The 58444-nt window shown below is 50.5% G+C and overlaps 1 protein-coding gene across 10 annotated transcripts; it reads left to right on the top strand.

The window, feature by feature from the left end:
- Positions 1–11625: 11625 nt before the first annotated feature.
- Positions 11626–54638, top strand: LZTS3 (leucine zipper tumor suppressor family member 3). 10 transcript variants are annotated; one of them, XM_077301201.1, is made up of 6 exons: positions 11626–12052; positions 41378–41475; positions 42986–43060; positions 45162–45647; positions 49030–49860; positions 52175–54638. In XM_077301201.1, exons 4-6 carry the CDS (start codon positions 45198–45200, stop codon positions 52889–52891), a joined length of 1998 nt encoding a protein of 665 aa, XP_077157316.1. In that variant the 5' UTR covers positions 11626–12052; positions 41378–41475; positions 42986–43060; positions 45162–45197; the 3' UTR covers positions 52892–54638. The 10 variants fall into 10 exon arrangements, with proteins under 10 accessions (XP_077157316.1, XP_077157321.1, XP_077157320.1 ...); XM_077301203.1 differs by lacking the exon at positions 11626–12052 and adding an exon at positions 13351–13369; XM_077301204.1 differs by lacking the exon at positions 11626–12052 and adding an exon at positions 30748–30864.
- Positions 54639–58444: the final 3806 nt, after the last annotated feature.

Below are 58444 nucleotides of genomic sequence, written 5' to 3'. Positions count from 1 at the left end.
TTGAACCTGGCCTTGGATTCTAGCGGCAGGACTTGGGAGGAGCCTGCCCTCAGCCTCTCTGTATGAGTCACTGCTCTGGGCTTCCCTTTTGGAAAGCGTGCCCAAATCAGTGACTCGTGCAGCGGGCTTCTCCAGTGGCATCAAACAGTTATTCTTGCGCATGTTTAAAGTAAAGTTCATTGTGTGGGGGTTGGGGAGGGGGGTGGTGAAAGAGTGCGCTTCCTCAGACAGTGGGAGGACCCCAATTGCACAATTGAGTTGTTGCGATTAAAGGCACTTTTAGCATTATCTTTAAATAGCACCCACATTGGACTAGGTTATAATTACTCACAGCAGCTTAACTCTGGGAAGCTGCCTCAATTCTCTGCACTCTTTGTGTTACTATTATGAGAATCTTCTTTGATTACTCAGCCTTTAGATCTTCGGCTCACAGTTTTTACAGGGGGGGGGGCTACTGAGAGCCAGTGTGGTGTCATAGTTAAAGAGCGGGGGGCCTCTAATCTGGAGAAATGGGTTTGATTCCCCACTCTTTAGCTGGGTGACCTTGGACCAGTCCTAGTTCTCTTAGACCAGTCCTAGTTCTCAGTTTTCTGATAGAGCTGTTTTCAAAGGACAGTTCTTCCAGAGCTCTTTCAGGAAGTTGGAGGGAACAGGAAGAGAAAGGTGTTTGTAAGTGAAAAGCGGGATATAACAAGCCAGATATTCCATTTTCGCTGTGGGTCAAGAGTTGCCAAATTTAAGCTGGGAAATTCCTATAGATTTGGGGGTACAGCCTGGGAAGGGTTGGGTTTGGGGAGGGGCAGAACCTCAGCTGGGTATAGGGTTATCAGGCTCCCGTTGGCCCCCCGTATGGAACGGGGTTGTTAGATCCAGGTTGGGAAACTCCTGAATATTTGGGGTTCAACCCAGGGAGAGGCGGGGATTGTGGTGGGGTCCAAGGCCACAGAGCCCACCCCCCGAAGCATCCATTTTCTGCAGGGGAACTGATCTCTGTAGCCTAGAGATGAGCTGTAATTCAGGGGGATCCCCAGCTCCCACCGTGGGGAGGGTCCAATACCATAGCGTTCCCCTACCAAAGATAATTTATGATACACATAGGATTATATCTCATTCTATAAGATCCCATTACTTAGTATTTTTGGGTTCAGGTCTGGAAAACAGTTGTGAGAATCAGGCCTGCAGTCTGTAAATTGGCGATAATCGTGCAATTCCCCCCCCCCCCCCGCTAGTATTTTTGGGTTCAGGTCTGGAAAACAGTTGTGAGAATGAGACTGTCACATAAGATGAATGTGAACACATCAACCATCAAAACTCCGTAGTTTTTGACTTCTCGTTTCTTTAAATTTTTCAGTTTTTACGTCGAATTATTTTTGTGTCAAATTAAAGATCTCGATGAAATGGAACTGTGGATTTTCAAAGTTTTGAAATCCACCAAAAAACAACGGAGATATCGCGAGGTGACGCTGGAGCATTACCCTTGCTGCCTGTGACCGTACCATATGGAGTTCAGCTCACGAGCCAAGCCCGGACGTGGTGCCCACCGTCCTGCAGGTTTATGGCTCCGTGACCTTTACATTTTGCCAGTAAGCGATTACTTCTGTAACAGATTCCCATTGCATTTTTCATTGCATAAAGATTTTCCCTATGGCTGCAGCATAAAATTGTTCCACGTTAAACATTTCAGGATTCCCTGTAAAAGCTGGATCCAAATACAGGTAGAGTCAATCAAACAGGGAGATAACAGCACAGGTGTAATGCCCCCTCCCCCGCCCCATACAAAGAGTAATTTCTATAAGCCAATATTTACATATGCACATTCAAGCATGAATGCAAGCATCTGCCCCAAACAGTGTGTATGTGCATTTGGGTTCATCTTAAACCTTAGTGTGTTTTTCAGTTTGCAGTACATATTCCACAAAGGATGGATGTGCAGGCGCAAAACTTGTTCCCAGCAGAGCGTTCTGCCCCCAGAATCAACCAGTGGGCGGGAGCAGGAGCGAGGGAGTGCAGAAAGAGGGCATTTGACTGTGTGAATTTGGCTGTTGGGGCCAAGCAGAATATGAAATAAAGGATTTTCGCAGCATTTTATAAAAAACGGATGGGTCTGCAGGGAGTTGCCAGCTCTGGGTTGGAAAATTTGGGGGGATTTGAGGCCAGAGTCAGGGAGCTGGCAGAGGGAATATGCAGCAAGAGAAGAAGAGGAGGAAGAGGAGGAGGAAGGGGAAGAAGAGGAGGAGGAGGAGGAAGATATGATAACTGTCTTCAAGTATTTGAAAGGCTGTCCCATAGAGATGGAACAGAGTTGTTCTCTCTTGCCCCAGAGGGACGGACCACAACCAATGGGATTAAATTAATTCAAAAGAATTTTTGGCTAAACATCCGGAAGAAGTTCCTGACAACTAGAGCAGTTCCTCAATGGAACAGGCTTCCTCGGGAGATGGTGGGTTCTCCATCTTTGGAGATTTTTAAACAGAGGCTGGAGAGCCATCTGACAGAGAGGCTGATTCTGTGAAAGCTTCAGAGGGTGGCAGGTTACAGTGGGTGAGCAATAGGGTTGTGAGTGTCCTGCACAGTGCAGGAGGTTGATGTCTCAGGAGGTACCTTCACATTGTATGATTCTATGTCTAAATTCCATATAAACATCTGGAAGAGGTTCCTGACAGTTAGAGCGGATCCTCAGTGGAACAGGCTTCCTCGGGAGGTGGTGGGTTCTCCATCTTTAGACTTTTTAAAGCAGAGGCTAGATAATCTGACTGAAATGCTGATTTTATGAATTTAGGCAGAAGATTGTGAGTGGGTGGGCAGGAAGGGATGTGCCAGGGTTTGTCTCTTGTGACCCTTCTTTGCATACCCACCTGATTGCTAAGTAATGGATGGTAAGTGAATTTCCTCCAGGAGATTTTTGGTGTGTGTGTGGGGGGGGTGGTGGTGGTGGGATCACTTTGACATGAAATTGAGGGCACTGTGGGTGGGCAGGTATTTGTGAGTTCCTGCATTGTGCAGGGGGTTGGACTAGATGACCCTGGAGGTCCCTTCCAACTCTGTGATTCTAAGAGGAGGACGAGGAAGGTAGCTGATTCTACTCTTGAACTAACTGTGTTTTCCGTGATATCCAGCTGGTCCTGTTCTAAAGGTAAAGGTAAAGGTATCCCCTGTGCAAGGACCGAGTCATGTCTGACCCTTGGGGTGACGCCCTCCAGCGTTTTCATGGCAGACTCAATACGGGGTGGTTTGCCAGTGCCTTCCCCAGTCATTACCCTTTACCCCCCCCCCCAGCAAGCTGTGTCCTCATTTTACCGACCTCGGAAGGATGGAAGGCTGAGTCAACCTTGAGCCGGCTGCTGGGATCGAACTCCCAGCCTCATGGACAGACAGATTCAGACAGCATTTCTGCTGCCTTACCACTCTGCGCCACTACACAAAGTTTAAAGCCATTACTGTGGGTCCTGTCCTCTGCTGCCAACAGGAACTGCTCCGTGCCCTTCTCCAAGGGACAAACTTTCAGATCCTTAAAGACAGCAATCCTGTCCCACCTCAGCCTCCTCTTCTCCAGGCTGAACATTCCCAAGTCCCTCCGCCTTTCCTCCTAGGGCTTGACCCCCCAGGCCCAGCATCATCCTCTTCCGTCTCCTCTGCCCCCTCTCCAGTTTGTCCCCATCCATTTTTGAAGGGAGGCCTCCAGAACTACACACAGAAGCCCTCACCCCAAGGCAGCTTTTTCGGGTCCAACACCACGGATGGAAATCACCATCGTCCTCCTCGACCCATCTGCTCCACTTCCTCCGTGCTCCTGGGGCGAGGAGAAGACAGCTCTCTGCAGAGAAGGAGTTGGTTGCGCCCACTGACACTGAGTAACCGCAAGATCGGAGCTTGCCGCACCGAGGCGATAAATAACACCCCGTCTCTTCTTCCCTTGCTAATCACTTATTGCCGTTCCTAAATCCAGCCGGTTCTCTCTCCAAAGTCTGGGGGATGGCTGAGAACCTCTCAAAATGCAGGAATTTTGGATCTCCCCGGCCCCATCCTCAGAGTAGCAGGGATGTGTAATAAGTCTGCAGGTTTGGGAACACAAGTTCCTTGAAAACAACATCTCCTTATTCAATCAAACGCTCACTCCAAACACCGAAAGGGGAAAATAGGACCCACACCGACTGATCTAGAGCAGGGGTAGTCAAACTGCGGCCCTCCAGATGTCCATGGACTGCAATTCCCATGAGCCCCCTGCCAGCGAATGCTGGCAGGGGGCTCATGGGAATTGTGGTCCATGGACATCTGGAGGGCTGTAGTTCGACTACCCCTGATCTAGAGTTTAGCTAGCCTGCTAAAGAACCTGATTGGTCCTTGACGGGAGGAGCTCATTGGTCCACATGGTCAAGGAACAATAATCTCTGATTGGCTGAGTTATAATCCTTCATTGGCATAAGAGAGTGCAGCATCTACATACATAGCATTCTCCAAGGCCAATTCCATGAATGGGGAGAGAATTTTATGGACTTAGATGGCATCTTTGGGATGGCCAGTTTATTTGCCAGGGTGCACAAGGACTTGTGGGCCATCAAGATCAAGCGTGCCCATCCTGTCTACTTAGATCTGTAGCTGCTCTCCAGGGCCTCCAAGAAGGATCACAGACTGGCGATTATCAAGAAGGCTACCAAGTTAATTAGCAAAAAACTTCCTTTTTTGGGAGTCCAGCCAGAACGACCTCCGGATTTGTTTCGTTTTCAAGGATCTTTCTTCAGCGGCTAGGGCTGCATTCACAGTTTAGATAAGACGAGCCAAAGCCTCCATCTCAGTTGCCTTCTTGATCTCTTTAAAACCTTCTCCCTCTCTTGGTCCCTGAGGGCTCAGTCATCAAGGGACGTCTGCAAGGATGCTTCTGGTCTCCAGGGTCTCTGGCAGAGAAAGATCTTTCCCATCACCTGCTGCCAGAGCTTTTAACTGGAGATGCTGGGGATTGAACCAGGGACCTTCTATGTGCCAAGCTCTACCACAGAGGCTCTACCACTCTACCACTCCCTCCCCAGGGACATGAAGCTGCTTCATGCTGAATCTGAACATGAGCTAGGTGGCAGTGGCTCTCAAAGTTTTTCCATCCCCTGCTGCTTGGTCCTTTCAGCTGGAGATGCCAGGGATTGAACCTGGGACCTTCTGCAGAGGCTCTTCCACTGAGCCACAACCCCTATCTATGATTCTTCAGAGTCCCAGGTGAAGATCTTTCCCATCACTTGCTGCCTGGTCCTTGTCACTGGAGATGCCGGGGATTGAACCTGGGACCTTCTGCAGAGGCTCTTCCACTGAGCCACAACCCCTCTCTATGATTCTTCAGAGTCCCAGGTGAAGATCTTTCCCATCACTTGCTGCCTGGTCCTTGTCACTGGAGATGCCGGGGATTGAACCTGGGACCTTCTGCAGAGGCTCTTCCACTGAGCCACAACCCCTCTCTATGATTCTTCAGAGTCCCAGGTGAAGATCTTTCCCATCACTTGCTGCCTGGTCCTTTTCACTGGAGATGCCTGGGATTGAACCTGGGACCTTCTGCATGCCAAGCACAGGCTGAACCGTTCAGTCACAGACCCTCCCTGCTTGTCTTCAGAGGTGCAGGCAGTAGCACCTAGGTAGTGCCGAAGTCACAACACCGTCCCTCGGACCTCTCTCCAAATCCCAAGCTTTTCCTCAGCTTTCTTTTGCTTGCTTCATGGAACAGGATTGGTCTGAATTCGCACTCAGGCAGACGGGGTGACTGACGTTTCACATGCTGTTCCCTCCCTCGTCCCCTAGAACAGACCGGCTGGCCCCTCGAACAGCCATTTCTCCACACAGCAGAAGAGAATGACTCATGAGACAATTAAGTTTAACACTTACATAATATATATTATTTTTTTAAAAAATCACTCACTGATGCAAACATTTCAAAAGCCGCCTACTCACTCCCAGGCGTTAACTGGTCGTCGGAGTTGGGCGGCCAACTAGCATTTAGCAGGGATGGTTGAAGATTTTTTTTTGGGGGGGAGGGCTCTGGGCAGACCACCAGACCCCTTCTTAACTTCCTTCTCTCCTCCTGCAGGCTCTTGGAGATGAGAACAGACTGAATTCTCCTCCCCAATTTAGCGTCAACATGTCGGATGTTTTTAAAATTTATTTCCAAGGTTGTGTTGTGGAAGGTGGCTGGAGAGACTGTAGGGAAACTGGCATTGCAGGGGATCCCCAGGCCCCACCTGGAAATTGGCATCCCTGTGAGTCCTGGTGGCAGACACCCCTTCTTCTTTTGCCCTGTCTGCTGGGGTGCCATGGGGCAGCTCTCCTCCCTTACTCTCTGGGTGCGCAATATGACTTTTTAAAAAACATGCAATCGCTTCATGGGAGGCTATCTGCTTAAAACCTCTGCAGGGGGGTGGAGGCACCCGAAACAGCTTGTAGGAGAGGAGATTCGGTGCAGTTCTGGCAAGCAAAACTGTTCAGAGAACTGTATTCAGAGAATCAAAATTCTCATCTGCAAGCCGGTGTGGGGGTGAGCGCGTGCCGTTATGCAAGAAGTAATTGTGCACCTACCGGTGAGTAACACGGATCCTGCCGAGCCAGGTTCCTTTTGCGTTTCTCTTGCTCGGAGATGAAGCAGGGCCACACCAGCAGGTGCACGCCTAGGAGCTCTGCAGCCTCCTGTCCTTGGGGCAGGTGAGAGATGGGGCAGGTGAGATGTCACAGCCCAGTAAAAGATGGGGATCAAGGAGGATGGTATCCTAGCAACCACCAAAGGAGCTTTTGAACCTGAAAAGGGTCAAATAGCAGATAGAAGAAGAGTTGGTTTTTATACCTCGCTTTTCTCTACTTTAGGGAGTCTCAAAGCAACAGACAATTCCTTCTTCTCCCCTGACAGGTACCTCTGAGGTAGGTGGGACTGAGAGAGCTCTGAGAGAACTGGGACTGGCCCAAGGTCACCCAGCAAGCCTCATGTGTCTTAAGGTACCCAAAGGTACCCATGTCTCTCAAGGTACACCAAGGTACCCATTCGTCTCAAGCCTCCCCTTCCTTTGTGCAACAGGCACCTTGTGAGGCAGGTGGGGCTGAGAGAGCTCTGAGAGAACTGAGACTGGCCCAAGGTCACCCAGCTGGCTGTGTGTGGAGGAGGAGTGGGGAATTGAACCTGGTTCTCCAGATTAGAGGCTGCTAACCACAAACTACCTCAGCTCATGAGGCGGGATGCTAGGAATTGCCGACAACTCATCCTTCAGAATTCATTGCCCCCAGCTGAAGTGACTTTCAAAAAAAATATTTCCTCTGCTTTAGCTGCCTGCTGCTGAATTCTTTTCGCTCTGGAAATGGGCTCCCGGTTTTAATCATTTGGCCGTTAGAACTTTTGAGCGTTCTGCTGTTTTATATTCTCCGGGCTCTTGTGGGACTTTGAGGCTGCTATTTTTAAATCCATATTTCAAAACACGTTGGTTGTAAGCTGCATCGGGAACCAGCTTTCCAGAGGAAGTCAGAGTATGACTTGTAAGCCGACAAATTGATCAAACTAGATCAAACCCGCGGAGGGAAGGATCCACAGGGAGGTGGAGACTGCATTTCCACACGTTTAATCAGGGGTAGTCAAACTGCAGCCCTCCAGATGTCCATGGACTACAATTCCCAGGAGCCCCTGCCAGCGTTCGCTGGCAGGGGCTCATGGGAATTGTAGTCCATGGACATCTGGAGGGCCGCAGTTTGACTACCCCTGCGTTTAATAGACCGGCAGCATGTTTAGAAGAATCAGAGACTGGCGGAAGTAACCAAGCTGGGTCGCTGTCCCATGTGGTCGTGAATGGGTCAGCCTTCCTCAACTTTTTAACCATTGAGAAGCCCCTGAAACATTTTTTCAGGCTTTGAGAAACCCCAGAAGTGGCGCAATGGTGCAGAATAGGGTTGGGAAGCAGAGCTGTGGCCACGCCCACCTGGGGCTCCTCCCCTTCCCACCCCCTCCAAGCCCATCATTGGCCATTGGGAGAGGGGGGGGGCAGGTCAACATGACCATATACAGCCATAACACCCGATAAATTTAAAACAAATTTTAAAAATATGTAAAATATTAACACCCACCCATTCGGGAAACCCTTCCACTGTGGTCAAGACTTCGTGAATCTCTGTTTGAGAAAGCCTGAACTAGATGAATGGACGACAGTAGGGCTGGCAACTTCCAAAATGACATCGGAGGTCAAGACCACAGAGATCTGCTCCCCTGGAAGAAATGGGTTCTTTGGAGGGGGGAATCTAAATCCCGCTGTGGACCCTCCCCCCACACAATCTCTAGTATGGTGTAGTATGGTGTAGTGGTTAGGAGTGCGGACTTCTAATCTGGCATGCCGGGTTCGATTCTGCACTCCCCCACATGCAGCCAGCTGGGTGACCTTGGGCTCGCCACGGCGCTGATAAAATTGTTCTGACCGAGCAGTGATATCAGGGCTCTCTCAGCCTCACCCACCCCACAGGGTGTCTCTTGTGTGGAGAGGAATGGGAAGGTGACTGTAAGCCGCTTTGAGCCTCCTTCAGGCGGCATATAAGAACCAATTCTTCTTCTTCTTCTTCTTCTTCTTCTTCTTCTTCTTCTTCTTCTTCTTCTTCTTCTTCTTCTTCTTCTTCTTCTTCTTCTTCTTCTTCATGACTTTAGATAATTTTTTCTCTCTCAACCTGATCTGTTAACAGGCATACTTTATATGCTCATTGTAGGGTCGCCAGTTCTGGCCTGTGAAATCCCTTTGGGGTTGGAGCCGGGACTGGGCATGATTTGGGATGGGGAGGGGCCTCAGTGGAGGATAATGCCCTAGTGCCCCCCCCCTCCCAAGCAGCCATATTCTCCAGGGGAACTGTTGCCTGGCGATGAGCTGTGAAACCAGGGGGCCCAAGGTCCCACTTGGGGGCTGGCATCCCTAGCCCGTTCTGACGTGATGCTTTTCCAAACTGGTTACAAACCATTTAATTACGCCATGTGTCAAATGTTCTGCTTTTATTGTTATACTAGGGGCCAAGCCCGTTGCATTCTGGAATACAAGGGGCGCTAGATTAGGGGGGGTGGAGTGGAAGAACTCTGTGGATAGCTCCCCCCCCCCTTAGGATCAGGAAAGGCTGCAGGCAGCTGTTAGGGAACTCACCAGCAGGGGCGGCTTTCATGCAGCAGGGATCTGCAGCCTCCGAGCCTCAGAGGGAAGTGGAAGGAGGAGGGGGTGGTCTGGGGTGCGGGATGGAAGGCGATTGGCTGGCTGCTGGACAGACAGGCAAGCCGGTTGGAGGAGGAGGCACTGAGGGGCGGGACAGTTGCCCTGAGTGGGTGTTAAGCGCTGAGTGGCACTTAAACCATGAGACCAGCTCCTCCTCCAAGGCCTTACCAGAAATATATTATGTGGAACGGATATGTGTTGTTAGCTACCTCAAACAGGTTTCTAGAGAGGCAAGGACTGTGTATATTCCCTAGAATTTATGTCCGTATATAAAGAATCCCAATAGCATTTTGTTTCCACAGGAAGTTTAGAAGGGCTGTCGTATCAGAGGTAGGCTGCTACTGATCAGGGAAGTTCTACTTGCCTTGGCAGGACCAATTCCTTGATCTCTCTTGTTAGATAAAATATTATAAATATATTATACAGTCAGACAACTTAACGCAGGGGTTTCCCAACTACGGTACCACTGTAAGGTACCAAGAATGCCTCTCAATGGTATTGCGGCGTGGCTGGGGGGAGCCCTCCCACCCTTTGCCTGATGTTTCGGGCTCTGAGAGAAGAGGAAAGAAAAAGTTTTGTTTAGTTAAAAAAAATCTACCCTTATTTGGGAAGGTTGACCCGCCCCCCTCCCAAAGTAGCCAATGATGGGCCGGGAGGGGGTGGGAGGAGGAGGGCCCCCAGCTCCTCTCACTCCTGGGGGCGTTGCAGGGAGGCGTGGCCAGGTGACATCACTTCCTGGTACCCCGAAGCCTGAGAAATATTTCAGCTTACCTCCACGATCAAAAGGTTGAAAAAGGCTGGCCGAATGTATCCGGTAATGAATGCAATATTTATTGATATTTATGTTCTTTGTTTTCACCCTGTTCTTGTCTCAGTTCCGGGTTCAAAAGAAGATTATGTCAATTTCCCTTTTCCCAATAACCCTGAGTAACAGCTGGGCCAAATTCACCCAGTGAGTTTCCATGGCCGAGCTGGGATTCGAACTCGAGTCTCCTTTTTTTAGGGGGGGGGTCATTAAATCTAAAGATCCCTTCCACTCTCCAACTGGAAATGTTCCAGTCAGACCCTTGAGCTGGTAGAATGGTTTATATCCATCACAATTTCCTGTGGTCCTAGTTTTCTAGTTACAGGAAAGTTTGTTGCTTCCCCCACCCCGTAAGCATTCAAAATGGCGATCCCTTCAGCCATGGCCAGCCACCCTCAACAGCATCCAGAGCTGGCAGAGAGGATTGGCTCCACCAAAGTTCACCGTGGTGTTAATTTTCTGCTTGCAGGGAGGCTATTGGCTTTTATTGGCAATCATTCAAAGATGGGATTCTCTCGTCCACCCAGTCACAACTGTATCCGGAGCTGGTAGAGTAAATTGGATCCATCAAGGGCCAAACTCTTGCAAAGAAAGTTCTATCTTTCCCACTTTTTCTGGCAAGCATTCAAAAATGTGATTCTTTAAACCAGAGAATCCCAAAAATGTGATTCTCTAAATCTTAATGGTACCATGCAGCGCTAGAGTCAATTGCACGCATCAAAGGCCAAAGCTCCCTGAGGAGTTAATTCCCCCTCCCCACCCCTGGCCAACATTCAAAAAGGTGATACACTCAGTCAGATCCAACAGTATCCTTCTCTCCTAGAATTAATTGTAGCCATCAAGGACCAAAGCTCCCTGAGATGCTAATTTTCTGCTTACAGGGAAGTCTGTAGCTTTTCCTCTCCTGTGTGTAGCAAGCATTCAGAAATGTGCTTCTCTCAACCACAGCCAGGCAGTCTCATGGATGGCATCCATCAAGGCCCAAGCTCCCTGTGGGGCTAGTTTTCTGCTAGCAGGGAAGTCCCCTCTCTCTTTCTTCTTTTGGGCATGCCTTCTAACATGGTATTGTCAACCACAGCCAGCCTGTCCCAACAACACCCTGAGCAACTTGAGCGGATGGCCTCCATCATGCACCAAAGCTCCACATAGGGCTAGTTTTCTGCTTGCAGGGAGGTTCTTCTTCTTGCAAGCCTACAAACGGGCGTTTCTCTCAACCACAGCCAGCTGGTTCCAGCAGCACCCTGTGGCGGCCTCCACCCAGCACAAAGCTTCCTGCGGGGCTAGTTTTCTGCTTGCAGGGAGGTTCCTCTCTTTCCCTTCTTTTTTTGGGCATGCCTTCTAACATGAGCCACTAGAGCAGATGGCCTCCACGCAACACAAAGCTCCCCGCGGGGCTAGTTTTCTGCTTGCAGGAAGGTGTCCCTCTCGCGTTCATTGCTTGGGGCGACCCTTGAGCTCTGCAGCGCAGCCGGCCCAGCGGCGAGGGGAGAGTCACGCGGCCGGGCGACCCCCCTCTCCAACCCGGCTCCCGGCGAGGCTGCGACCGGGCGGGCGGGCGGCGCGGGCGCGCTTTGCCGCAAGAACCGGGGGCCGAGGCGCGCGGGCGCGCGCAGGGGAAGGCGCGAGCGGGCGGGGGCGCGCGTGGGGGCTGGCGGCGGCGCTGCGCCCTCCCGGCTGGCTGCCTGCTCGCCCCTCGCCCCGCGCTGCCTCCGCCGACCGCCGCACCGCTCGGGACCGGCACGGGGGGAGGCGCCGGGGGCGCGCCGAGCCCACCTGGGAGCCCTGCTCTTGCGAGGAGCCCGTCCCTGCCAGCCTTGGGGGGGGGGGCAGGTTGCTCCCCCCGGGTTCTCTCCGCCGACCCCCTGGCACGGTGCAATCGGGGGCGGGGGGGGGGGAAGAGCTGGTGGCCAAGGTGGGCATTTCTTCTTCTTGCAAGGAGCCACATTCCGTGTGCTTTCCCTTTTGCACCCCCCGCCCCCCCCCCCCCCGACAAAAAGAGCCGAGGATTGAACGGAGCGCGTGGCGACCTGCCCCCGGAGGAGCTGCGTGCCTGCAAACAGTAAGGGATCGCAGGGGGGTGGCGAGGCGAGGCAGCCGGCTTAGCTTCCCTTGCACCGGGCTGGGTCGGTGTGGGGGGACGTTGCATCGCTTCGGGGGATTGCACCGGATTTTTTTTTCCGGGGAGGGGGGCGGCTCGGGGGTCGTCCGTGCCTGGTCGGGGAGAGATGTCAGCCGCGCCGCCTTTTGGGGGGGGGAGGGGGGGGGGAGACATAGACTTGCCCTCGCCAATGTTATGCCCATTGCAAAAGGTCTCGTGGGGGGGGGGGCAAAGGAAGAAACCTCGCCCCCCCACCACCACCCCATTTTGCGTCCTCCACGTTTCGGAGAGATGCGCCCTTCGTGGAGTGGGTTGGCTGGAGTTGCCACGTCTTTAGGGCTCAGGCTTGACTTGGTCGCTGGGGTCCGTGGGGGGGGCACCTATATCTCCCCCCCCCCTTCTACCACCGCCGCCCACCTCCTATCCGATCTGCCCAGCTCAAGCGGGATTTGGGGTGCAACGACCCATCCGTTTCCTGCAGGTATGAGGGCAGTGGGGGGTGTCAGGGTGGAGGGCCTGTCTGCTTCTTGGGAGGGGGGGTGATGATGTCATCATCAGGGTGTCATCCAGGGAGCAGGTCTGTGGTCCAGGCACTTGGCAGGGCGCCAATTATGTCACCTGCAGGCCTGGAGGCTGCCCGTCGCCCCCCTGGCCGAGCGAAGAGAAGCGGCGGCGGACATGCCCAGCCCTGCGAGGAGGAGGAGGAGGAGGAGGAGCAGCGGCAGGAGAAACGTGCGCCGGAATGCACCACGGAAAACCCCACGTCCTTTCGGAGGGGCCATGCTCCCTCCTCCCTTGTGGCGAAAATCTCGGCAGATGTGACGTCTCCGGCGGTCGAACCAGGAGATACACCCCCTCCCTTCCTCCCTCCCTCCCTCCGCCCAGCGTCTTTAAAAAATGCCATCTCTAGATTCCCGTAATGCCCTTCATCCACCCCGTGCATAGAACATTAACCATGCGCCGTGCGCTGGAGTGCCGTGGGGTGCTGATTCGCCCTCGTTTTTGCAGACTGTTTTAAGGGCTCGCCCGTCGCGTCAGAGCATGGCCGCTCTGTGGCCGTGGATGCGGCTGCTCTGTCACGTCCTGGGCGGGCTCCTGTGGGGAGATGGGGCGGCGGGGTTGGGGGCATCCTTGACCTCCTCTTCTCTCTCCCTTGCCTCACGCCGAGGCACCCTAAAATCCTCTTCCACCAGTCCCTAGATTCCCTGGCTTGTGTCACTTCTGTCCTCTGCCAGAGATCTCCGGAGCACTGATGCGCCCAGTCAGCATCCATTCGAGGTGGGTGGGAGCAGAGCTTGCCGACTGTGCATGTGTGTGTGTGTGTGTGCGTGTGTGTGTGTGTGTGTGGGGGGGGTCAGCCAGTCTGTCTACACAGTGCACGCAGTGGGATAAGATTGGGGGGGGGGGGGGAGATTGCAAGGAGAGGCTGCTCTTGCAAGCCATGAACTGGCTTTGGCGTGAACCCTCACAGACCCTCGCAGTCTTGCCCGCCGCAGTGCCGCAGAGGCGACTCAGCTCTCCTCCTCTCTCTTTCCGCTGCCCCCTTGCTATGGGGTGCTTCTGGGGCTGGTGCTCACGTCGGCTCTGTGGGGCGTGAGGCAGGGGGTGGCTGGGTCAGTGGCGCGCACATGCTGTCTCCCAGGCTCTCTCTCTCTCTCTCATGCACACTTGCCTTGAGAGCAAAACCCCTGCACTCCGAATATCCAACTTCTGCTTTGCTGACAAGCAGGAGGGAGAGAAGGTGCTTTCACACCTACAAAAAAACAGCGCTTCTAATCTGCTTCCAAATGGGATTTTGGGCTGTATCAAACGGAGTCTCGTGTCCAAATCGCGAGATGTGATGGTGCCGCTTTACTCTGCTCTGGTTCGGCCTCCCTTGGAGTCCTGGGTTCAGTTTTGGGCACCCCAGTTGAAGGGGGATGTTGACAAACTGGAGCATGTCCAGAGGAGGGCAACAAAGATGGTGAGGGGTTTGGAGACCAAGACGTAGGAGGAAAGGTTGAGAAAGCTTGGTCAGTTTATCTTGGAGAGGAGATGACTGAGAGGGGATCTGATAACCATCTTCAAGTATTTAAAAGGCTGCCATGGAGAGGAGTTGTTCTCTCTTGCCCCGGAGGGAAGGACCAGAATGAATGGGATGAAATTATTTCAAAAGAAAATCCGTCTGAACTTTCAGAAGTTCCTGACAGTCAGAGCGGTTCCTCAGGGGAACAGGCTTCCTCGGGAGGTGGTGGGTTCTCCATCTTTGGAGATGTTTAAGCAGAGGCTGGAGAGCCATCTGACGGAGAGGCTGATTCTGTGAAGGCTCCAGGGGGTGGCAGGTGACCGTGGAGGAGCGAGAGGGATGTGAGTGTCCTGCACGGTGCAGGGGGTTGGACTAGATGACCCAGGAGGTCCCTTCCAACTCTGTGATTCTAGGATTCTATCTTTCAATGTGCTCTGCAACTGGAATTTTGAAACGGGAGAATCTCCTTGCAAACAGTTGCTGGATTGAAGCGGCGTTCCGTAGCGTGTGCGAAACGCCCACAAGATTCCTCTTGGCCAAGCTGGGGCTGGACAGTCTTGGATGTCTGATTCCTGGAGCTCCTGGGTTTGAATCCATGGCGGGGGGGCCAAACGGTGGCTCTCCAGAGGTCCATGGACTGCATGAGGGAGTTGTAGTTGATGAACATCTGGAGAGCCACAGTCTGGCCACCCTGATCCAGGGCTTCAGGAGGTGTCTCTGAGCATGCACAGAGTATTTGGTGCCAAGTTGCCTCTGTGGGTTAAAGTCTGGGGTTAGGAATCTGGTTTCAGATGTTTAGACCTGGGGCGGGTGTGGGGGGACGCTGTGGCTTCAAATTTCCAGAGATCCCTGCTTCTTTTGGAGAGGGTCCTTCTGTCTTGGAGGGTTGCAGAGCCTGGGCAATGTGCAGGTGATGCGTGGATACCTTGAGGGGGGGCCCGGCTCACGTGTGAGGTGTGGCAGGTGGCCATGGCTGACCACTGTTAATCCCCATTGTTAATCTCCAGCGTTAGATAAAATCAGGTTGCAGATTCTTTGCAGATGGAGTTCTAGTCCTCATGGAGGATTGTGGGAAAATGAGTACCCAGCTTGCTGGGGGGCCAAACCGGTAATGACTGGGGAAGGCACCACCCTGTATTGAGTCTGCCAAGAAAATGCTAGAGGGCGTCACCCCAAGGGTCAGACATGACCCGGTGCTTGCACAGGGGATTCCTTTACCTATTTGTAAGATATGTGGGTCTTTGGAATGTTACATCTGGGGGGAAACAGAAGAGAGAATTTGGAATCCGGACTGCCGGCTGTTCCCGTGGATAGTTCGTACTGTCCGTTGCTGTGAGTAGCAGCCTGCTGTGTAGATTTTGCATCACCGTATGAATGGTTTCTTGCAAACCAGACATGATTGCGTTGTCTATCGGATATCCCGCATCCTGTATGGACTTATTCTGCGTGAAATCACATAAATAACAACGGAGAGGACCGGAAAAGGAAAGACCCAACAATAGTAACATGATCTGGGTCCTTTTCTCTCCCAGGGGCCAAATGATGTGCATTTTATATGCCTTATAGCAGGTGCATCGTGCCAATGCGTCTGTGTCCAGGGGAGCATTTCTGAAGACTTTTTCCTTGTGCCCCTACCGAATAATAATCCCCCCCCTTGCATTGAGATATAGGTACAGATGTGGGGGGCTTCCCTTCTTCAATCCTTGCTCCGTTCCTGTGTGTGGGAATGTACCATTAGGATCACCATGGAAACATCCGAAACGGATAGAATTAGCATGCAGGGGTGTGAAAGGCGTCTTCGGTTTTCCCTTCACCCAGTTGGTGTACTTTCAAGTCTCATAGTACACTCTGGAGCAGATTCCGATTCGGTGAAGACTTTGAGGGGATCGTTTTTGGAGTGTGTCAGGTTGGCATGGTTCCTAAGTGTGTCTCTTGTCGGTTACTTCTGCCTAGGCAACCCTCTTCCTTTCTGGAATCCGCTGTGATCTGGTCTCACTGGTCTATGGCTCTTTGTAACGTCCCAATTTGACTGCTGTAATGTGCTGCTGAGGGGGCTGCCCTTGATGGTAGTTCAGATCCTTCCAACTTGTATAAAATCTGGCAAGCGGACTTTGGTGTGGGATTGGAGGATGTGCTCATGTAGCCCCAGTTTTCATTGCACTAGCTGCTGCTTCAGATTCAGAGGTGCTGGTTTGGAGTTTTTAATGGCCCTTTTAGAAAGGCAGAAAAGATTGTGTCAGAATATCAATTTGCGCACTGACTCAACAGAATGTGCCAAGGAGGTCTGCATCAAGTGGCATTTGCCAGCTGATTTCCAACAGCGATTTATTTGTTTGTCTGTGAGGAAAGGTTGTGGGAGCTTGGTCTGTTTGGCCTGGAGAGGAGGCAACTGGGAGGGGATCTGAGAACCATCTTCAAGTATTTAGAAAGCTGCCATGTGGAGGATGGAGAAGAGTTGTTCTCTCTTGCCCCAGAGGGACTGACCAGAACCGATGGGATGAAATTAATGCAAAAGAAAATCCATCTAAACATCAGGAGGAAGTTCCTGACAGTCAGAGCGGTTCCTCAGTGGAACAGGCTTCCTCGGGAGGTGGTGGGTTCCCCATCTTTGGAGATTTTTAAGCAGAGGCTGGATAGCCATCTGACGGAGAGGCTGATTCTGTGAAGGCTCAAGGGGGTGGCAGCTCCGGAGCTGAGCAATCTCAGCTTCGGGGAGATCTTAGACCCCCACCTGGAATTTGCCCCGACCTCAACGTACTGCCCTGACTGTTTGAAAGAAAAGTGAGGGGTTTTGTTTTTTAGAAGAAGCTTAGAGTTACTCTCCTGTTTTCAGCCTCAGGATTATAGACAATTAATTAGATGAATGCCTTTGAAACAGAGGTCTAGTTGGATCCAAGAAGGCCAGTTGGTTTCTCGTGCATTGATGTATTTAAACGGCAGTGAACTCAGTGGGGACAGTCTTCCCAGGAAGGCTATTTGGAGAAAGATCCCTCCACAAGGAGACCCAAAGCAGCTTCCAAGCCCCTTTTCTTTCTCTCCCCGCCACAGACACCCAGTGAGGTAGGTGAGGCTGAGAGAACTCAGAGAGAACTGTGCAAGAACAGCTCTGAAAGAACTGTGACTGGCACAAAGTCCCTCAGCTGGCAGCATGTGGAGGAGCCGGGATTCCAACACAGCTCTCCGAGGCTGCTGCCCTTTAACCAGGACACCACGTTGGCTCTCAAAAGAGGAGCTGAAGAGCCATCTTCTGTTTAAGCCTCCCAACAACAGCCCTGTCAGGTAGGCTAGAGAGTCACGACTGAGCCAGCATGGCATAGTGCAGGGGTGGCCAAATTGTGGCTCTCAAATGTTCATGGACTACAATTCCCATGAGTCCCAGGGGAGAGGAAAGCAGTTTTGGGTCCCCATTGGGGAGAAAGGCAGGGTATAAACAAAGGAAATAACAATCATATTTAATTATTCCTCACAACACCCCTGTGAAGTAGGCTTGGCCTAGAGTCTGTGACTGGCCCAAGTCCACCCAGAGAGCTTCAGTCACACGACTGGCAGAATTTCAGCATCAGAGTTGGATTTGAACTCAGGTTCCCTAATCTGACACTGAGTCTAGCCCCGTCACTGCCCTGGCTGGGTTTTGTCTAAAAGACAGTCAATAAAGAAGGGGGGTGGGGTGGAGGGGGGGATGGGCATCTCGTATTATTCTCCCCTCCCAAAAAAACAGAGCCAGTTCTTTTACAACCCTGCTGCGGAAATTCTGCACACCTCTCCCCAGTGCTGCACCTGTTGAACTCCTACCCGCCAGACAGCTACTGAAAGATGACATCCCACAGCCGAATACTTGTGGGATCGCAGGAGCTGCATTTTAGGATCCAGGCCCCTTTCTTGCTTCCTTCTTTCCCTCCCTCCCCCCCACCCCCTGCAAGAGACTGCTGGAGTTTTTTTTAGCCTGAATTTCCCACGTGACCATCTCACACTTTGACGGCTGGGAGTTATATAAGCCGACACTGTTTCACTGTGGGCTGATTTGCCCACATGCAGGCCCTGCCTTCCTTTCTGCCGGATCAGCCATTTTGCAAGGCTCCTGCACCCTTCCGCACCCTGTTCCGGTGCGCTCTGCAAAAGGGGAACAATCTGTGTTTGTGGGGAGGGGGCGAGGGAGCCGGGGAGGGGGCTTCAAACCTGCTGACAGGGACCAAAAGCACACTGATTTCTTCCTGCCTGCCGCTTTTCAGGAAGTTGTTGAGTGGGAACGTTTTGTCCCTTTTGCTCAGCATTGCCGCCAACTCTGGCTGGCAGCTGCTCTCCCAGGGTTTCACATCACCTGCTGCCCGATCTTTTAACTGGAGTTGTTGGGGATTGAACCGGGGACCTTCTGCAGGCCAAACAGAGGTTTTCCCACTGAGCTACCACCCCCATTTTGAACCTGACTTCATATTGTCTACTCACGCTGGCAGCCATCCAAGGCAGGGGAAACATTGCAAATTCGCTGCATAAACTTATTTTAATGTGAAGAGTAAACCCCTTTCTGTGTAGGTAACTGAGACAGAAAAAGATAAACTTCATAGCTAAGAAGTCCCTTCTAACTTTAGGATTTGAGGATTCTATGAGTCCTGGGGCACCTTGAAGACCCACAAAGTTTAATTCTGGGTAGAAACTTTCATGTGCGGGAACATTTAGAATCCTAGAATCATAGAGTTGGAAGGGACCTCATGGGTCATCTAGTCCAACCCCCTGCACTATGCGGGACACTCCCAACCCTCTCGCTCATCCACTGTCACCTGCCATCCACTTCTTCAGACCGATTTAGGTGGGTCTCCATTGCATGGTTAATTGCAAGGAGGGGCCGCTCAGAGTGATGGTGCCTAAGAAATAATGGCTGAGATTCAGTGATAAGAGCCCAGATGGGATTAAGGCAGGAACTAAGATCCTTGAATGGTTGTCAGTGGGCATACAAATGGAAGAGTTCACAAGCAGCCACGAGAGGAGATTGGGGGTCTGGTAGGAGCCCGAACATCAGCAGGGTTCAACTCATCAGCAGGAGCTGAGTAGTTCAGCAGTGGAATAGGCTGCCTAAGGAGGTGGTGAGCTCCCCCTCACTGGCCGTCTTCAAGCAAAGGTTGGATACACACTTTTCTTGGATGCTTTAGGATGCTCTGGGCTGATCCTGCGTTGAGCAGGGGGTTGGACTAGATGGCCTCTATGGCCCCTTCCAACTCTGTGATTCTGTGATTCTGAATCTGCCTGAACCCACTCTCAGCTCTTATTATGCATTTTCACACTAGCCAATCCTTCCTGGCAGTACATGGCAATACGCCATGGTTGGGGCTATTCTGTGTGCCTGCACAGGAAAGCTGACACCCAGAAATAAATTTTGTCAGTCTTCAAGGTGCCCCTGGACCCAGACTCCATCCTGCCGCTTCAGTCCAACACGGTGACCCACTTGCATCTACCGGAAAAGGGTGCGTGCCTACGAAAGTTTATACCTTGAATAAAACCTTGTTGGTCTTCCAGGTGCCATTCCCCCCAAATTGTGTTGGTTTGTAAGGTTCTACTGGGCTTGAATCTGGCTCTGAAACTCTCCCCATGGACAATTTTGATTTGGGTCCTCTCTCTCTTGATGATCTCTGGCAATTTTTAAAAAATGACCACTCCTTTTTTGACCAGAATCATAAAGCATGGGTCACAGACCTTGGAGAGAAAATTATGCCGTTCTCGCTTCTCCTCGTCTCTCCAGAGAGGCCGGCCGTAGAATGTAGAAGCACACGTGCTACTAGAGGGTTATGTAATCCGCGGCCGCTCACACACGGCGGAGATGAAAAATTTCCATCTTTGTGTCCTTCACTTCTGCTTTGTCATCTTGAAATCTCACGGTTGCCTCTGCCTCTCTAAAGGACATGCAGCCTTTGAAGGATCTCCTGTGAGGAGAGGGGTTAAGAACTGCCAGGGTCTACAGATCTTGAAGAGCTCCCAGTGAGGAAATCTGAAGGACCTTTGGAGACTAGCGTGGTGTCTTGGTTAAGAGTGGCAGTCTTTAATCTGGGGAACTGGGTTTGATTGCCCATTCCTCCTCTGCCTATAGCCAACTGGATAACCTTGGGCCTAGTTCTCTTAGAGCTGTTCTCACAGAGCAGTTCTCTCAGAGCTCTCTCAGCCACACCTACCTAGAATCATAGAATCATAGAGTTGGAAGGGGCCATACAGGCCATCTAGTCCAACCCCCTGCTCAACGCAGGATCAGCCCAAAGCATCCTAAAGCATCCAAGAAAAGTGTGTATCCAAGCTTTGCTTGAAGACTGCCAGTGAGGGGGAGCTCACCACCTCCTTAGGCAGCCTATTCCACTGCTGAACTACTCTCACTGTGAAAAACTTTTTCCTGATATCTAGCCTATATCGTTGTACTTGAAGGGCCTTTTCGCACGGGGATCTTTGTTGCAAATTGTTTGCGGAATGAAAAATCGCCATTTAAAATAGTGGAATTCGTCGTTATGCATACCTGCCTTTGTAGTGGAATCAGTTGCGTTTTTTAGCGTTTCCCACAGGCTTCCGGTCTCGGCAGAAATCGCTAGAAAGGAAGCGCTATTGCCAAGCTCGTCCCGCCCCTGGCCGTCAAGCAGCCAATGGGCAGCCGTTAGCATGCTCCCAAACAGCCCCTTTCCCTTTAAGAAAGGTTTAAAAAAAAACAAAACAGACCCATAGCAACGAATCTAGGTAGATTCGTTGCAACGGAGAGACCCATCCAGCTGCCTAATGTGAGCTGTCGTTTGATTGTATGATCGTTTGCACGCTGCCTCGAGTGATAAAAAAAAATTCCCCCCCCCTCTCACGGGCCCGATTTTCGGCTGAATTTATGTGTAAAAAATAAAGGGACTTTATTTCAGCAAACGGGCTTTTAAGTGGTTTGTGCTTAGTGACTAAAGGTGAAGGACTGAAGCCAGGGAAGCCTCTAAACAGAAAGAGGCTCGCCGGTGCGTTTATCCCCGCTCGCTCGGAGAAAAAAAAATGGCGATCGCTTCGCCGGAAGTTTGGAGGAGAGAGCCAGGGGGAGGGACTTTGAAGAACCAGCAACAATGGTAACGCACAGGTCTTTAGCGCTACTGTTGCAGATTGGTTGCAGGAGTGTATCGCTATCCGGAGGGTGAATCCACTTTTCTGGATTCCCCTGAAAGCGCCACAACGAAGCGCTTTTTGCGGGTCGGTTTCAGGATTGTTGCAGATTGTCTACGACGTCGTGGGTTATGGCAAATTAGTAGCGTTTCCAATTAGCAACCATTGTGCTATTTTGAAGCCGTGCGAAATGGCCCGAAGTTTAAACCCATTACTGCATGTCCTCTCCTCTGCAGCCAGCAGAAACAGCATCCTGCCCTCCTCCAAGTGACAACCTTTCAAATACTTAAAGAGGGCTATCATGTCCCCTCTCAACCCCCTTTTCTCCAGGCTGAACATTCCCAAGTCCCTCAACCTAGTAGTGTAAAGCGAAATACACAAAACCAGCTCTTCTTCAAATGTTTTCATCACCAGTTGTGGTGAAGGCTGTATTGGCCAGTGTCTGAGCAGAGATGAGATGCTCTTGCAGTTCTTGAAGGCCCAGAGCAAAGCGTATTTTCTTAAGTTCCCGATGAAGAGGCTGACAAGGGATGTAACGGGAATGAGGACACATTTTGGAAACAGAGATGCTGGCTGACTCTTCCTCCTCCAACCAAGATGAAGGAAGGAAAAAATTAGCCCCAAACCATGACTAAAGAATCCAGATGTTAAAGAAATCGAAATCAAAGTACCCGGTGCTTCAAATTCTCCCCGTAAAATGTTAAAATAAAAAATTATAAATAGAAGCACAGATACCCTGTGAGGTAGGTGAAGCTGAGAGAGCTCTGAAAGAACTGCAGTAACCCAGCACTCTCATATGCCTCAAAGTGCCTTATAATCACCTCCCTTTCTTCTCCCTGCAGCAGGCACCTTCTGAGACAAGTGAGGCTGAGAGAACTCTGAGAGAACTGGGACTGGCCCAAGGTCACCCAGCAGGCCTCATGCACTCAAGGTGCCTTACAATCCCCCCCCCTTCCTCTTTCCACAACAGGCACCTCTTGAGGCAGGTGGGGCTGAGAGAGCCCTGAAAGAACTGGGAGTGTCCCAAGGTCGCCCACCAGACCTCATGGGCCTCATTGGTGCTTTACAATCGCTTTCCCTTCCTCTTCCGACAACGGGCGCCTTGTGAGGTAGGCGGGGCTGAGAGAGCTCTGAGTGAACTGGGACTGGCCCAAGGTCACCCAGCTGGCTGCATGTGGAGGAGGAGGAGGAGGAGGAGGAGGAGGAGTGGGGAATCAGCCCCCCCAGTTCTCCAGATTAGAGGCTGCCACTCTTAACCACACGACACCAAAGTGGCTCTCACTGAATCAATGTAAACATTCAATTAAAAGCAGTGACCCTGGTTGGTTTGTTCCGATATATTTCTGGCTTCCTTTTGTAGCAGGCCCTCTTTCTAAAACGGCTGGGGAACGGCGCCAGGTTAAACTACTTAGGGGTTTCCGTGGGCCTCGGATCATTCCTGGCCGGAGATACTGGGGCAAGTTTTACCCCTCTTTGTAGCTGCCATGGCCAGCCTCGCCTGCAAAATTCCTTGGTGCTTATTGATGCCTGTGTTTTGCGGCCAAGCTCCGTGCTGGGGATCTTGCCTTATCTCATGAGAGTTTCCTGCTTTATCACTGGTACTTCAAGGGGACGGTTATCTAACAGGATGTTCTGTTTTTGCAAGGCCTGGGAATGTCGAAGGAGACACATTTTGCTCAGCGTCAGAGGGCAAAGGCGGAGAAAGAGAATTCTCAAGTGGCAAACCGGTTCTTGCCCGATGGATCATTGTTCCCATTTTGAGACATAGGATTGTCCTGCCAGTGTGCTTCAGCACAGGGTTCCCCAATGTGGTGCCATGGGCACTGTGGCATCCACCAAATATTTTGAGAAAATGGGTCGGGCTGGGGAGAGGGGCTTTTGCCCAGCAAGGCTTCTCATTGGCTGTTGGAGATTTCATTAACTGTGTGGATTTTTTTTAAAGGTGATGGTACTGCTTTCCTTTGCTCTGGTTCGGCCTGGGTTCAGTTTTGGGCACCCCAGTTGAAGAGGGAGGTAGACAAACTGGAGCGTGTCCAGAGGAGGGCAACAAAGATGGTGAGGAGTTTGGAAACCAAGACGTAGGAGGAAAGGTTGGGGGAGCTTGGTCTGTTTTGCCTAGAGAGGAGAGGACTGAGAGGGGATCTGATAACCACCTTCAAGTATTTAAAAGGCTGCCATGTGGAGGATGGAGAAGAATTGTTCTCTCTTGCCCCAGAGGGACGGACCAGAACCAATGGGATGAAATTAATTCAAAAGAAATTCCGTTTAAACATCCAGAAGAAGTTCCTGACAGTCAGAGCGGTTTCTCAGTGGAACAAGCTTCCTCGGGAGGTGGTGGGTTCTCCATCTTTGGAGATTTTTAAGCAGAGGCTGGATGGCCATCTGACGGAGAGGCTGATTCTGTGAAGGCTCAAGGGGGTGGCAGGTGACAGTGGAGGAGTGATGGGGTTGTGGGTGTCCTGCACAGTGCAGGGGGTTGGACTAGATGACCCAGGAGGTCCCTTCCAACTCTAGGATTCTAACAATAGGTACGTTTAAGAAGGCATCCTGTTAAACAGAGTTTCTGTTTCGAATGGTGTTGTGCTTACAGTTATGCATTATTTTCTTCCCTGAGATTTTTGAGGTTGGCTCCTCCCCTTATAGCTAACATTTTGTGGATGTGCCCACCAAAATTCAGAATTTAAAGGTGCCCACGGGCTATAAAAGGCTAGAGACGCCGGTTTGGGGGTTAGACTGGGAAGATTGAGATTCACGTCCCCACTTAGTCACAAAGTTCCTTGTGTGACCTTGACTGAGCTTTTCCTTCCTTCCTTCCTTCCTTCCTTCCTTCCTTCCTTCCTTCCTTCCTCCCTCCCTCCCTCCCTCCCTCCCTCCCTCCCTCCCTCCCTTCCTTCCTTCCTTCCTTCCTTCCTTTCCTTCCTTCCTTCCGTCCTTCCTTCCCTCCCTCCCTCCCTCCCTCCCTCCTTCCTTCCTTCCTTCCTTCCTTCCTTCCTTCCTTCCTTCCTTCCTTCCTTCCTCCCTCCCTCCCTCCCTCCCTCCCTCCCTCCCTTCCTTCCTTCCTTCCTTCCTTCCTTCCTTCCTTCCTTCCTTCCCCTGCCTGCCATAGCTCTAATCCCTCTTGTGAGCATAAACTGGGAGGGTGCCCCATGTATCTGGCCTAAACATCTCAGCCGAAGAGCTGAACAGAAACCCAGAAGTCACAAGGAAGGCCTCAGAGAGCCCGGTGGTTTCTAAGCAACCGCAAAGAGCATCTTCTGCTTCGGAAACCCATCTTGTTGAGGATGTTTCATGCAGGCTGTGTGTATCTGTGTAACTATACAACACAACAGGCCCTGGCAGAGGTCGAAGTGGGAGTCTAAGTAAACTTGCAAGCAAGGAATTGGGACTTTCTGGCAACCAAACAGCCCCCCCCCCCTCCAGCCCTGGTGTTATAACTGGTTCTTCTTCTTACACTTGAACTTGGAAAACATGAGACATGCATGCTTGTGGGGAGACCAAGAGTTCAGTTGTAGCTTGGCTGAAGCTATGCGCAGAAAGGTGGATCAAATCCATGGGTGTTTCGAACGCTCTGAGGTATGACTTAGCGCATGGCCTGGCTCTTATTATTATTTTACTTTGTTTATTTAGATTTGTATACCACCCTTCCATACAACTCTGGGCGGTTTACATATAACATCACAGGGTAACTACATAGAACACTGCAACAAATATAACAACAATCATAACACGTCAGTCAGAACAATATTGAAACAGGAACATTGACATGGTTTTGCGTAGATTGGATGCTTCAGTCATAGGAGGGGGGTGTCTGGAGGGCCAGTGGGTGTTTTGGGGTTGGTCAGCCTGTTTCTTTTGCAGGAAACCGAAACTTGAGAGTGAGCGGCCATTTCTGTATGTTTCCATCATGAGATATTTGGGGAGGAAGTTGTAGAGTTTTATGGGTAGATAAATGGCCGTTTCTCCCTTATTGAACAGAGTTTGATTGCACAAAGTTTGACTGCAGGGGCACTTTTAAGGCCAACAAAGTTTAATTCCAGGTATAAGATTTCGTGTGCAGGAATGCCTTTTCTGTTTGCAGGGGTTGGTGGGGTTGTACCAGTGTGGTGTAGTGATCAGAGCATCGCACGAGGACACCCGGGTTCAGATCCTGCGCTCTGGGCTTAAATACATCCAGGACTAGCGTTGTGCATGAACATAGAACAGAGCTTGAGTCCAGTGGCCCCTTTAAGACCAACAAGTTTAATTCTAGGTACAAGGTGCATACACCTGGATCTATATGCATGAACAGGTGACGCTGCCTTCATCTATCAAGACCAGTACCTTCTACTTAGACTGGCAACAGCTCTCCAGGGTCTCAGGCCGAGGTCTTTCCCATCATCTGCTGCCTGGTCCTTTTAACTGGAGATGCCGGGGATTGAACCTGTGACCTTCTGCAGGCCAAGCAGTGGCTCTTCCACTGAGCAACAGTCCCTCCCCATCGCTTTCCAGGGTCTCAGGCTGAGGTCTTTCTCATCACCTGCTGCCTGGTCCTTTTAACTGGAGAGGCTGGGGATTGAACCTGTGACCTTCTGCATGCCAAGCAGGTTCTCTACCACCAAAGTATAGCCCCTCCCCATGGCTCTCCAGGGTCTCAGGCCGAGGTCTTTCACACCTCCTGCTGCCTGGTCCTTTTAACTGGAGATGCTGGGGATTGAACTGGGGACCTTCTGCATGCCAAGCGGATGCGCCACCACTGAGCCACAGCCCTTCCCTAATTGCAGAACCCGGGGAGCGATAGAAACAGAAAACCATCTAAGGAAAGACAAACCCTACACAATACACAGGGCGGCCTGCCAAAGGTTAAAGACAAAACCCCAATAAAAGCAAAGAGTGTACGTGCAATAAAGATTGCAGGCTATCACTCTGTGATTAAAACGCCCTTCTGGACTCTTCTGCTGCGCTGTACATCTGATCCCATATTAGGATGCCCTCCAGATGGGTCCTTTTTTTCTTTTTCTTTTGCACATTCTGCGGAAATGCTAGAAACCCGTGAGCCTTCCTGACCTCCTCTGGCAGGCCGTTCCGCAAGGCGAGAGCATCCCCAGAGAATGGCCAGCTGCCGATCTTGCCCGTTGGCGCATTTCCAAAACAGTCCTGGAAAAGAGGACGTCAAACACCGCCCGTCAGGAATGGAGGGAGAAATTCTGGAGCTTCTCTGATGAAGAAGAGGAGTTGGATTTTATGTCCTGCTGTTCCCCACCCAAAGGAGTCTCACAGCGGGTTTGCAATCGCCTTCCCTTCCTCTCCCCACAACAGACACCCTGCGAGGGAGGTGAGGCTGAGAGAGCTCTGACGGAACTGCTCTGTGAGAAGAGCTCGATCAGGACTGTGACTAGCCCAAGGTCACCCAGCTGGCTGCATGGGGAGGAGCAGGGAATCAAACCCAGCTCTCTGGACTAGAAGTCGTTGCTGTTCGCCACCACACCGCACTGGCTGCAGAGCTGGTTTCCTGTGGGCAGCAAGAACTGCCGTGCACCCAACTCTTTGTTGCCAAAAGTGGGTGGTAGCATTTCTGCCGGGAGGCTGTTCCCATCTGCCCCTTTGGAACGAAAGGAGCAGGTCTTACCAGACTCCTGCAGTTAGTTCACGCATGTCCCATTGGACATGGCAGCAAGGGCAGTATTAATGTGGGGTTCGTAAAAACACGTACTCCTTCCGCGGTCCAAGTCAGTGTGGCAAACACGATGGAGCATATATTGTATTATTATTTTTTGAAAACATCAATCCGTCGTTTTTCTTCCTTAGGGCGCATGAGCCAGCTTCTGAGGTGCATGTAAAACACATAAAATAAGAGTTTCTGAGGTGCATGTAAAACACATAAAATAAGAGTTCCTAAAAATACATAAAACCAAAATTGAAAACCACAGCTTAGGATTACGTGAATCCAGTGGAATTCTAAATGAAACCATCTTCGGTTGCCCCTTAAAGATGGAAAACTGTGACTTCCGGGGACAGTGTCGCCTGCTCAGGCCATCAGCTGCTCTGCAGGGCCTCAGGCCTCGGTCATGCACGCCACCCTCTGCCATGTACTTCTTGACTGGAGATGCTGGAGATTGAATTTGGGGGCTTCTGCATGCCAAGCAGGTGTTCTACCACTGAGCCACGGTCTCGGGCGTGGAGAGGCAGGGGCAAACCGTAACCATGTGCCAAAGTGGGCAGGTGGTGTGTGGGATGGGCAGTCAAATACATCGCGCCGTTGTGTCGGAAAATGGAAGGGCTTTGGTGCCTGACTGGTAAACCCAACTGGTCGACTGCCAGCAATCTGCTCCAACAGATTGTATTGCTCCAAGAGTTGAGAGAAGGAGGGCGTTGCCAGTTGCTGTCCCGATTGTGTTTGCGCAAAACATTTTTGGTGGGGTTGGAAAAGGACAAGCCTGGAGACCGAGCCTTGTTCTTTTCACACATTCTGCCCTCGCAGACCCAGGTTTGCCGTAGACTGTAATGATGGAGTCCTGACCTGGATGGCCGAGGGTAGCCCAACCTCAGCAGGTCTCACAAGCCAAGCAGGGTCGGCCCTGGTTAGAACTTGGAGGAGAAAACAGAGCAGGATTATCCGTGCATTACATGTCACAGTGTTATGGGCTCTGTGCTTCCAGGCTGGGTAGCTTTCTGATGGAGAGGCTGATTCTGTGAATGTTCAACGGGGTGGCAGCTGACAGTGGATGAGCGAGAGGGTTGTGAGTGTCCTGCATAGTGCAGGGGGTTGGACTAGATGACCCAGGAGGCCCCTTCCAACTCTATGATTCTATGATTTTAGGTGCCTTCCCCCCATGGATCAGGGCCATAGCCCCTCTCCTCCTCTTTCCACTGTGGGGGACTCTCTGCCCCCAGTCTGGCTGGTCTTACTTCAACTGTACTTTTCTAGGGCCCCACAAATCCTTAAACCACTTCTGGAGGAGATCCCCCAAGGATGTCCAGGGCACTAGGACTTACTTCTGGAGGAGGACCACTTCTGGAGATGAGAGCCAGTTTGGTGTAGTGGTTAGGAGTGCGGACTTCTAATCTGGCATGCCGGGTTCGATTCTGCGCTCCCCCACATGCAGCCAGCTGGGTGACCTTGGGCTAGTCACAGCACTGATAAAACTGTTCTGACCGAGCAGGAATATCAGGGCTCTCTCAGCCTTACCCACCCCACAGGGTGTCTGTTGTGGGGAGAGGAAAGGGAAGGCGACTGTAAGCCGCTTTGAGCCTCCTTCGGGTAGGGAAAAGCGGCATATAAGAACCAACTCTTCTTCTTCTTCTTCTTCTTCTTCTTCTTCTTCTTCTTCTTCTTCTTCTTCTTCTTCTTCTTCTTCTTCTTCTTCTTCTTCTTCTTCTTCTTCTTCTTCTTCTTACTGTTCTGCTCTCCACCTCTGAATTCAATGCCCTGCTCCATTTCATCAGCCTTTGTACTCTGACATATGAAGAGCTGCTAATTTGAGACGGTCACATATGCTCATGCCATGCCACACACTTCTGACAGCCCAGGCGGAGGGGCATTTTTCCCCAATACCTACAACCCAACACTGTTGGGATTGCCGGTTGGTGGAACTTGATTCATTATTCCACATTTACTTGTAGGGTCCAAAATACAAATCCGAAAGAGAGAGAGGGTTTTTTTTTTAGGAAAAATGACTTTGAAATATTCATCCTTCCCTGATAAAGTGGGGCTGAGATTGATTTTGAGACGTTTATATCAAAATTGTATTGTCGATGCAGCAAACGTCTGTTTTTACTGTCTTGTAATAGGCAGGAATCGAGAGGGGCATGGCTTTGAATTAATTATTAAATCTTAATAAAACTGAAACGAGGAATTCCAGAGCTGCTGTGCAGAGGCAGGCAAGGCAACTGGGTGGCCTTCTCCCCCACCGCTGCCCTAATAATTTTAGGGCCTGGTTATAGGATATCCGTCTCAGTCACAGGCCCCTGGGTGTGCTCAACAGAGCGGTGTGCTCAGAGCTTGATTCCTGGGTGCGCGGGGCCTTGATTTGGATCGGGGCCCTGGTCGCTGAGGAGAGGGGCTCATGCTCATCCCTCGCTCTGCCTGCAAATTTAGAGCCCCTGTTTAGCCCGTTAAGGATCCTGACAAGGCACCCGTGGTGGTCTTTGGGTTCACAAAAAGGCAGAGCAGCAGATCTGCAGACCCAGGAGGAAATGAGGGTGGTTTAAGCCAGGGGTAGTCAACCTGTGGTCCTCCAGATGTCCATGGACTACAATTCCCATGAGCCCCTGCCAGCAAACACTGGCAGGGGCCCATGGGAATTGTAGTCCATGGACATCTGGAGGACCACAGGTTGACTACCCCTGGTTTCAGCCATCTCTCTCCATGGTCCTGATCCCAACAAGGTGCCCGTGTCCCTGGAACTCGAGTTCCGAGCAAGAAATTCCCAGCTCTGCCACTTGGATTTGGGGACAAGTGTATTGCATGGGCAGGGTCCATTTCAGGCTTTGCTTTCTGAACAGCAGAAAAGGGACACAAGAAGAGCCCTGCTGGATCACCCCAGACCTTCTCAGGGACTTCCCCTGTGCTTTGCGTCCGGGTTGCAAACAACAAAACGGCACATGGTTGGTTTTGATAGCTGTGTTAGTTGCATACCTGTTCAACAACCAGTTCCCTGGGATCATGAAGGCAGACCTCCATGCAAAACCCAGATTGTGAAAAATTCAGAGGGGACAGTTTTGGAACAAAGTTGTGCAGTCTCAGATTCAATACGGAATGGGTGCAAGCTGGTCGTTCCGGGGAGGGCTGGGTCCGGAGGAGCAGTACCCAGGAAAGGTTCAGGCGGGTCACTGCATTGGTCTGAAGCAGCAGAACAAAATTTGCGTCCAGGGGCACCTTTAGGACGAGCAAAAATTTAATTCTGGCTATAAGCTTCCATGTGCATGCACGCTTTTCGGGATATACTGAAACAGACTTTCTCAAGCCTTACTTATAATGAGTGCGGGGAGGTGGTTACATGCCAGGGCATCTCCGAGGTGCCACTTAGTTCTGGCATTTGTTTATTAACACTTTCATTATCTGTGTGCAAATCTGTCATCCACAGGTTTTCCCAATCCCTTCAATCCAACCTCAGCCCAGTTACGGCCCAGTTTCTTAAGCATTTTGACTCTAATTAGCCTTTCTTGGCAACTAACACCCCCCCCCCCCAATAAAAGGCTGTTTAGGTGTACCTGAAGACGTGTGCAGTTTGCACGCACTCAAAAGCTTCTACCCGGAATTAAACTTTGCCAGTTTAAAGGTGCTCTTCAACTCAAACTTTGTCCTATTGCTTCAGACCAACAGGGCGACCCGCCTGAATCCCATTGAAGAGGTTTCTATGCACACAAAGGAATCCACCCAGAATTAAATTTTGCTGGTCTTCTAGGTGCCCCCGGGACTCCAACCTTGTTCTGCCCAGGAAAGAGTTAATGGCACTTGCGCTGCCTGGAAGAGAAACCCTTCCTGGTCTCAGCCAATCAGGCACTACACAGGTTCAGCCCGGAGCCTGCACTACGGCAACAGGTGATGAATTGTTTACGGCTGGGCAGGTATTTCTGGAGAATACCCTACGGGCAAGGAGAAGGGGACGGAGCCAAGCACGGGGCCCACGGGGAGCATGCGAGGGAGGGTCTCCCAGGGCAAAGAGGCACACGTCCAAGATAACCTCAGGTGTGTACTGCTTCGAAAAGTTTTCCCGTCTTCCAGCTTTGCAGCGTAACGCGAAACGCTCTCCCTTTTCTCCCGGGGTGGATCGAGCCAGGGAAGGGGAGCCGCCAACTTGGAAAGTAAAGGCAGCCAAGTCCAGGCAGGCAAGGGCCTCTGGCTAGCTTAGGGTCCTTCCTAAGGACTTTGGACCATGGGTGTTTGGGGGGGAGGCTGTTGTGTGTTTGTCGCCGTCGTGTGTGGCTGTACAACCTGGGGGCGGTGGCGGAGAAGTCTGGCCGGAAGGTTTTTCGATGACTTGTGCACTTGTCGCCATCCGCTTGGCTGTGCAGCCCGGTGGCGGTGGGGTTTGCGGGTGCGGGGTTTGGCTGGAGGGTTTGCCCCATGGATTTGGCTGTCGTCATTGCTTTATGGCTGTGGGTTGTGGTGGGGGTATGGTTGAGTGTGGGTTTTTTCCCAATGGTTCATTGGAGTGTCTCGGCACCTGGAGGTCTCTGCCCCCCAGGAGGTTACAGGCTGCTTTTGCTCATATTGGGCATTACATTTTTTATACACGTTATGGACTGTTTGCTTTTCCCTAGGGAAATACACTTGGAGAGGCCATGGGTTGAAGGTCCCAGGTTCAATCCCCGGCATCTCCAGTGAAAAGGACCAGGCAGGAGGTCATAGGAAAGACCTCGGCCTAAGACCCTGGAGAACCATGGAGAGGGACTGTGGCTCAGTGGAAGAGCCTCTGCTTGGCATGCAGAAGGTCCTAGGTTCAACCCCTGGTATCTCCAGTTAAAAGGACCAGGCAGGAGGGGATGGGAAAGAACTCAGCTGGAGACTCTGGAGAGCCAGGGAGAGAGGTTGTGGTCCAGTGGAAGAATGTCTGCTTGGCATGCAGAAGGTTTGCTTGGAATGCAGAAAGTCCCAGGTTCCATCCCCAGCATCTCCAATTAGAAGGGTCAGGCAGCAGGTGATGGGAAAGACCTCGGCCTGAGAACCGGGAGATCGGCTCTCAGTCTGAGTGGAAGATGCTGACCTCGAGACTGATGTTATGATTCCATTTAGGATGGTCCCATGTGTGTTCATGTGAGCTTCACGTGATCACTCAGTGGAGTATAATGCTAGGGAGTCTACCCTACAAAGCCGCCATCTTCTCCAGGAACGGATCACTTTAGTCTGGAGATGAGCTGGAATTCCAGGGGATCCCCAGGCCCCACCTGGAGGCTGGCATCCTAGCACCTAAGTAGGGTACAATGCCACAGAGTCCCATCCCTCCCAAACATCCCTTTTCTCCAGCGGATCTCTGCAGCCTGAAGAGGGGTTGTAATTCTGGGGATTTCCAGGCCCCTCCTGGAGGCTGGCATCCCTGAAGCTCAGTGGGGTGCAATTCCCCAGAACCCACCCTCCAAAGCATCCCTATTCTCCAGGGGAACTCATCTCTGTCGCCTGGAGATCCACCATAATTCCCTGAGATTTCCAGGTTGGTAACACTCCCCAAAACTCAGTCAGTGATAATAGGAAAACAATACGAATGTGTTTTGTTATCCGTATTTGGTGACTCATCTTTTCCCTTCTCTTTCTCACGGTTCTTTGGCTTATTTTAAACTGCCCCCGCGTCTGACCCCTATTGCAGGGCATTCATTGCATCCTGGCCCCGAGGACAGCCGGCTATTTTGTAAACCGTCCAGCCTGGGATTGCTGTGGAGGCGCCTGTGGATATTTGCATGCCTTTCCTCTTGACCAGGGACCAGCATTCAATATGGAATCAGTTTCCGGAAAAGCCCTGTTCAAGTTTCTCCTTCCTGGCAGGCAGAGCGGTTTCCCAGTGGAACAGGATTCCATGGGAGGTGGTGGGTTCTCCATCTTTGGAGATTTTTAAACAGAGGCTGGAGAGCCATCTGACAGAGAGGCTGATTCTGGGAAGGCTCAAGGGGGTGGCAGGTGACAGTGGATGAGCGATTGGGATGTGAGTGTCGTGCATAGTGCAGGGGGTTGGACTAGATGACCCAGGAGGTCCCTTCCAACTCTATGATTCTATGATTCTATGAAATGCACTGTTCATAGAACTTGGAAAGACACGCTCCTTTATTGTGTGTGTCCCCCGTTTGTGTGTTTGTGTTCTGCCGTTCAGCTGCTGGTGCTGAGCACAGTCACTCTTTGCATCTCCTGCTTTTCTTTTGTTCGCCGATTAAGGATGCAAATGGATGTTGGAGAATCCGTTTGTCTTCCCGAACAGGAAACCCTACAATTACTCCATTATTAGGAGGGAAAAGGGTGGAGGGCGGGGGAGCAGGGATCTTGCCGATTCCCCCTCGCTTTCTGCCGGGCTCGGAGTGTGGTTTAAGGCCTGCCTCTTACCGCTTGCCTTTCTAATGGGTTGCCAATCTTCAGGCCGTGGCAGGGGATATCCTGGAATGACGGCCGATCGACAGGCGACAGAGATAGTTTACCCTGGAGAAAACGGCCACTTTGGATGGTGAACTGAATGGCAGTGAGCCATGATGAGGTCCATCCGCGAACCCTGCCCTCCCCAGGCCCCTCCCCAAAAAAATCTCCAGGAAGTTCTCAACCCAGAGCTGGCAACAGGAAATAGAGGATTCCTCCAAAATTTGGATTTATTGGGAGTGCTTCAGTTCCAGGCATATTCCAAGTTTTCGTTGGACTTTTCCTTGGGTGTCCGGAAATTCTTAAGTGGGCCCCTAGAAGAATTGTCCACCTCCAGGTGGGCATAAGAATGAAAATCTCCTGGATTTCCTGACTGGAGAGACCCATTCCTGTCGAAGAGTGGTAGCTTCTAACCTCGTGATCCGGGTTTGATTCTCCAGTCCTTCTCCCTGTGTGGCCGGCTGGGTGATCTTGGGCTAGTCGCAGTCCTGATAGTGCTGTCCTCACAGAGCAGTCTTCTCAGGGCTCTTACAGCCCCGTCTACCTCACAGGGCATCTGTTGTGGAGAGAGGAGAGGGAAACAAACTCAAGAAGGACGTAGATAAAATTGAAAGGGTACAGAGGAGAGCGACGAAGATGATCTGGGGCCAAGGGACCAAGCCCTATGAAGATAGGTTGAGGGACTTGGGAATGTTCAGCCTGGAGAAAAGGAGGTTGAGAGGGGACATGATAGCCCTCTTTAAGTATTTGAAAGGTTGTCACTTGGAGGAGGGCAGGATGCTGTTCCTGTTGGCTGCAGAGGAGAGGACACGCAGTAATGGGTTTAAACTTCAAGTACAACGATATAGGCTAGATATCAGGAAAAAAAATTTCAGTCATAGTTCAGCAGTGGAATAGGCTGCCTAAGGAGGTGGTGAGCTCCCCCTCACTGGAAGTCTTCAAGCAAAGGTTGGATACACACTTTTCTTGGATGCTTTAGGATGCTTAGGGCTGATCCTGCGTTGAACAGGGGGTTGGACTAGATGGCCTGTATGGTCCCTTCCAACTCTATGATTCTATGCTTTGGGACTCCTTCGAGTAATGAAAAGCAGAGTACAAAAAAACCCCAGCTCTTCATCTTCCATTTGCACGAAAAGAACTTTTCTTGCAGTCATTCATTTCCGCTTTGCTGAAGGACTGAGGCTCCTCCTCAAAGGGGCAGAATCCCTCCTAACTTCTCTCCCCCCCCCCCCCGCTTTTTGTTCGGCCGGCGTAAATGATTAACCTCCTGGGTCCGAGCTGACTTTCCCTTCGCGTTCTTATCAGAATGGAATTTTATTTTCAAATAGTTTGCAAGGTTGGCGAGGGGCGAGGATCCAGGGTTTTTGAAAGGCGTCCAGAGATGCTCCCAGCACATCCTGCGCAACCACACGCACATGCGTGGATATACCCGTGAAGGTCCTGTATATCAAAGCAAAACAGAAGGGGGAGGGGGAAGGGGAAGGGAAAGGCTGATATGCATATGTGCACACCAAGAGTTGCAATGGCCATGGCTAGAAGAAGCAACGGAACCTGCATTCCCTAGATGTTTACGCTTAAAAGCTGAGGATGGCCCACATGCAGCCCAAATCCCTTGCCACGCAGGGTATCTGGAATGCCTTATGATCAATGAATGCATGTTTACATGTGACAGTGTGCATGCACAGACAACAAAGGGACCACTGAGGCAGGACTTGGAAACGCATCTGGTCCTGTTTTAACATGGTTCAAATTTATCAGCCTAGATATATTGAATAATTGGACCTGTTTTATTGGCTCCAGGTTTTTTAACCTAGGCTCTTCATCTAGATCAGCTGTTCTCAACTTTTTTACCACTGAGAAACCCCTGAAACATTCTTCAGGCTTTGAGAAACCCCAGAAGTGGCGCAATCGGGCAGAATACGGTTGGGAAGCAGAGCTGTGGACATGCTCACCCCTGGACCCCTTCCCTCCCCACCCCTCCAGGCCATCATGGGTGATTTTGGGAGGGCAGGGAGCGGCAGGGCGGCATGATCATATATGGTCATATCACCTGATAAATTTCTAACAAATTCAAAAAATATATTAAAAAATTAATCAACTCCCACCCATTTGGGAAACCCTTCCAAGGTCAAGGAACCCTGTTTGAGAAAGCCTGACCTACATTCATCCATCCATCCATCCATCCATCCATCCATCCATCCATCCATCCATCCATCCATCCATCCATCCATCCATTCATTCATTCATTCATTCATTCATTCATTTATATACCGCCGCTCTCAAAGACTCGCGGCGGTTTACAGTAAAATAGTAAAAACACAGAACCCTTAAAATGCCCAACACATTAAAACACAGCAAAAGAGGGCTATTCGCAGGCCACCCCCCACAGAGGGAGACAAACAAATCTCTCCAGGGATGGAGCAACAAACTAATTCGAACAAGCAAACACAAAAATGAATAAATGAGGCAAGAGACGAGAAGAGGTGATTGGCCAAAGTCTGCGTCTGCACAGAGACCCTGGAATCCTTTGGGGGGGGGGTCTCCCTTCCAAGGACTAATAAGCACTCACCCTGCTTTGCCTGTGTGAATCAGACTAGCCTGGGCCGTCCAGGTCAAGGCAGGAGACAAACAGAGGGGCTTTGCCATGGCCTTCCTCTAGGAGCAACCCTGGACTTCCACCCGAGTGCTACTAACCAGGGATGATCCTGCTTAGCTTCCGAAATCTGAGGAGAAGGGGCCACCAGGGCCCATCCAGGGCAGGGCTTCCTTGGCCGTTTCCCCAGATTTTTGGAGCTCGTATCTCACGGTTTGCATCGGGCCAGCAGCCTGCAGACCTTTTTGAAGACTGATAAAATCATTTTCGCGCCAGGGCCTTTTGAAACAACCATCGACCTTAGTTTTAAATTTCGCCTGTATTGCTGTCCCGTCATTAACCTTACAATTTCCCGTTTTTCATTCGTATGGTGTGGACTAGAAGCTGCCTCGGGCAGCTCCCGAGCTGGAAAGACAGCCGGGAAATAATCCGAATGCACAAAAACATGTTTCAAGGGCGCTCACAAAGTTAACACCCAGAGGGAGCCTCTTGGGATGTGCAAAGGGGTTGGATTCGAGCAGGCAGAGCCCAGAGAGCCCTCTGAAAGCCCAGGTGCTTTCCTTTTCAAAGCAAAGGGCTTTGCATTTTGGAAGGAAGCCCGCTGGGCGGAGACCTTCAGACTCCCATGAGGTCATCCCGGTCTCACGGGTGGCAGAGCGCTAGCTGAGCGTTGCTACTTAGAGAGCAAAGTCTCCACGGACACGGCTGGACACTCTCGGCATGGCTGGGAAAAGATTTGGGGAACAGACGCGGCAGGTCAAGGGGCCCACGGCTACAATCAGCAAGTCCTTTTCCGGTAAGACCCGCCCAACAAGTTCAAGGCTTAGCATCCTTCACGAGAAAGTTTTAACAAAGCTCTCTGGAACTAGCAAGGGAAGATGGGCAAGGAAGCTTTTCACATTCCCAGATGTTATTTACTGTTGCCCCTATTTCAAGTAAAGCAATACGGGGACTGGGGGGAGGTTCGTACAGCAGATTGCCTTCCCTTGATTAGCCTTCGGTGAGGTGCTATGGTCATTTCAAACAGTGCCCCCTACCCCTTTTACCGCATGATCTTCCTGGGAGGGTTCCCCCCCCCAAATATTTTAAGTCAGTCTTTCTCAACCAGGGCTTTGTGACATTCCTGGAAGGGTTTTCTGGATGGGTGGGAGCTAATTCATTCTTTATATATTTTTTACAATTGTTAAACATTTATTGGATGCCGACCCGCCCACCCCTTACAAAATGGCCAATGATGGGCCTGGAGGGGTTGGGAGGGGGAGGAGTCCCAGGTGGGGGTGTACACAGCTATGCTTCTTAACCGTATTCTGCACGATATCGCCACGGTGGGGGTTCCTCAAAGCCTGAAGAATGTTTCAGGGATTTTTCATCGGTAAAAAGGTTAAGCAAGGCTGTTCTAATTTGAGTGCTATAGCACTCAACCAGTTTAGAACTTCAGTGCTATAATTCCTAAAGATTCAAGTCATCTCAATGGTGCCGCTATAGTGCTATACTGGTTTAGTGCTATAGCGCACACTTTAGAGCGTTAAAAATCCCTCTCCAAGGAAGAAGGAGGAGGGCTGGTTTATTGTGCCTTCCTTTTCACTGCCCTAAGGACTCTCAAAGCAGGTGACAATCGCTTTCCCTTCCTCTCCTTGCAACAGACACCCTGTGAGGTAGGTGAGGCTGAGAAAGCTCTGACGGAAACAGCTCTGGTGGGAGGGAAGCGTCCGTGTAGGAAGCACTTATGGACATTTTAGACAGCACACCACAGTGCTTCGCAAGTGCAGTGCAGGAGTAGGAAAAGGAAGATAGCTGTTTTTCTCAAAAGCGGCTCAGCCACGCTTCGCTCACCCCGACACAAGCAGGTTGGTAGGAGCAGGCAAATAATTCCAGCTTGTAGCTGGCTCCTAAAATGGGTCTGTTTGAAATGGCAGGGGGAAAAAACCCATTACTAACCAGTTACTAAAATGGAATAGGAAGGCAGTTTGGAAGATGACCTGTAGTGACACCCTTTAAACACACACACTCTAATGGTCCCTTTGTATCGGGGAAAGTCCCTGTTTTATTGTCCTTACCTCTGCTAAAACACAGCTCCTGTTCTCTCTTGGGTGTGTCTTTAGCCATTCGCATGATGAATGTTTAGAGAATTCCCTCCAAGGTTCAGTGGCCCAGGCTAACCCGATCTTGCCGGATCTCAAGCTAAGCAGGGTCACCTCTGGTTAGTATTAGGATGGGGGACCACCGAGGAAATCCAGGGTGGCTGCTGCAGTGGCTAAAAACTGCTCAAAACTACCTCTGCAGATCTCCGGTCTTGATTTTAGATTGCCCAGGCTAGGTCGATCTCACCCGATCTCAGAACGGAAGCAGGGTTACTACTTAGAAGAAGAAGAAGAGTTGGTTCTTATATGCCGCTTCCCTTCCTCTCCCCACAACAGACATCCTGGGAGGTAGGTGGGGATGAGAAAGCTTCTGACAGGAATGCTCGGTGAGAACAGCACTATCAGGACTCAGGTCACCCAGCTGGCTGCGCGTGGGGGAGGAGCGGGGAATCAAACCTGTCTCGCCAGATTAGAGGCTGTCGCAGGTGACTTGGTCTTGACTTTGGAAGACCCTTTAAAGGGAATCGAAGTATTACGAGCAGACTTGAATGAATTTGGTTCGTTGGCAGGATTCAAAATCGATAAGCAGAAAACAAGGTCGTTGATTGAAAATATGAGCTGGCAAGAACCAGTTGGCTTGCTGAAGAGCACAGCTTTCATGGTCCAAAGGAAGGTAAAATATCTGGGCATAATGCTGGCAAAGTTTTTGTGAGTCTGGTTCATGTCTAGGTTCCCCCCTCCCCCTTTTGTGAGGTCAGTCTGTCTTTTGGGAACATTGCGGTTAGGAAGGTCTCTGTCCCATTATAGAATTAGCTCGTTGAAATAGAATACCTAGACCTTTTCAGAAAGGGGATTTGCAAAGGAGATCTGCTCTGCTTCTAATCCTACCAAAACAAAAGGATTCTTTTCACTCTTTTTTATGAATGCACCGAGCAGGAAAAAATAGAATTAGGGAAACAAATAACTTGGATTCAGCTCCCTGGAAACTGAGACCGAGATCAGCATCGGTGAGGGGAAAGTTTTCTCTGTCTTGCTTTTTGTAGCGCCACAAAAATTGCTTAATGCCCCGTTTTTTTGTGTTTTGTTTTGTTTTAAAAAGCGCTGCGGAAACCGAATGCCTTTTGGAGCGGTACAGGAGGGGCTGGTTAAATATTGACTGTTGGCTGAGCTGAAGTTTTGTCGGCTAAATCCAGCTTGCGCTCTGCCAAACATAACACACACATACCGGATTTGGGGGGGGGGGGTTCGTGATAAAGATTGCAAAGTCTGTCTCTGGGCAAAAACCAGAAGGCTGCAGGTTTTCAGCCTTGCCTGCTTCCTTGCGAAAAGCAACGAGCAATTTGATTCTCCGGATTAGGACGACGATGCTAGCAAGCCTCAGCCAATTTAGAGCGACCCTGCAGGGTTTTAAGGCAAAAGACATTTAGGGGTGGCCTGCCATAGCCTGCCTCTGCACAGCCGCCCTGGTCTCCCTTGGTCTCTTCCCTCTCCAAATCCTCAGCTCCATCTTGAAATCTCCAGGAATTGTCCAGCCCAAACTCGGCAGCCTGATCCCCCTGGGAGATTCTGTGGCAGGGTGAAGAATGAATCACAGGCGTTCGTGTGGGTCTTCGGAGAATGTGCCTTTTGCTCCCTGTTTGACGCAGTTTCTCTCCTTCCCATTGTCAGGAAAGGCCCATACCTAGAACAGCTAGCCCAGGGTTTCTCAACCAGGGTTTTTGTGAAACCCTGGGGTTTCTTGGCGGCCCTGGAACGGTTTCCCCAAACGGGTGGGAATTATTTATATTTTTAAAATTTGTTAAACATGTATCAGGTGGTATGACCACATATGGTCATGTCAACCCTCCCAAAATGGCCACTGGAGAGGGTGGGGAGGGGAGGGGCCCCAGGTGGGCGTGTCCACAGCGCTGCTTCCCAACCATATTCTGCACAATTGCGCCACTTCTGGAGTGTCTCGAAGCCAGGAGGTTGTTTCAGGGGTTTCTCGACAGTGCAAAAGTTGAGAGAGACTGAGGTAGAGACAAGTCTGGTAGCATGATAAGGACCAGCAAGACTTTGGGGGGTATAAGCATTCCGAATTCGACTCTTTCAATTTTCTACTCCGAAAGTCTTGTGTGTTTCTGAGTTGCTCATTCGTCGCTGTTCACCGGCAGGCCAACACAGCTGTGCTACAAATGTCGTGGGTGTGCTACTTAGAATCATAGAATCCTAGAGTGGGAAGGGGCCATAGAGGCCATCTAGTCCAACCCCCTGCTCAACACAGGATCAGCCCTAAGCATCCTAAAGCATCCAAGAAAAGTGCGTATCCAACCTTTGCTTGAAGACTGCCAGTGAGGGGGAGCTCACCACCTCCTTAGGCAGCCTATTCCACTGCTGAACTAGACTTGTAGAATCCTAGAGTGGGAAGGGGCCATAGAGGCCATCTAGTCCAACCCCCTGCTCAGTGCAGGATCAGCCCTACTTGCTTAGTAAAGCTTTGATTCCGAGTTTTAGAAGGGACATCGTGAACAGGAAAAGAAATAAGGAGGAAGTTCCCCAATACCAAATAAGAAAGAAAAAAGAGGAGAAAGGAAAGGAGAATATAAAAGAAGTACAGCAGCTTCCGTATGAGACTCATAAATCAAATTATTGTCTACTACGCTATGTAAATATATTAAAAGGTTTCCCAAGTGGGCGGGAGTTAATTAATTTTTAATGTATTTTTTAAAATTGGGTGATCTGATCATAAATGGCCAATGATGGGCCTGGAGGGGGTGGGAAGGGGTGGGGCCCATGGTGGGCGTGTCCACAGCTCTGCTTCCCAACCATATTCTGCATGATTGTGCCATTTCTGGGGTTTCTCAAAGCCTGGAGAATGTTTCAAGGGATTTCTCAATGGTAAAAAAGCGGAGAAAGGCTGAAATAGATAATCTTTTAATGCAGAAAGTCCACAAGAAGAAGGTCTCCAACTCACACAAAAATACTGCCGTTGTCTCTTTCTTTCTTTCTTTCTTTCTTTCTTTCTTTCTTTCTTTCTTTCTTTCTTTCTTTCTTTCTTTCTTTCTTTCTTTCTTTCTTTCTTTCTTTCTTTCTTTCTTTCTTTCTTTCTTTCTTTCTTTCTTTCTTTCCTTTCTTTCTTTCTTTCTTTCTTTCTTTCTTTCTTTCTTTCTTTCTTTCTTTCTTTCTTTCTTTCTTTCTTTCTTTCTCTCTCTCTCTCTCTCTCTCTCTCTCTCTCTCTCTCTCTCCCTCCCTCCCTCCTTCCATTATTTATTTATATTTATATACCGCCCTCCCCTGAGACTCAGGGCAGTTAAAGCAATACCTTTTGCCACTGGGCATGAAACTCCGAAGGGCTCTTCTTAGAAAGGTGCTTCCATCGGTGGATCCCATTCCAGCATTGGAGAAGATACATGCGACTTCGTAACAGGGAGGGGCGTCCTCGGGAACAAGGTGCCTGGCTTTAACCTCTTTATTTTCTCCGTTCCATTTTTAGCACCCATAATAAGGCCCGTGAACGAACAGGGAACGCCTGGGAGCGTAAGAGGCGCAGTGTCGGAGCCGACGTTTTCTCCCCGAAATCGGCTCGCTCAAGTAAATAAAACCAGTCCTGTCTTGTGTGAGGGAGGGCAAATAATTATTTTTAAATGGCCCATTCCTTCTCTCTGCTCTAGAAAAACGCCTCATTGAATCTTCTCCATCTCCACCTGGTTTATCCCTTCTGGGCCTGAGCTTCCTGTAGTCAAATGCCCCACAAAATGCATGCTTTTGTGCCCTCACAAAGTGGGAAATCTTTGGGGGGAAGCTTTAGCTCAGTGGGAGAGCCTCTGCTTGGTCTGCAGAAGGTCCCAGGGCTCAATCCCCAGCATCTCCAGTTAAAAAGACCCAGCAGTAGGTCATAGGAAAGACTTATATCTCAAATCCTGGAGAGCTGTCACCAGTCAGAAGAGCCAAATTGTCCTTGATACACCAAGGGTATGGCTCACTAGAAGGGTCAGTGGAAGAAGCTAAGCAGGGCTAGGCATGTGAATGATCATCCCTTGAATAAAGCTTTGTTGGTCTTAAAAGTGCCACTGGGCTCCAACTTTGGAGGTAGCGTCACAGGTGTGCTGTTCCTGGAGGTGGAACAGGGGGAAGGAGGAAGGTAGCACTTTCTCCATGTACCATTTCCCCCCTCGAAGCTGCTCTTTTCCCCGGAAGGGAAAATATTTGCATGCACCAATGTGGTGCTTGTAGGTTTTCCTCACACGGGGCAAATAGCACAGCTCCGGCAGGTTGAGGAAATGGAGTAGGGAAGCATAACATTTCCCTTCTTCCTGCAGAGCACCCCTCACCTGGAAGCTACAGCTGCTGTGAGCATTTTATATAACTCAGGGAGCTGTCCTGGTCCCTGTGTTGTTCAACATAATTTTAATATATTTTTAAAAAAATGTGTTTAGCACTTATTGGGTGATATGACCTGATATGGCCATGTCAACCTGTCCTGCCCTCCTGAAATGGCCAATGGTGGGCCTGGAGGGGGTGGGAAGGGGAGGGGCCTCATTTGGGCGTGTCCACAGCTCTGCTTCCCTACATAATTGCACCACTTCTGGGGTATCTCGAAGCCCGAAAAATGTTTTGGGGCTTTCCCAATGGTAAAAAGGTTGAGAAAGGCTGGTCTAAAATCATAGAGCTGGAAGGGGCCAGGACCTCTCAGCTGTCAGTATAGCCCATAAGGTGGTTTAATTTTTCTTAAAATGCACACCGGCCTTTATCTCCTCTTATCACACCTCTGTATTTCATAGAATCATAGAGTTGGAAGGGACCTCCAGCATCATCTAGTCCAGCCCCCTGCAGGATGCAGGGAATTCACAACTATCCACCTACCCACAGTGACCCCAATTCTGTGCTCAGATGATGCCCCCCCCCCCAACCAGAATCTCTGGCCAGTCTGGCCTGGAGGAAATTCAGCTCCCGACCCCAAAGTGGCCCTCACTATGGTTATCTCTTGGTTGCCAATTGATTCCTGGTCATCCAAACCCCCATCTGTCAACAAAATTCACTGCTTACGTTTCTGCCAAAAGCAGGACTGAAATAAAACACTTGAGGTGTTCTTTTCTCGCAGATTAACAAACTGACAGACGAGTGCCACCCCCAAAAACACCAATGCTGCCCATGCCGGAGTCGTGAACTTATAAAGGTCATTATGGATTTCTTCCGCGGTTCTCGTTGCTTGGTGAATTTTTCCAGCCATCTGCATGATGTCAGAGAAATCTGTGTGATATTGTTGTTTGCGTGTGGCTACACCTGTTGTGTGGTTGTGTATTCGAGATGGCCATTTCCTTTCCCATACACATGATAGACAAATACATTCTTTTAATTCTGGGTTTCACCAAATAGGGGCTTAAGAGCCAGCATCTGGTAGCACCTTAAAGATTAGTAAAATTTGTGGCCGGGGAGGGGCTTTCATGAATCCCTGCTCACTTCGTCAGATACAACTAGAATGGGAGTCCATCTGAACCTTATATCACAAGGCTGATGGATTGCCATTCTGTAGGGCTAAATGGGGTGCCTTCCATGGAGACAGATCAATATGGTGGCCGTGTTAGTCTATCTGTAGGAGTAGAGAAGAACTAGAGTCCAGGAGCACCTGAAAGAGTAACAAAATTTGTGGCAAGATATGAGCTTTGGTGGGTCACTGCTTACATCTTAAGATATCAACAGGCCAAGGACCTTTCGTCAGATACTTGGGCAGAATGCTTTCACCTCAGAAGCTCATACCCCAAATATCTCGTCAGTTTCTAGGGTGTATCTGGATTCAAATCTAGCTGTTTTACTGCAGACTCACTCAGTTACCTTCTGAAACGATATCCCAGGAGAAGTATTTCCCCAGTCGCATGGGGAAAAACTTGCCCCTAACATTTCACTCGTAAAAGCATAGTAGGAAGAAGGAGACATCTGGACAAGCCCACCCCGATCCCACATACTGTGCGCAGGTGACAATGCCTTGATGTTGCAAACCATGTGCGTTGGTTTACTGAGCTATTCCTGGGAGAATGTGCTTGCTAAGCTGTAAAAGTAGGTGGCTCTGTGTGTTTGTGTGTGCCTTTGGTTGTTCTGATCTTGCAGCTGTGGTGTGCGGTGATATGAGGGCGCATCGGTAGATTGAGTTGAAAGCATGAGGATGTTGCTGTATTGTGGCTGGGAATTTTCTGTATTCTGTGGCTGCGATCGTATCCTGGCTCCACTTTGTTCTGGCTTTGTGCAAGTCCGGCTTCCTGTGTGAGGATTGTTGTGTCGTGCTAGCTTCACGGTGTTCCCTTTGTCCAAACTGTGCTAACTGGCCTTTGAATTCCAGCCTTTGGTTCCAGGATATGTGAGGCTGCAATGAGGGGTGATCGGGGAGAGGCTACGGTGGTAGAGTACGTGCAGAAAATCCCAGGTTCGGTCCCCGGCATCTCCAGTTAAAAGGGTCAAATAGAAGTGAAGGACCTCTGCCTGAGACCCTGGAGAGCTGCTACCAGTCTGAGATAGGAGTGTGCAAAAATAAACAACGGTATTTTTTGGATTTAGGTGTAGTGAAAAATATCAATACTTCTTGGTATTTCTCAAATCCTGAATAGTTTTCAGATTTTGGGGGCCAGCCATTTTGGATAGCTGGAAGAATTGGGGGGAGGGGAATCTGGCTAATATGCAAAAGAGTCAATAAATTATTTTGGAGGTATTTTTCCAGTTTGGATTAGCCAAATGCACCCCCTAGTCAGCCAGCTCTACACATCTGCCGCCCTCTGTCCTTTGAATAGTGCTGTGGCCCTCTGTGGGCAAATACTGGGATATTAGTCCTGTAGGGGGTGCTGTTTCGCAGAAATGAGACATCACTTCTGGGCAATTCTTCAGGAATTCCCCGATCTCTATGATCTTTACCATAGAGACTGGAAAAATCCCCAGGACAGTACGGACGATGCACCGTCATTTCCAGGTTTCCCCCAGAAGTGACAAACAGGCAGACAGGACACCGGCTTTGAAAAAGACAAGCTATCGATGGAGAAAAGGAGCCAACAGCCTAGGAGTATGGCCTTGTCTTTCTTGAAATCAAACTGTCCTTAACGAACTGTTTGTTCTTAACGCTAAAGAAAAATGGGAACTGTGTCACAGCAGGCCTGCCATTCCTTCCCCTGGAACCATCGACCGTGCTTTCCTTGCCCTCTCTGTTGCTTCCTGCCCCGTAGTTGGGGAACCGGACCAGGCCCGTCTTCCGTTTGTCCTCTTCGTAACGCTTTGTGCCTCTCCTTCTCTTCCAGTGCGAGTGACTTGTGCCTCGACTCCAATCCCTGACCATGGCGAAACTAGAGACCCTCTCCGTCCTTAGCGACCCCAGCTACCACAGTCAGGAATCATTCCACTCCTTCGACTCCAGGGTCTCCGAGCCCGCCTCCCAAGGTACTATGGGAAGCGTCGGCAGCGGGGTCTCCAACGAGCAGGAGTTTGCCATGAAGAGCGTGGGCACCAGGACTCAGAACAACAGCCGGCAAATTGACGGCTCTCGGAACAGCTACTCCGCCCGGGAGACCTCCAACCGCTACTCCGGCGAGGAGAAGACCTACCGGACGGAAAAGATCTCCAACTCGATCTACATCAACGGGGACCTGCGCAAGAGCGAGAAGGTGAAGATGGACCTTTGTGGGAACGTGGCGGCCAACAACGAGAAAAACATGCCTCCTCTTCCCCAGTACAGAGAATCCAGTAACCCACCAAAGATTTTGCCAGTCTCTGGTAAACTGGACCAGGTGAGTGCGTGGTGTCAAATCAGGATGTTGGTGAACATCAGAACACCAGGAGAGCCCTGCTGGATCGGACCAGTGGCCTGTTTAGTCTAGTATCCTGGCTCACACAGTGGCCACCAGTTCCTCTGGAGGGTCAGCAACAGGGCAGGGTGGTTAAGGCCTTCCCCTGATAAAAACATCAGAAGAACCTTGCTGGATCAGACCAGGGAGGGTTCATCCAGGCCAGCATCCTGCCTCACCCAGTGGCCATCCAGTTCTTCTAAATGACCAACAAGGGGGCAGAGGCCTTCATAAGAACATCAGAAGAGCCCTGTTGGATCAGACCAGTGGTCCACCTAGTCCAGCATCCCACTTTATACAGGGGCCAATCAGTTCTTCTGGAGAGCCAGCAATGGGCAGAGAGGCCAAGGCCTTCCCCTGATAAGAGTCTTGCTGGATCAAACCATAGGACCATTTAGTCCAGCATCCTGCCTCACACAGTGGCCAATGATTTCCTTATAACCAGTCGTTTTTCCCATCTTGATTGATACAAGATCCCAGCAGCTACCATGTAGTTAAGAAGCGCACTATATATTTTAGTGTTATTGGGTACCGTATTTAACAAGATACATTTTGGATCTAGTGTGAATCTGATTTTCAATAACTTTTGCATCTCCTAATGAATCATAATCCGGTATTTCCTGGCTTTTTGGCAAGTCCACCATATGTGATAAAATGATGCATTTATGTCCTGACATTTCCAACATTTTCCATCATAATTCTTAGTAACTCTTGTTATGACTTTAGGAGCAGTATACCATCTAATTTTTTTATATATACCAGTTTTCTTTTAGAATTTGACCTAAATTTCAGCTCATTGACTCACAGTGCCTCCCACTGAACTATAGTTATATTCTCTCCAAAGTTTTGAATCTATTTTATCGTTCGATCTTTAACTTGTTCTGTTTCAGAATCATATAGCAGTAACAAATGTTTTTAGATTTTACCTAATAGATGTTTCCCTTTGTCAACTCCCTTCACCCTATGTATAATTTTATAAACCTCCATCATGTCCTGCCCCCCCTCCCTTAGTCATCTCTAAACTGAAAGGCCTCAGGGGATCCAGGTTCAAATCCCTACTGTGATAGAGTTTCATTATTCATGTACTGAGACCCATAGGCACCACCCTGAATTGCCTGAAGGAGCATTTGAACAAGAATATGAAAGACTTTGGGGAGCTGTTTATTATTTATGGAAAACGCTGGTCAGTTGCATTTCTTCTTAACTTCCGGGAGGCTTACGATTAAATGTATAAAATGGTGTGCACCAAATCGGAATTTAAAACAGGGGTAGTGAAACTGCGTCCCTCCAGATGTCCATGGACTACATTTCCCATGAGCCCCTGCCAGTGAACACTGGCAGGGGCTCTTGGGAATTGTAGTCCATGGACATCTGGAGGGACGCAGTTTCACTACCCCTGATTTAAAACCACGATTAGGACTGCCTTGAGCTAAATGAAACAATTTTCAGCTGCCTCCTCAAGAGTGGCAGAGAAGGGGCCAGGTGCACCTCCTTGGGGAAGTTTTATAACTGTGGGGCTATCAACAAAAAGGCCCCGTCCTGCTTATTCACCAAACAAGCGTCTTTGATGGATGGGACTGTCAGGAGAGCTTTTGCCTGTGATTTTAATTCCCAGGCAAGGATGTAAAGCAGGGATAGTCAAACTGCGGCCCTCCAGATGTCCATGGACTACAATTCCCATGAGCCCCTGCCAGCGAATGCTGGCAGGGGCTCCTGGGAATTGCAGTCCATGGACATCTGGAGGGCCGCAGTTTGACTACCCCTGATGTAAGGGATAAATAAAGGATCCCACAGAAGATTTCTGTGTGTGGAAGAGGGGGAATGATTTTTGCCAGCGAGCTGCGCTTTTTGGTGGAAGGTGCTTTCTATCGAGTGAGAGGGTTGGGCCCACCTAGCCCAGTTTCCTCCAGCTGGTAGGGACTCGTGAGAGCTAGCATGTTGTGGTAGTTAAGAGCGGGGCCCTCTAATCTGGAGAACTGGGTTTGACTCCCAGCTCCTCCTCCACATGCAGCCAGCTGGGTGACCTTGAGCTTGTCACAGTTCTCTTGGGAAAAAGAAGAAGAGTTTGTTTTTTATACACCGCTTTTCACCCAAAGGAGTCTCAAAGCGGTTTATAGTGACCTTCTCTTCCTCTCCCCCCGACAGATACCCTGTGAGGTAGGTAGGACTGAGGGAGCTCTGATAGGGACTGCTCTGTGAGAACATCTCTATCAGGACTGGGACTAGCCCAAGGCCACCCAGCTGGATACATGTAGAGGAGTGGGGAATCAAACCTGGCTCATCAGATTAGAAGCCGCCACTCTTAACCACAACACCCAGCTGGCGCTCCACAACAAGCCTAGTGCTGTTCTTGAAGATCAGTTCTCTCAGAGCTCCCTCAGCCCCACTTGCCTCCCAGGGTGTCTGTTGTGAGGAGGGGAAGGGAAGGCCGTGGTAAGCCATTTTGAGACTCCTTTGAGTGGTAAAATGCGGGATATAAAAAAAAATCTGCTCTTCTATTTCTTCTTCCAAGATCTACTGCGAATTTCTTACTCCTCCCTGCCACTTGAGACCCTCTTAAAGTGCCAATCCTGGTACAGAAGACGAGATATCTTCTGTTGGCAGCATAGATGCTGTGCCTTTGTGTGAATGCATACGAAGCTGCCTTCTATTCAATCACACCCCTGGTCCACCAAAATCAGTACTGTGTACTCAGACTGGCCTCAGCTCTCCAAAGTCTTAGGCCAAGCTTGCCTTTTGCTGCCTTTTGACCACGGAGGAGCTCCTGGAATAATCCTTCATGCTTTGAGGAGCTGGCCGTGCCCCCCCCCCCCCCCCCCGCCCAGAAGTGACATGTTGCTAAAGGGATGCCACTACCTGTATTAACAGGCAGCTGTGATGAAGACTGAATGGGGTGAGAGACAGGAATTGGTTTAACGTGGAGTCGGCACAGAGACCACGAGACAACTCAAACTTGCTTGGGAGGGGGAGGGGGGGCAAGGGATGTGGCCGGTCCCCTAGCTTGTGGCTGAGTCCGGTAAGGCTGGAGGGGGAAGTCCGTGGACCCCCTCTGGACCTCCCACGGACCCCTGGTTAGGAATCCCCGGGCTGAGTTCACATAGGTCACAACCTGACCTTTTATTAATTAATTAATTATATTTATATACCGCCTTCCCCGAAGGCTCAGCTGGAGCTACCAGGGATTGAACCTGGGACTTCTTGCATGCCAAGCAAAACTCATGAAATAACCGGGCCCCCTTGCTTCCCCATTTGGGCACTAAGGAAGAACCGGACATGACGCGGCTTAACTTACTGCCCTGTTTTCTTCCCCTCCTCCTCCTTCCAGAGCAACGAGCCCTTAGTCAGACCGTCAGCCTTTAAGCCGGTAGTTCCGAAAAACTTCCACTCCATGCAGAACCTGTGCCCTCCGCAGAGCAACGGCATCACGGAGAACCGCAAGACCTTGAGCCACGCCCACAGCAATAGCCCTTCCACCGTCAAGAGCAGCTTGGAGAAGCCCGGCCTTAACAGGACTACCAACCCGGCGGGCGGCCTGTCCGATTCCGGCCGCAACTCTTTGACGAGCTTGCCCACCTACGGGACGGGCTACAGCCAGCACATCGGCCCCATGAGCGCCTCGACGAGCCACATCAACCGCATCGGCACCACGTACGCGGAGAAGGGCATCGTGGGATACAACGGCATATCTACCTCAGACAGCGGGCGGTCTTCCAGCAAGAGCACCTCGTCCTTCAGCAGACTCAACCATCTCAACGAAACGATGCCCTTCCACTCCCCTTCCACGGACGACATCATCCAGGACCTGGAAGACCGGCTGTGGGAGAAGGAGCAGGAGGTCCTCCAGATGAGGAGGAACCTGGACAAGAGCGAGGCGGCCATCTACCAGGTCTTCGAGGAGAAGCAGAAGATCTGGGAGCGCGAGATGGAGGACCTCCGGCAAAACTACGCCAACAAACTCCAGCAGGTCTCCAAGAAGGCCCAGAGGGCGCAACAGGCCCTGCAGCTCCAAATCTTCAAGCTCCAGCAAGAGAAGAAGAAGCTCCAAGACGACGTCGGGCAGCTCCTCCAACAGCGGGAGGAGCTGGAGAAGAAGTTTGTGGCTTTCAAAAAAGAGCAGGCAGAGTTCCTTCCCAAGATTGAGGAGACCAAGTGGGAGGTGAGAGCGAAACGCAGTCTGTCCCACGCGTCGTTTTCTTCTTGAAGAGAGAGAGATTATTTTGTTAGCGGGGTCGACACGGGCTAGTATATGGATGGGAGACCTTCCTCTATGAACACTCAGGGTCATGGCAGACAGGCAGGGGATGGCAGAAGCACCTCTGAGCGTCCCTTGCCTGGCTGCCAGCCAATCTCCAGGTCTCCTGGCTACAGGACGCACATGCCATACGATGAAATGTTAGCAGTGAACCCTAGAATGGGACAGGATAGAGGCATAGAGTTGGAAGGGTCCTCCAGGGTCAGCTGGGTGTAGTGGTTGGGAGTGCAGACTTCTAATCCGGTGAGCCAGGTTTAATTCCTTGCTCCTCCCGCACATGCAGCCAGCTGGGTGACTTGGGCTCACCACAGCACTGATAAAGCTATTCTGACTGAGCAGGAATATCAGGGCTCTCTCAGCCTCCCCTCCCTCACAGGGTGTCTGTTGTGGGGAGAGGAAAGGGAAGGCGAATGGAAGCCGCTTTGAGACTCCTTCGGGTAGGGAAAAGCAGCATACAAGAACCAACACTTCTTCTTCAGTAATCTCAGGGCTCTCCCAGCCTCCCCTCCCTCACAGGGCGTCTGTGGTGGGGAGAGGAAGGGAAGGCCGCTTTGAGATTCCTTCGGATAGAGAAAAGCGGCATGTAAGAACCAACTCTTCTTCTTCATCTAGTCCAATCCCCTGCAGAATGCAGGAAACTCACCACTACCTGCCCACCCACAGTGACCCCAATTCCATGCCCAGATGGTACCTCCCCCCTAAAGAAAACCCAGGATGACTGGCCAGTCTGGTCTGGAAGAAATTTGCTTCCCAATCCCAATGTGGCGATGGGCATTTCCCTGGGCAGGCAAGAAAGGGCCACAAGAGCCAACCACTGACACAGTCCCTACTGAGTCTCAGTTGGCTTATGGCGACCCCATGGATGTGCCAAGGCAAGAGACGAGCAGAGGTGGTTTGCCGCTGCCTGCCTCTGTGTGAGATGACATGGCACTCCCCTGAAGGTCTCCCAGATTAGATTCTGAGATCTAACTGGGCCACACTGGGCTATCCAGGTCAGAGCCCTCCTGCCTTAGTGGTGGGCATGTGTGAGTCATTTCAGATAGTCTGAAAAGTACCAAATCATTGTTGATTCAGACTCTTTTTGGACAAATCTGGTCCAAACGGCATTTCTCCCTAAATTCAGCTGCCTGAATCAGCCTCCGCCGAAACTCCGAACCGCAATTTGGGTGCAATTTGGCCAATGTAATCGGGCAGTTTTAAGGGACCAAATTTTTCCTTTTCCACCTCTTCCACGGTCTGGGGTGGTGGGGATTCAAGGCAGAGGCACCAAATGTGTAGCGTAGCTGCAGGAGGCTCTCCTCAAAAGAACCCCCGAGAGAGTTATTGAACCTAGGCGGAACGGGGGAGTGGTTGATATTTTATTGTTCGCCATCTTGCTGTGATATTATTTTGTATTAAGGAGCATTTTAGGGGATTTTATTGTATTTTATTGATCTTGTAAACCGCTGCGAGACATTCAAGAGTGGTGGTATATAAATATATAAACATGAATGAATGAATGAATGAATGAATGAATGAATGAATGAATGAATGAATGAATGAAAAGATTGGACCAGGGGGCCCAATTCCAGGGGCACCCAAAGAGGATGCCCCCAACAGACCTCCATTGTTTCCAACAGAAAAAGGGGGAAGGACAAGAACAGAGAATATTTTCCCCCTCACCTTTGGAAACAGAGAAGGTCAGATGGGACAACCTCTTTGGGTGCCTGTAGAATTGGACCCCCTGGTCCAATCCTTTTGAAATTTGGGGGTTGTTTGGAGGAGAGGCACCCACAGCCACGCTGCAGATTTGGTGCCTCTACCTCAAACAGCCCCCCCCCCCCGACCATGAAATAGACCAGGGGTGGCCAAACTGTGGCTCTCCAGATATTCATGAACTACAATTCCCATGAGCCCCTCTGTAACAGACAGAAAAAGAAAATTTCCTATTAGCTTTAATGGCACCGTACGCGGTGGTTGTAATTGTTCTTGTTATAATTTACATTTATATGCCGCTCTCCCAACGTGGCTCAGGGTGCTGTACAAAATAAATTAAAATTAACAATAATTAATAAACCAGCAAACGACATCAGGAGCTTAATGTTCACAGAACGGAGTGTAGCCGGCGGAGACAGAATCCCTGGGATGCAATGGTTATCCTTTGGAGGGATCTTTAAAACAAAAAGCTGACCTAGAAGTTCAAAGCTGTTTCTTCCTCAATGTCCTTTGTCTCTCCCAGGTGTGCCAGAAGGCAGGTGAGATCTCTCTGCTGAAGCAGCAGCTGAAGGACTCCCAAGCCGACGTCTCCCAGAAGCTGAACGAGATTGTCGGCCTGCGGACCCAGCTGAAGGAAGGCAAGAGCTTCCTGAGGGAGAAGGAAGAGCAGATCCTGAACCTGAAGGACTCCTACAGCAACAAAAGCGTCAGCTTGGAGCTCTGCGAGAGCGAGCTGCAGAGGAAGATGGGTGAGGTCCAGATGCTGAGGGAGAAACTCGCCCAGTGTGAGCTGGAGGTCTCCAACCTGAAGCAGACCTTGGCCAGCCTCGGGGGCCAGCAGAGCCACCTCGGCGGCGAGCTCTCGGAGAAGCTCGCCAGGGACCCCATGGCCTGCGAGAGCGACGAGGCCAAGATGAAGCGGCAGACCGAGGAGAACCTCAACGCCCTGAAGAAGGAGGTGGAGAGGCTGCAGGCCGAGCTGAAGGCCGAGCGGCAGCAGCGGGAGCAGCAGGTGGTGGACTTTGAGGAGGAGCGCCGCACGTGGCAGGAGGAGAAGGAGAAGGTGATCAAGTACCAGAAGCAGCTGCAACTGAACTATGTGGAGATGTACCAGAAGAACCAAATGCTGGAGCACAAGGTGAGCGAGATGAACAGCAAAGTCAGCAGCCCGCCGCACGCCGAAGACAAAAAGACGTGGACTCCCTCCCGACTGGAGAGAATAGAGTCCACGGAGATCTGAGGAACGATCCAAGACTTTGGACAGTATGTTTCCCCCACCCCCACCCCCCGCCCTCCTTATTACTGTGCATGTACTTCAACCAGTGATCTTCCGAAAGAGAATATGTTCTCTAACCAGCAGCATAAGATGGTTTGCACTCGGTCAACCCAACACGATTTGGTGCTCGACGGGTTATTTTTGGGGGGAAAGAAATAGCCGCAGGTGCACTTTTTAGTTATAGGATTGATTGGGTGTCAATTGGGGAGGTTTTTCAGGGTTTGTTTGGGTTGTTTTTGGGTTTTTTTGCTAGCTCTGTTGACGGGGGAGGGGGCACTGCAGTTGGCTTTCTGTTGCCCCTCCTGACTATCTCCTCTCTCCTTGTGATGCGGACAGTCCAAAAAGTCTTTCCCCCCCTGCAGTCTTCTTGGCTAACTGAGTCAAAGCTCACCATCAAGATGGCCTCCTCTTTGCCATGCTCTAGGGCAGGGGTGGCCAAACTGTGACTATCCAGATGCCCCTGGACATGCTGGCAGGATCTCATGGGAATTGTAGTCTGTAGACGTCTGGAGAAACACAGTTTGGCCATCCTTGCTTTCTTAGCTGTCGGGTTTCTTCGCCATCCTCTTTTCCTTCTCCTCAAGGAGCCCTGGGAAGTGTGCTAGAGGGAGGCCAGGAATATCAGAATGTGTCGGTCTGGTGTACGTACAGAGGTGGTGTTGTGCATACGCAGGCCCAGTTTGCTAAAGGTACTTGGTTGCGCATGACTGATGTTTGCATCCTCATGGGTACACTATGCGCCATGCGACTTCATGTCGTCAGAGGTCCCACCATCGCTTGGAATTGCCCTTAAGTGCAGCTCTGCCCCTTTCCCGAGAGATAGGGACCCCAATCTCAGGTCGTGTGAATCTTTGCCCCCTACCCTGTGAACCTGAAATGTCCAGATCACGTTTCCATGGATTTATGATTTGAGATTGTCTGTACATCTCCCACCTTCCCCATCCCTGGGGTGTAGCCAAGAGCAGGAACCAAACTGCTGGGTAGAGGGGGAAGGTGATAGCTGTAGGACAGGAAGTGATTTTGTGGGGCATTGTCTCCAAGCCCTTCCCTTGCCATCCTTCCGAGGCCTCCTGCTTGAATGAAATCGCAGGCCTGCGGAGGTCCTCCCGGATCAATAATGCCGTTCTCCTTCCCTTTGTGCAAAGCAAAGACTATTTCCTCCCTCCGCTTGATTCTCTTGAGATGGTGGGATGACAATAATAGAAAGAGGCTGGGACTGCAGGCACAAAATTGCTCCTAGTTGAATAGGCGCGGACATGGCTCTGTTGTTCCCCAGCCGGAGAGGCACGTGCAGAAAACAGATTTCCTCCTGCCAAAGAAATGCTCCCTCAGAACCGCCTGTTTCCCATACTCATCCCTTGCTGCTCTGCAAACCACTCTTGTAGCCTGGAGCTCAGTGGACCTTTGCATTAAGAAGCTCCCCTTAGAGCAGGGCTCTCCAGCTTGGCGTCTGAGGAGACCTCAGTGTCCACCAACATCTCTTGGCAGGCACAAGTTCCGTCTGTGGCCAGACCATAGTGGCCATTATCTGGGCTTCTGCTGGGTTTCCAAGTCATAGAATCACAGAATCATAGAGTTGGAAGGGGCCACACAGGCCATCTAGTCCAACCCCCTGCTCAGAATCAGAATTACAGAATCATAGAGTTGGAAGGGGCCACACAGGCCATCTAGTCCAACCCCCTGCTCAACGCAGGATCAGCCCTAAGCATCCTAAAGCATCCAAGAAAAGTGTGTATCCAACCTTTGCTTGAAGACTGCCAGTGAGGGGGAGCTCACCACCTCCTTAGGCAGCCTATTCCACTGCAGGTTCCTCCTGGGAACCTGCAGAGGGGACTTACTGGGAGGCCACCACCAGGGAGGCCCGTCCAATGTATTGCCCACATGACCCGGAAGTATTGTCCACATGACATCCAGGACGTTGGGAGCGATGCTCTGGTATTTCAGCAAAAACACTATGGTAAATTTGGTTCTACCATAGAGGTTTTGACCAAATACCAGAGCAGTAAGGAGGCTATCCAATGTACTGCCCACATGACCCAGAAGTGACAACATCACATCCAGGACGTTGGGAGCGATGCTCTGGCATTTGGGCAAAAGCTCTATGGTAAATTCAGTTCTAAAATAGAAAACAGAGGCATTGCCCCAACATTCTGGATGTGATGATATCATTTCTTGCTGCATGTCAGATGGATATCCCACTTTTTCAGCATAAGTTCCCCCCCTCCAACTTGCTGATTGGAGGCAAGGAGGTGGAGACCCCGGTCTCCATCAGGGGTCCTGGCGACCCTCGCATTCCTGTCTGCAGTGGGATTTTTCTTGATTCAGTGGACTGTCTTAAGGTCGAGGGAGCCCCTTGGCTGGCAAGTGCAGCCAGAGCAACTTGTTTTTAATTTTAATTTCATGTTTACCTTTCTGCACCATCCTTCCCGGAGGGCTCAGAGTTCCCACGCCTTGTTATCCATCTCCGATTGCAAAGAGGGATGGACCACGCCCGGGTCTGATAAAAACCAGTTCTTGGTGCCAAGAGAAGTGGATTGGTCAGATGATTCCCAGCAAAGAGATGCTCACGTCTCACGTCGGTGTGCCTAGGCATAACTGGGAGGAGCATTTAACTGCTTCCTGCTGGCTCCAAGCAGGGGAACTCGATCTCAACCCATGTGGGGAGCTAAGTAGGCTTAATATTTGGATGGGAGACACCGAGAAGCCCAGGCAGAGGTAAACTGCCTCTATTTGTCTCTTGCCCTGAACACCCTCCATGGTTGCCCTTAGTCAGGTTCGACTTGGCCACACTTTCTGCGATGCTTACTCCGGGTGACGGAGGGTTTCAGACGGAGAAAGTGCAAAATAGGGCACTATCTTTTTTAAAAAAAACGGTTTGGCTCCTGTCTTTGCTACAGAAATAATCCCCATTTAATAGTCCTGAGCCAAGGAACCCGTAAAAATACCAGTGCCCTGCCGGATTAGACCTGTTTGATGGGAACAGGGCCTGTTTGATGGGGTGTTTCTGGAAACCTCGCCAGCAAAGTCTAGAAGCAAAACGTCTCCTACGCTTTGTCCCTCAGCCAGGGCTATTCAGAGAGACTGCCTTGGAAGAGGGAGGCTCCATACCGCTACCTGTTGGTATTGCCCTGTCTTCCCTGCAGCTGCCTAATTCCATTTTAAAGCCTGCAGACTCACAGCCCGTGTGCCGGTTAAGCTGATTTAGATGTTAAGAGGAGAAATGTTTTGTTTTTGCCTGTCCCAGGAGTTCCACCCGTCAGTGCCCTAGAGTGACTCTCAAACAATGAGAGGGAGACATGTTACTCTCCAAGTTTTGTGCCAAGAAAGGGCCAGGGATTTTGAACAGAGTTCTCCGACTTTTCAGAATACTGCCCCTCCCAGGTGAAGCCATGAGAAAACCAGTTGAAAAAAAAAGCTTGTTTGTAGTGTAGACATGCCCCTGGAATGCCCCGCCAAGAAATCAGTAATGATTGCAGACTGTTTACCCAACAAGGACCTCCTCTTGGAGAGCTTTGTTAATTGTACGTTGACTCATCTCGAGAATGGTTGCCAACTTCCAGGGGCTGTGTAAGATCTCCAGGAATTACAACAGAGGTCAGCTCCTGTGGAGAAAATAGTTGCCTTGGAGGGTGGGCTCAGTTCTTGTGGAGAAAATGGCGGCTTGGAGAGGGTGGAGCCTATGGCACTGGATCCTGCTGAGGACTGTTCCCTCTCCAAACCCCGCCTTCCGAAGGCACCCCCCCCCCAAATCTCCTGGAATTTGGCAGCCTGGAGGTGGCAACCCTACTCTAGAGTATGAGAGAGGCATTGATGGTGGTTGAGACAATAGTACTTCTTGGCCCCTAGTGCAGAATGATAATTTATTTGCCGCAAATCTCCTCCTGTAGCAACGGTAGTAGGACGCAGGGCCCCGGGGATGTTTTGGCGCCTGAAGTGGAAGTTGTACAATGCCATTTCCTGGCACTCGTGCACAGCGTCAGAAATATAATCACAGATTTAAGAAACCGGTAATTTGCTGTTCTCCGCGTTGCCTAGGTCTACTGCCCGGGTTAGCCACCCCCATCCGTCTAATGGCGGGGCCTAACAATCAAAGTTGCTACCCGCCAACCGTAGGGAAATCACTGCCAGGTTTTCTGTACGTGGAAGTACTTATTAACGGACATAGGAAGCAAATCATGTACTTATATGCTGCTAAGTTATACAGAGACAAGTGTACTTGGATGTAAATAACCGTTCTGTATATGTACATATGATTATTAAAGCGAAACACTCGTATGAAAAAAAAAGAGAGAGAGAGAAAGAGAAACTCTGTTAGTAACTGGGTTTTTCTGTAAGGGCAGACGTTTCTTGTCTGGAACTGAGTTTCTGACAAAGTTTGGGGGGTTAGGGGGAGTCTCACAAGCTCCCACTGGCTTCCGTGTGGTATTGAGGTCACTGTGTGCTTTCCCAGGGTTACAAGATGGTGGTCTCGTTTTGCTGTATGTTTTTGTCTACCTGTCGCCGAGTCTTGTGGGGGAACCTAAGCTCTTTCGAAATGTCGTTGTCTCGTTGCTTTGATTTGTGATTGAAAACGAAGTCCACTTGAACAAGGCCATGAAGGTCCTTCACCCCTGTGTCAAGGGCATACGGGCCTGGAAGAAATCCTTGTGGGGGGACAGCTGCTCTTTGAGGCATGTGGTTGACGAAACTGGCCAAGAAGAAGACGACCCCAGAGGACCCACAAATTCCCTCTGTCGAAATGGCACTTTAGAACCTTGGACGATTGCAACCAAAGACCTAACTTGGAGGACTTTGAGGAAGAAGAGCTGGGAACCATATCTCTGTTTTTATGATGCTGCTGTACAGTGGGCAGGTCTAAAGTTTCAAAAATAAGGGATCACCCTGGTGCAGGGAAGAGCTTACGTTCTGCCGCAAAATGTTGGGTTTTAAGGGTTCTGGGCTGTAGGGTCTTCTTGGCCAACACGGATGGTTTCTGCCACATTGTCAGTTGACGTGTGAGGACAACTGGCCTTTTTCATTCTGGTCCATCAGCCTGCCTTGTTTCCCGAGATTTCGGCAAACGCTGCCCGTACACTGTTGATTTCTCTCTCTGCAACCATGAGTTCTAGACCCGTTGGCGTCCTTGACAAGGGAAAGCCAAGATTCTCAGGTAGCCAGATACAGCACCAGATTCGGTCCATCCACGTCGCTTGTCACAACCGGAAACTGCCGCCATTCTACACCTCACGGTTCAAGGTCCGTGGCACTACACCACGTGGTGGTTTGGGTTTGTGACAAACAATTCATTTGGAAGGCCTGTTTTTGCCACCTGCACCGTTTTATCCAGACTGGAGAGGCCCAAATAGCTTGCACAGATGCCATGTGAGTCAGTCCAGAGTGTAACAGAGTCTTCATAGATGGGAAAAACTGCTAGGCCTGGGTGCTACAGGTATGACGCTCTTTCAAAATGCCGGTTTCCAGGTAATAAAATAACCACTGTGATTGGCACTTTGTGTACAGTAAAGTTCTTTTTTAGTC

This window comes from Paroedura picta, chromosome 10 (genome assembly GCF_049243985.1).
Source record: "Paroedura picta isolate Pp20150507F chromosome 10, Ppicta_v3.0, whole genome shotgun sequence".
Taxonomy (NCBI): Eukaryota; Metazoa; Chordata; class Lepidosauria; order Squamata; family Gekkonidae; genus Paroedura; species Paroedura picta.
This window is presented reverse-complemented; position numbering and strand designations above follow the sequence as displayed.

Excerpts from the sequence above, each read along its gene's own strand:
- LZTS3 (XM_077301205.1), top strand. The coding sequence starts at position 45,198 with ATGGCGAAACTAGAGACCCTCTCCGTCCTTAGCGACCCCAGCTACCAC. Across the intron at positions 45,648-49,029 it reads TCTCTGGTAAACTGGACCAG|AGCAACGAGCCCTTAGTCAG; the intron begins GTGAGTGCGTGG and ends TCCTCCTTCCAG. Across the intron at positions 49,861-52,174 it reads TTGAGGAGACCAAGTGGGAG|GTGTGCCAGAAGGCAGGTGA; the intron begins GTGAGAGCGAAA and ends TGTCTCTCCCAG.